Raw genomic sequence first — 72,089 nt, forward strand, 5'->3', positions numbered from 1 at the left:
ATTGAAATGAAAAATACCATCTGCATTACATGATTTATTATATTTAAAGTCAGTTTTGATCGTAAAGAGCAAACCAATGAATCCGCGGTCTAAGCTTCTAGACTACTCTAGAGATCAACTCTAATTTTGGTATCCCACTTTCATGAATCCCTACCAAAGATGCATTCATTTACTTACTTCTTTAGTACAATATCTTGAAAAGTATTTCAAAAATCAAGTTCAATCTTGTTCACATCACCTTGCGATGATGAATCTTCTAGGGCCGCAATACTTTGGGTCAATGCTGCAACTCCATCTTTCCTCTGTATTTGAAAAGTCATAAGAAAATTTGAACACCACAAAATCAGAACTCTTGCTTCGATTCCAACTAATGACGGGCAAAGAACAATCTTCCAATTAGTTTGTTTTTTTTTCAAAATTGAGTATCAAAAACTTGTTGGTTCACACAGAATACCAAGCAATTGAAAATAAAAAGAAAATTATCTAAGAATATAAATTTTATTAATCAAAGTTTTACAGTATTATTTATAGAAAAAATATTATTCTTAGAAAAACACGAAAAATGACCTAAGCGTGAAAATATATATTACTTAACCTTAAAAGTAAGAGAGAATCGATTGTGCGTGATTCTGACTTCGATAATTAAAGTTATAAACAAAATAAAACTTTCCTAAAATAGCAAAATTGGTAAATGAATGAATCTGGCCTAAAAATAGAAAGTTCAGCTTGTTATGGATCTAGAAGATATCAACGTTTTTATTCAAGAATAGGTCTCTTCAAATGATTCTGACTCCGTCACTCTTCTGAGTTCGTGGGCCCACTTGGGTTTGTTGATGTACATCAGTGCTGCCACCATGTAAGCCTGTTTTTAATGAAATAAATAACTTGATTGAGGACGAGTCATTTGATGGCACTTAAAAAGGATTTCTTTAATGAGAAAACTATAAAGTAAAATACTATTAATATTTGTTTTCCTCTAAAATTGAGCTAACTCTCAAAACCTTAGTTTTTCACCTTGGTTATATATTCTCTCTTGGCATGAGCCTTGCAAAACTATTTATTCTTAAATAACCAAAATACTCCCATTAGCGATCAGTTGTGTGAAAAAGAATAGCTCCATGGTAGATTAGTGAAATGATCTAAATGCCCTCTCTTTGATTAACGTCCATGTGTATCAAAATATTAAAAATTAACATTATAGTGCCCAACGGTGTTGGACACAAGATGTCCGACACCTTTAAAAGAATGAGCTCCCTCTTGAGTAGCGAGTACCAGCCAATTATGGTTCTTAAAACCATCGCTTTGTACTCTCTCATCTTCCTTGAATGAATCCTAAACCCCTTAATTTCCATCTTGACTTCTTCAATGGATGGTGTAGAACAATAATACGTACAAGTTTTTTTAGTTTCTTTTTTATAATTTTTTTTTTCTTCTTCTAGTTTTGATCGGTAAGATGGGGTTTATATGGGACCTCGCCCCCTATTTATTGATCATCCTCAAGCATAATTACTTGTTTCTTTAGTTTCTTATAGAGTAGTATAGTTTTGAAATACTTTTATGAGAATGCTCAACATTTAATTGTATTAGGCATTTTGTGTTCAACATCTTTTTAAAATATTTTACAATGAATTATATTTTTGCCAAAGGTTAAATAGTGTAGGAGTACATTACAATTAAAACTTTAAAAAAAATATATATGATAAAATGTTTCTAGCCAGTAGAAGTTTTCTAGCACAACTTGAAAAAAGCTTATATTTGACGGTCCAAGGCTGTTGAATTTCATAAAATTTGACGGATTAAGACGTCAAAAAAAAAAAAAAAATCGATAGACCGAAACCATTAAATTAATGGAGGATGGGAGACATTTAATGACTTTAAACCGTCGAATTGGGGATCATAAAAAATTTCAATGCCCATAAGTCATCAAAGTTCATTTTCTAAAATTTGTGGGTTTTGGCCCGTCAAATTTTCTTGTCAAAATTTTCAGTTTTCACATAGTGTAGTGTTGACGTCTTATGTCACTCAAACACCATTCAACACTAAAATGATCTTTGTAAATATATAGTACTTTTTAAACACATTAGAATCAATCAAGTGTGAGGGAACCCACTCTTTAGCTAAAAATGTGAGTTTGTCAATCATTTGCACCAATACAAAGAACCATACTTTTCGCTCCAAGTTCTTACAAATGAGAGAATATATATTATATTGTGATACCATGCCCAAGGTATAGAATATGTAACCAAGTTGAAAATACAAATAACTAATTTTTAATTAACAAAAGGTTTGGGATGGTTATATCAATGTAAGAGCTGCTGTTACGTCTCTATATGTATGTCTTTTTAGTCAATCAACAGAATTACGTGTGCTTCCAAACTTTTAGCTGAAATAGTAATTTAAGGATATTGAGAGGAGTCTCTGCAACATAGTCTGTGACTTATTAGTGCCCATATTTTGCAATTATTCCCTGCTTCAACTCTACACAACTCATAATAATTGCCATTCCATGACTAGTCGCTTTCCTCTCCCATCCCAACACGTTGGCTTGGTGCTTGGACTTAATCTAGATTGGCTTTTGTGAACTTCGGGTGAGCCCAGTCTTCTTAAAGCTTAAAGATGTCGATCGAATATGATTTAAAAATCCGTTCAAGACGAGATGATGACTATGGAAGTCATCACATCTCAGAGGTTATTGGGTGAGAAAGTTGGTGTGAGTCATCCACCGCATTGACGCACCCCAAGATTCAAAATGACTCATCCGATATTTTGAAAATATATATCGGATTTTTTATTTTTTATATCAAGTAATTAATTTTTAGTGATTTAAATATTTATCATCAATAAAAAATAATACTTTGTGACGGTATTTACTAATAATAAAGGTAAATAAATATTAAAATTAATTTTAAATGATTCACACCCTTTGCAAGGACTATAAATTCATAACTAACTTTTTTTTCCTTTGACAAGCCGCACGTACCAATTATCTTAATATATGTTCAATAGCTAAATATAGTTATTTTTACATAGAAGGGCATATAAAGATCAGAAGATATGATCTAATCCAGTTGTCTTTACCATCTCAACTAACCCCTAATGGTAAATTTATTAACCAATTTGTTTTAGGATTTTGCTTTGAGAGGAAGAAAGGTTGTAAAATTTTATTTTATTTTTATATATAGAAATAATGAAAGGATCTCATCATCACTGATGGACAGAGGCAGTCATGTCAAATCACATAAATTTTGTTGTGTAATGTGTTTTATTTCATATATTGGTAGATCTCACTCATAATCTCTCGATATTCAATTAATTCAACTCGATCACATCACTAAGTTTTAGTCAAAGTGTCATATTTTAAAACCTTGTTGGGCAAGGACATTTGATAATTAAGGATTAAAAAGGACATTAATTTGATATATATTTGAAATTAAAGTACCTTCCTTGAAGGTTGAACCCAATTAAATAAGTCCCAGACCTACATGCCTAGACCTAACAGCAACAACAAACAGCCCTTTATTCATGTAAACCCTCTTTATCATTCAAGTCACAATGCAGTTGTAGGAGTAGAGGGGACCATGCGAGGTTGAATTGAATTGAGCACACATCTTCCTTTTCTCCCTCTCATCAAAGGTCACTATCTTCAGCAAAACCTAGCTCATTTTATTGTATTGAATTTGGTCTAGCATGACTTGGCATGGAAACGTTGAGACCCCCCATGTGTTCCATTGGATCTTTTTATGATCGTGGTTAGATGAGTCGGTGTCTCATCGTTCCTCATTCATCTTCCCATTAGTTGTTTTGAACGCGACATTGCCTTTTGAACTCCTGTATGGGGCAACAACAGTGTTTTGATGATCATCCATGCTATATCAACATTAGTTTTGATGAATGGACCATATGAGTTGATGCAGATACTTAGGGTAATTTCAATATATATACCCTTCGGGTTTTGGTGCATATTTCAAACTGATGAAATCCCCTCTTGGCTTGGCTGTGATCTTTGAGAGACTAATAAAAAAATTACTGAAAGATCCTTATATATTAATTCAACCTAAGTCCTACCAAAAACCTTTTATTTTTATTCCCCAAAAAATCTATTACCTTCAACCTAAGTTCAATGTCCCTACGGTGCTGATAAATAGGATTAGAGACTGTCAAATAAATCAATGAGCAGTAAATAAATAAAGATTTTATAGTAGAAGACTTTACCAAAAAAAGACATCAAGACTTAAACATGACGAATTTTTGGAGATAAAAAAAGAAAGAATTTTTGTTGGTGGTGGTGGTGGTGGTCGTGGTCGTGGTTGTTTGTGTGGGTGTGGGTGTGGGTGCATGCACCTTTTGAGAAATAAAATAGAGGTCATTTTACAAGAAGTTGAAGACTAGGGTATTTTAATCATTTTCTATTAGTCTTTCTTAGAAGAATTTGGTTAAGGGGTATTTTATTAATTTGAAAACCTGTGGGATGTACTTTAAATTATAGACCAAAACCTAGAGGGATTTGTCGAAATTCCCCATTATTTAATGTGACTGTGAGTGAGATACTAAGAGAAGGGAACACAAAGGGAGCATGTGGTGGTAGGGTAGCCATTTAAATAGATATGGCAACAACATTAGATCCCACCATAAGAAGTATGAAATCAACACATATAATTCTAATGTGTCAGTGTGGTTAACTCTTTTTAAGTCTTGGACCATAATCATAAGAGCCAAAGGACCACAATGGTATATCTCTGTAAAGAAAGTTTGGAAAAGAGAAAAGGTGATGTGTTCTTTTCAAGTTGTATCATTTCAACTTCTCCTTGGCCACCCTCTATGTTTATGTCAAAAAATTTAAAGTCATACATATATTTCGAAAAGAGCATTAAATAATAACATTCTAATAACTCATCTGTTGCATTAAGAGACATTTTATATTTGGGGGAGTAAACATTCGCCACAAGTTAGCAAGTCTTAATGTATGTCATCGTAAACAAAATTAATCTCAATTCAAGATATTTTTATCCTTTTACATCATCTTAAATTTTTATGAATAACAAACGGTAGAATTTTCAATGGATTATATTGAATTTGAAACTAATCCAATAGGCAATGGATCAAACTCTTTCTCATTTGATTTTTATTGTTAATAAAAAAGAGTCGTGTTGGAGTGACTACGAAATTCTTGAATTTCGTTTCAAATTGTACTGACATGGAAGAAACATGGAAGTGTGCACAGAGCCATAAATGCTTTTCACTTGTATCTCAGTGAAAAGTATTTATGGTACTAGTGAAAAGCATCAATGGTTTTATACACACATCTATGTCGGTACAGTGTAAAATGCAGTGAATTTCGTAGTATCTTCAGCATTTTCTAAAAAAAATTGTACTAAAATAATGAATCAATAGTATTGAAAATATTAGAATTGTTGATTGATAAATTTGAGGGTTGAACTCAAAATCAATTGGCAATAAATAGAGAGGCCAGGAGTTTATAAAGAGAGAGAGAGAGAGAAAAAAAGGCAATGAGGTCTGATGTGAGACTAAACACAATATTGATTGCACATAATTAAAGAAAATTGTGGGAGAACATGGATTAAGTGGTTAAGTGTTTGAAATTTACTCTTTATGCCATTGATTCATCCACTTAACACCCTTTATCTTTAACTGGCTAAATTTCAATCCTCAAATTCTCTCTCTCTCTCTCTCTCTCTCATTCATTCATTGAATCCAACAATCATTGATTTGATTTAAACAAGAATTTGTCACCTCAGACAACCTTTTATCTAACTTGTACTACTTCAAGCACATTACCTTATTTACCCTCTGACATGTTTGAAAAAATTAAAATAAATCTGGTCTTAAATTTGTCAAAGACTACTATATATATATATATATATAATTAATTATATTTTGTATATATTATTAATTCAAATACCATATAACTTGTTTTTATTAGTAATTAATTTTTTTTAATTTCCAAATGTCAAGGGAATGTAAATGAGTGAATCCCTTAATCTAGCATGTTATTTGTACAAATAAACAATAAAATAAAAAATAAAAAAAAATTTAAGAAACACAATTACATGGTTTGATAATATTCCTACATCTTTAGATAATGACAACATCCTTTCACTATTTCCATGAAAAAAAAAAAGATTTCATAAAAAATATAGAATTTAAAAAATAAAAATAATTTCTTTTTAAGATCTAAAATTTTGAAAATGGTCAGCCATATATATATTTAAAGTGACTGGAGTACATAAAGTAATTTTGTTTTTGGGGGACCACTTCCATCATTTCAATGAGTAAGATTCACATAACCTTCCTTTTGAAACAAACAATTATTAAGGAGTAGTCGAAAGTAAAAATCAGTACAAATGTGTTTGATGTGTGAATCAAATTAAAGACTAGTCTAGATAGTACTATCTTCCCTTGTTTCCTGAGGTTGACATTGAAGCTCATATATAGACTCTGAACGCGGTCGATCAAACTTAACAATATATAATTCACATGAACAATGTTCCCTCCTTGATATGTTCAATCACTGCCAAATGGTCCCCATCTTTACCTTAGATGGTGACACGATCGATCCAACAATATTCAAATTAAGATTTCCATTGGATTCTTCCTTCTTCTTCGATAAGTTTCTTCTTATGAATTTTTTTTTTTTTTTTAATCTAGGCATTTAAAAGTTTTATAATTTACACTTTCTCTTATAATCTAATTAAAAATGGGCTAAAGGAAATATATTCTAAGAAATTATTTCATCGAACGTACTCCTCCCCTGGATCTGGGAATAGCGACATGAACTAAATGCCCCATCCAAGACAAGGAACTTACTCCAAAGATATATATATATATATTTGGCCCAAAAAACTGGTGTAGGACAAGTTGTAGAAGACTATATCGAATGGCAAGGTTTAAAAAAGATGGGTCGAAAGATTAAACTTGCAAATTAACTTCATATGGGCATAACTTCATGATGGTTATTAGAATCTTTGTTATAATAATAATATAGAAAACTAATAACGAGACACTAAAAATAAATTTAGCAATGGAATCCATTAAGAAACTTTACGAGCAAAAATAAAAGAACCCTGCTACAATGACTATAAGTAGCACTGTATGTGTGTAGAGAACTATCGATTTTCTAGAATATATAACACATGTATCTCAAGAAAAAGCATCTAGGTTAATACATATTCATGTACACTCTCAGTGATACTTCAAGAATTGTTTCAAGTCACTTTAGCATTTTTCAAAATTCAAAATAGAATGTCTTCTTAGAGGTCAAAACACGTGTGGGTCATACATTTTTACTTTTAGGGTGTGTTTGATAACATGGAAAATCATTTTCCATAGATTTTGAAATTCATGGGAAAATGGGAGTGGAAAATGTGTATATAAAAAAAAATAAAAAATTAATTTGACAAACAAAATTTACTAAGGCTATGTTTGATTGCTTTTGGAAAAATACAGGAAAAGAAACAGATGGGTGAAGGAGGAGGAGGAAGAAGAAGAGAGAGAGAGAGAGAGGACTACCGAGTGCGATGATGTCGTTTGTGACAACAAAGATAGTGACAGTGGTAGAAGAATGAGAGAATAGAGATTAGGGTTTTAATTTATATCTGATTTGTTTTTAATCCTTCTTGAGGATCAATCTTGTTCTTACTTTCAGCGTTAATCTATGTTTTTTTCTTTAATTAATTATGGTGGGGCTCTTCATAGCCCATGCTTACCGATCAAAAGAAAAAGGCTTTTAGGGTAGATTTTATGTATCCATAAGTATAGGTGAGAAAATGCAATCCAATCTTTACTTGATTTTCTGATGAGGTTGAAAATTCATTTTTCATGGAAAAATGCAATCTAACAAATAAAAAATCTCGTTTTCCTTGGAAAGTGATTTTCTAACCCATTTTCCATGCCAAATCAAACATAGCCTTAGTAAATTTGTTTCTCAAAGTTAAATTTTTTTACTATTTTGAACAAGTACAATGGCAGGACAATGCGAAGACATTTAAAGTTTAGAGGTTTTTTTTTTTTTTTTTTTTTTTTGGATTATTCAAATTATCAATAAAAATTTTCTTTTTTTAAAGATAAATTTTTCTTGTTTTACATTTATGAGTCTTTTGTTTTGTTTCAACGACCACAATCAAAAGTCAGAGATCAGACATCAAAGTGCCAAGGGTCATTCAACTCATTTTGAGGATCATTGATTGACTTGCTAAGTTTTAATATTGTAGTTTCAACACAATGTCCACGAGTAGTTCATCATTTATTAATGTAATTGTAATTTATCTCTCTCTCTCTCTCTCTCTCTATATATATATATATATATGTGAATAGTAACGTTCAAGACCTCATGGAGACATTAGCATTATCCAACATATTTTTTTTTTCAATACTACCCTTCTAAATTTTATCTTTTAATAAAAAAGATAAGAACATTAGATGGATCTAACTTAGATTAAATGAGTTAGGAGAAGCTAACATCCAAGATCTCATGAGGACTTCAGCATTCTTCATCATATTGATATTGGAATAAATAAGTTGGATACTTACAATTTGAGCTTGAATTTTTAATTTAGCCCAACGCGGCCATTAGATGGATCAAAAACTTAGACTATGATTTTTAACTCCAACTAGCCTGATCCATTTACAGTCCAAGCCAAATCTAGTCTGGCTAGCCCATTGACAGCCCTAGAGGAACTCATTTTTATTTTTTTTCTCTAAACATTTTCGCTTCCCCATTTTGACTAGAAATTCAAATCTTACCCTGAACAATTTGACTTCCCTGATTTGATTTGATTGGGTTGCATCATAAATGCAAAAGTGACGTGGCATATTCAAACTGATCTCTTTTGCGTGACATGTGGCATATTTTTTTTGGGCCCACTCATGGTGAATCTAAATAATAAAAAATCATTCTGATCAGTTATTTAAAGACATTGGATACCATCCTTTCCAATTTATTTTATTTTTATAATATTGGGCCGCTTGTAATAAATAAACCCTATTCCTGGAGTACAGAATCAAATTTTGATATTTAGTAGTTGAGTTGTACTTGTACCCAAATGCTTCTAATTAATTAACCCATTTTCAAGCATTAATAAGATTTGAAATGGTCATCTAATAAGTCCAGAAATTATTAAACTTTGCTGTGTACATGTTTTGCCAAGTGGCATGCTCCTGGGTCCTACTGCCCATAAATGTTTGACCTTTTTATTTGGGTGGACCTCAACACCAAAAGTCAGTCAGTCCAATCAGATTGGTACATTTCTAGGGCCCATGATTAGAATAATTCAAACACAATGACTTACAATCAATCTCATTAGCCTCAGTAATTTTTTTTGTACCATCCAATCATTTGATATTTCACACAAGATCTTGGCTATAAATTTTTCTGTAAAAGATAAATCTACCCTTCTGTGATAAAAATGACCCAAACCGCCTTTCCTTGCGATTACTGTCCAATTGCCAAAACAAGAAATTAAAGGAGCTCATAATTATACACAATGTCGGCCCATGGGCTTAAAACTTAACCCAATATAAGAAGGGGTATTCCAATCAAACCAGCCCAAAATGGCATTATCATGTTCAATGCGTTCCAATCGGGTGCGATGGAATATTTGAATTGGAAACATACCACATCATCATCGAACAGAAAACCCAACTACATCTGTACTACTAAAGCAATTAGATTCGTTTCGTATGGGCATATGGGATACTTTTCAATATGTAACGTAAATCTGATCGAAATGTCTTCTCTTTATAAAGGTTGAGTTAGTTGTTGCATACACCTAGATCAACAGCCCTTTTTGATCTCTGTAGGACTCATTCCCAATAGGAGACCTTTGGATGTTTTATTTTTTGTATCATTTGATGGGTAAGTGACATTTATATCTAAGACTTCAAAAAATAAAATTGTTTCCAATATACTTCCAAGAGCTAGTAATCTAACCCATCATTAGCTTGGTGATTAATTTAGAGAACTTCTATTAACCCACCAACTTTTACTCATAACACGACACTACTACATAAATAAATAAATAAAACAATGGTGTAATTTCAAAAGCATTGGTGTTATAAGTAAAAGTCGGTGTGCTAATAATAGAATATCTTAATTTATTGGATTAGCTTGGGCACCACAAATAGCGATAGAAAGCCTAAAATGAGGTAGATTAGGCTAGTAAGAAAAGATGTGGAGTCATGTATCCTGAAAATGGATATAGTTTAAGATCGATAATAATGTTGACAATCAAAATATTTAGAATAAAGCATAGATTATGGTGATGATGACAACAATGACAAATATTGGACCTACTTGTAAGAATCTGAACATTGAAACAATGTTGTTACAGAGAGAAACTCATGAAGCACATAATGAACAAAGTAAAGAACATTGAAACGCTCCGAGTGTTAACTCTGCATTTTGTATCGTTAAATCTCGTTGGAAGAAACAGTGATCTTGTTATATAAGGTTAGGTTTTTGTCATCTACCTAAATGTATATGTACAAAACTAGATAAAACTATTAACTTAGAAATTCTCAGCTTACAGCTGAAGAACACACAACAAAAACAAGTACCTTTGGCATTATATTTACTATGTCGATCATCGAAGCTTACGCTTACCCTTTCGAATGGCAGAAGCTTCTGCAGTAGCATCATCACTCTGAGGAGATTCTTCTACAACCGATTGTTCTTGTATGACCAGGCCACGGTTCCTAGATAGCTTTCTGATTGGTGTTGTAGGTGCTGTTGTTTGAGAGTCTACAGGTTCGGACTGCCCCTGAGAATCACACGATGTGTTAGCTTGACTCCGATGTGGCATCAGCTCTTCCCCAGTTCCCACAGAGTCCATCAACAACTGCAAAAAGACAATCAAAATATATAAAACTAACATTAAACCAACAAAATTGCTTGCTAGATATTTCATTATGCAAGAAGGTCTTCACATGGTCCAATAACCAAGATGATTCAATTATGTCAAAAGATTGAATAGATTCTTGGTCTCTCCATCATAGGAGGAACACTTTCCTTCCATAGTTCAATCTGCAGTTCCAAACCCGACCTCCAAACATTCGTCAATTATTCTTGAAGCCACTATGGAAAGGCGACCGATACCATTTCACTTCAACAATGTGTGGATTTTACATCAAGATCGGGATCAAGTGGTTCAATGGTGGAACTCCTTCTCAAAATATGGAAGACCTAGAGTGCTATTCAAAAGTAGATAAAAAGCACCCAAGGAAAGGCTTAAGATACGGAACAAAGAGACCTTTTGACAAGGTTGAGTAGAAGAAATCTATTATGAGCTAGATTGACACAATAGTTTTTTTTTTTTTAAAGGAAGAGATGGGGGAACCTATCTGTGGAGAAGTTGCAAAGATCACATCTTAGGAGTGAAATACCATAGAACAAATCAAAAGACGGGAAGCTTCTCGAGGAGGGAATCAAAGAAGAAAATGTGAAATTTTACAAGAACCTTTATTTGAAGGAACGTGTGGGTAGGCCAACTCTTGATAATTTAGAATTTGAATGTATTTCACTCAAGCAACAACCATAGTAGGAACGGAAATTTGACAAAGATGAGGTACATCGAATCATTAATGGTATGAGCTAGGTCAAAGCACTAGGTTCCAATGGGCTCTGTATCGCATTTTACAAAGGGTATTGGGATAATAATGAAAGATGATTTGATGCTAGCTATCAAGGAATTTAATGGCATTGGTTTCCTTGAACATAGCTTGAACAATACTTTTGTGTCCTTGATTCCAAACTTACAAGGAGCAAAACAATATGCGAAATCCTTTCCTTACTAACAAAGTAAGATTTTAAGCCTTACTAAGCATTGATTTGCTCAAATGGATTGCCACATCAGCAATCCAACAACACAGCCCTCTTAAGTTTCATTAAAAAAAAAAAAAAAACTCAGATTCAAAAAATATATATATATCTTTCAAACATGATCCAAGGTTTTCAAAATGGACAGCTACCAAACTTCCACCTAACTCGCAAACTTAAAATTACAATTCAACAGTGAAAAATAACTTTGCTTGGAAAAAAAAAGTTCAAAGTTCATAGAATTTTGTCATATACAACCCTGAAGCACCGAATCATGTTTTTGGATGCCTGAAGGTGAGCCAAAGGACACTTAGTAAGGGTGAAATCCTTGATCAAAAAAAAGAAATCCTTACTAACTTAGTAAGGCTAGTCAGACTCAAAAAATATTAGGGGTCTAAGGTCAATTAGCCTAATGGGATCGATGTATAAAATAAAGCCAAAAAATTTGGCATCCAATTAAAGGAAGTTAACACATGATTACATCCATTATTAAGCCTCATCATAAGGAAACAAATATTGACTTGTATGCAAAACCAAAACTTGTATGCAAGAAAAAGACTTGCGATCACATGAACTGAAATTTTTTGAGGTACATAACAAGGCGCATGGATGTTGGATACAGGTGGATAGGATGGATTATGTGCATATCACTCCATTCTAATTAATGGTAGCTCTGGGTTTTTTTAGGAGATCTAAGGGTCTCAAATAGGGAAACTAGTGTCCCTGTTCTTGTTTAACATTGTAGTCGAGGCATTTGGGAGAGTGGTGGAAAGTCCTACAGCCAATAGCAACTTGGTGGGTTTTAAACCTTCTCTAAATGGGCCTATGACTTAGCATATACAATTCGTTGATGATACATCGGTCTTTTTAAGAGCATCATTTTAACAAATTAGATCATTTACAAGCTGGTGATTTGCTCGGAGGTAGTTTCTAACCTGGCCATTAACATGCCAAAAGGGTGTGTGTGTGTGTGTTGGGGGGGGGGGGGGGGGGGGGGGGGGGGGGGGTGGGGGGGGGGGGGGGCGGTGTTAACTCTTAAGCATTGATGGTGCTCTCAACAGAGGATTTCTTGTTGGAGCATTGGGTTGTCGACACAACTATGTTCAAGCTCATACTTGGGACTTCCTCTTGGGACACAATATAGAAGTAAGGCAAGTTGGGATCCCATGATTAAGAGAATAGGAAGACATCTTGTATCTTGGAAGCTAGGGCACGTATCCAAAGGAAGGGATAAAGGAGGGAATTAGCATTGACTAAAAGCACATTTTCTAGCATTCTAATTTAGTTAATTTCTCTCTTCATAAAGTGAAGTATTCAATTAAAACTAGACATACTAACTTGGAACTTTCTAAGGAGTGGATGCAAAAGTAGTTGAATGGGGTTAGGGTTTAGTCGACTTAGCCCCACTAGGGGTATAAGGCGGTCTAAGGTACAAACCAATTCTTAAGAAATGGGTTAGGACTCAACCGAGCTGAGACGAGACTTGCCTATTGTCAACCCTTAGTGTTGTTGTGTTGTAGCAGCAACGGCACATGTTGTTGGCCAGCTTATACTTCTTAACTTTTTTTTCTTCCTCTCTAATTTTTCTACTAGTACACTACCGACCATTATTCTTTTTGAAGTATTGAATGAATACTTTATCTTATTTATAAAACTCATATTTATATATCTTATCGTTGAAAAAATCTAAAATCTATCATTCATTATTTAATTTTTTTGAATTTTATAATTTTATTGTGCCATGCTTCGCTCAGGCGTGCGCCTCAAGCACCAAGAGGCCTTTGGGCCCTTCGCCCTTAACTACACTGTGAACACATCCCTATTGGGAAAATGGCTTAGGAGATATGGATGGCAATCAAAGTTTGTGGAAAATGGTCATATCAACCAAGTATGGTCAATACTTTTGGGTTTGGAAACTAGTGACGTGAAAAATTCATTTGAGTGTAGTCTGTGGAAAGGAGTTCTCAAAGTCCTTCCAGAGTTTCCTTCCATAGAAATGCATTCAAGGTTGTTAAAGGATCTAGAATTCACTTATGAGACGACTGTTGGTGAGGAGCATTGCCTCTTCAAACACAATTCCAGGTCAAAATCAATAACAGATTGCATGGCTCGGGTGAGGAAATCCTGGGATCATGAATTAGGGGGAAACTTCAGTGATTGGGAGGTTCAACAGTGCCTAACTATGTGTGAAATTTCTTGTATTCCCAACATGTTTGAAGGGGAACATCGAAGAACATGGGATCACTCTCAGGACAGTATCATCTCAGTAAATCTTTTACCATTCTATTACGTCCATCCTTCAAAATTCCAAGCCAGAGTTCCCCATCTAATATCATTTGGGGAACTAAAATTCCTTCTAAGGTATATTTCTTTATTTGGTGTCACATTGAATAGAATTCTAACAATGCACTACATCATTAGTCAAAGGGTTAACATAGTCAATCATTGTTCCTTGTGCCTCACCAATGGTGAGTTTGTTAGCCACCTTCTCATTCATTGCATGTTTGCTTTGGTTATGTGGAGTCACTTTATGTCTCTCTTCAATTAGCATTGATGCATAGCTGATCTTCAAGGGCATAGGGTTAACTCCAGTTGTTGTTTGTTGGGACATATGGAATGAGAGAAATTGTCGGGGGGTTTAATGGGAAATAGCACTCCATGCAAGATCCATCAGTATTTGGGGGCTATTGAATGTCTAGAGTTTCATTATCAGTAAGCATTCAGAGTAGGCACTAATAGGTTATGCCATAATGTGGATACACAAGCACACACACACCACACAAAAAAAGAAGCTTTTACCCATAATCAGGAAGAAAAAAAAACCAAAAAAAAAGTACAAGAAGCAATGAGAGACAATAGGGTATTTCAAGTTCATATTTATGTTATGTACCTTCCAATCCTTGAAGTCAAATCTGAACACAAAATGGCTGTAAGAAACATCCCCAGAGGCTACAGCATCAGCAGCAGGGGCATTCCTTGGTGCTGAGAAATAACAACAAGAACGGTAAGTAAAAATAAATAAATAAAATCAAACATCACATAAGCAGAGACTTAAATTTCAACCATTAGTGATGGATCTTACAAACTAGATGATAGCCATTGTCATCCACAGTTATTTCAACCCTCCCATCCTTAACCAAAAATGATAAGGCAAATAAATTCTCCACAGTCTGTGCAAAGGAAGTCCTGTTCAAAACCAGATTTTCGAGCCTGACATTCTTCCTCTTCCTCAAGATACCAAACATAGTGAACATGTTGTTATCAGTATCGGTTTTCTCTTCTGCACCAATATTATTAAGCTGCAGATGAAAATAAGAGAATCATTAAAAAAAAGCATAAAACAGAAGACAATGGGCATACTGGTCATTTAAAAGACAAAATCAGCTCATTTGATCAATTAATTTTCTTTTGATACTACTTAAAATTTACAAAAACTTAATTTAACCTACATATCAAACAGATTAAGGCAACAGACTACTGTCCCCAACCCTACTAACAGCTGCATTTGACTGGCTTGGAAATAATCCAGAAAAAACCATTCTTTATGTATTAAGCACAATTGGAATACGAAGGGATCAAAAAAAAAAAAATCCAAATTGACCCCCAGAATCTTATCCATTTAGGGACAAGCAGGGTCCGAATCACTGATTTCAGAAGTTGAATCCAGACTTGATGTTAGGATCTGATTGGATCACCAGTGACATTCTACTCCTGAATTTTGGATTCACAACATGATTCCTATTTCACCTTTCAAGTCTATCTTGGGTCATATCTTCAGTAAAGGTGCTTCTTTATATCTTTTCTTACCCCATCCACATCATTTCAAGCCTTCCTCTCGCCCTACTAGACCAGTCACCCACCACAAAACTATCATCAAGTTTATTTTCTCAATTAACAAGATTGAGGCTGTCAGATCTGACTGAAACTTTACACTGACATGGTTTTTTAACAAAAATGTGTGGATCCAGACGCTTTTAACCCATGTATTGGGTCTATACTCTATGTCACACCCTTCTCATGGGTTAACTTCAAAGCTTGTAGTATATATCCTAGTTGGAAGTGGACCTGGAATTAAGTTAACACTTAAGAGTACGTTTGATTGCAAAGAAAATTAGGTGGAAAATGATTTGCTGTGGAAAAAGTAATTTCAAGGGTTTGACACAACAAATGAAAGAAAATTGTGGGGAAATCGATTTGTCCGCACGGAAGATTTTCCACGATTATAGGCAAATCCAATTCTTAACCCCCATCCCCCTGGAAATCGATTTGCCAATACAAGGACAATTAATATAAACAAAAACAAAACAAAAAAGAATAGCATTAGAAGCTCTCGTTTTTTTTTTCATTAGATTTCCTATTTTTTAGGCTTTAGGATAGGATTTTATATGAGCCTAATGAGTAGTATAATGTGTAGCAACTACTAATTGAAGAGTTATAGCAGTTGTAAACTACTGGGGTGCCCATCGAACTTGGTTTTTTACATGTTTTAAATAACTACTGATTGAAGGAGTGCTACAGTGTTTGAACGAGTGTTATATTGTAGATACCATACATGAGAAACATTTTGCTTACTGACTTAGTAAAGATTTAAGCCTTACTGAGGGTTGTTTTTCTCAAATGGATAACCACATTGGCAATCCAACACCACAGCGCTCTAGATTTCATAGAAAAACTCATATCGAAAAAAAAATTCCTTTACGCTTGATCCAGCGTTTTGAAAATGGACGGCTACATAACTCCCAAATTTAAACGTAAAATTCAACAGTGAAAAATAACTTCTTTTTATAAAAAAAAAAATTTCAAAAGTTCATGAAATTTTGTTCTCTACAACCCTAAAGCATCTGATCATGGTTTTGAATGCCAAAAGTTGAGCCCAATGACCCTTAAATATTGTACTTATAGATACCCTCAATGCTCATCAATTAGGAGGGATTTTTTATCCGATTTTATTAAAGAGATTATTTCAAATTTTTCATAAAAAATGATTTTAACATGATTTTTTATATAGTTAGCACAAAAAACAAATTAAAACAATGGTTTTTGTTATTTTTTTTAAATGCAACTCAAACAATAAAAATAATTTTCCGCGAAATTTTCCATGATGTGCTCAAACAGTAAAAAAGGATTTGCCTGGCAAATGATTTTCCAAGCAATATTTTCCCTGCAATCCAACACGACCTAATAGTCAATCCAGAACTAGAATGATTGGGCCGAGATCTACGGAGCCCATTTTTCCTTAACCAAGTTGTCATTGACGTCTACCAAGATGGCATCAAAGTTTTACTGTTTTTCCCATTACAAGCAAACCAAGCACCAAATATCCATTTCCGGAGAATGTTTAGGTGGAAAACATTTACTTTGGAAATGAATTTACTGAAAAAGATTTCCCCTGTACCAAACACAACCATAATAGCCAAGGATCATACAACATGGTAGCTTAGAACAGAAACTTGTTGCAAAGGATGCCTACACATAAAATTGCTCACAGAATCCCAACCATTGAATAACAAGATGCTACCGAACCATAACTTTTTCTTTAAGTCAGCTAGGGTGAAACTACAAATATAACAGAGAAAGAGGATTCAAGATATTTAGTTCTAGTAAGTTGATGGTCATTTCTAGTAGAACTTAAGAAACAAAGAACAATATCAGTATAATCTCCATTCTTTTGCAATTCTGTAATAGATAACTAGATCACATAATGTTAGTAAGTCATTTTCATCAATGTGACGGATGATTTACTATGGAACTAGTACATAAAAAAACTATATTCTCTTCCTAAAATAGAAAGCTTCAAAACTGAGAAAGATGGCAAGCTTACATCTTCAGGACGAGCACTTTCAGTTGGTCTCACACGTTTTCGCTGAACTGCAGCCTTCCGTTGCTTCATTTCCGTATTCATAGGCCCAAGCCTTAAGAAATGACATTGAAATTGAAAAAATAAATAAATCAAAATTGACATTTTACATAAAGAAGTTAAAAAAAGGCTCAAAGTCTCATTAACCTAAGAAAGTAGTAGAATGCTTACATGGTGCAGCATCCAGGGACCTTCCTGAAAATGTGAGAGACAGCAAGACCGATGTCCCCCCAAACAAGTGAGTTCCGCGTTTCCTCCGTGTTTGCTCCTCCATGTGGTTGCCCAAAGTTTTGGAGAAGAGAGGTTATGAAATCAGACGGTGTGACTCCTTCATTGCTCTGTGATTTAACAGAGGATACCAAGGTGTTGGCAATGTCCAAAAGAGCCTCTGCATCCGCAACTTGTTCCCTCGGCTTCTGAACTAAAACCCCAAAAATAAAAGATAAATAGAATAAACAGCACAATCTTACTCTTTATGATGAAAATGACAAATGAATATTCAACAAAAGAAGTGACATTTATACAAATTTCTGAACATAATATGTTGGAGCTTCAATCCCAACTGTCGTAAAAACTTAGTATTCACTACAGACGTCCCAAATTGATTAAGCTCCAAGAAAAAAGTATAGAGCTGCTATTGGCACCCCAACTTTTACTTATTACACCCCAATTTCTTAAATTATTTATCACATCCCAATTAAAGATTAAAAACACACTCTTCAAACATTACAAAGGTTTAGCTCAAATTATAATCTCAACATACAAAACATTATAACACTCATTCAAATAATTTCATTTGTTTACAATCATGACTAGGCTCATTTAAAATCCCAAACCCAAAAGATAGAAATCTAGCCAAAAAACAAGAGAGCTTATATTGGCACCCCAACTTTTACTCGTTCTCAACCTTTCACTTATTTTCTTTATTGTTAATTGGGGTGTAATAAGTAAAAGTTAGGGTGCCAATAGCAGTTCTCCAAAAATATCAAAAAATAAAGAACAATTCCATTTCATCAAAATACTTCAAACATCCTTACTTATAAATGCACAGCTGAATTAGTCTTTTACATTATAATTAAGTTATGCTTGCATCTTCACTTTTACACTATACATCATAGTTTAAAACACTATAGTACCCAGTTTTATTCAGCCAAGCCAATAAGAGATGACCAGAGTCTGAGTTATGCCCCATGTGAATCCGACCCCTCTATGACTCGACCAAATACTGGTTATAACTGGCCATTTTTAAATATTAAAAAAAAAAAACTCACTCAGTTTTTGAAAACTGTGTCAAGTTGACTGTTTTGGATGAATTTTGTTGTTTTTTTCTTTATATATAAACCATTTTTAAGAATTTATACGTTTGTGGATGAAAAAAATCAGATTTTTTTTGTTGCAGAAGCTAATTCAATTTATAACAGAAAAAATAAAGCTATTATTAAGCTTTAAATATAAATTTTTCATATCAAATTGGTTCTGATTCCCAAAACCATGCTATACATCACACATATTCTCATAAAAAATCTAATAAATGAGATGTAATAATTCAAATAAAGTATGGGTTTTTTATTTTCTTAATACCTAGATGATGCAAACTTTCAACTTCTCCGATGATTGACTTGAATTTATCAGAATCCACTCTAGAAATATCATCTCTTTCATCTGCAACATCATTAAAATCAATAAGCTTAATTTTAAGAAACAAATCAAACCCTAACCATAAAATTAACCCAAAAAAAAATTCAGGAAGAAATCTCACCATTAATAAGATTTTTTACGGCCAAGTACCGCGATCGAAGTACTCTCCGTTCCGTCACATCTTGCTGACCCGCACCGCTGCTCTCAGCTTCTCCTCTCCCTGCTCCATTTCTACTGCTTCTCATCTCGTTTCCTCCTCTACTCTTATCGCGAGGTTCGCGTTTCTCCATTCTCGACATAATTCAGAAACTCAAGTTCTTAAGGGAAAGAAATCCCCCCAAATTAACAAAACCCTAGACCCAATTTGCAGTATAAACTGAAAATCAACGGAAATTTACGCCCAATTTCAAAACTTAAACCCTAGATACAACCAAAAAGATAGAGAGAGAGAGAAATGTTTCGCCTAAATCACCATAAAAACTCGGATTTGAACTCACTGTCCTCTTATTTGAAGATTTGTTTTTCAGTTTTTCCCGCTCTCTTGAAAATTTGGGGAAATTTTCGAACTCTTTTATGAATTAGGGCTTCTCTCTCTCTCTCTCTCTCTCACACACACACACACACGCACACAAAAAAAAATTGAATAATGTAACAATAACAAAAGTTACTCCACCAGAATCTGAGATTGACGGTCGAGATTTATTCTAACTGCAGATCCAGATTGGCTGCATGTGAGCCACGTGTCCGATCCATTGCAAACGAATATTTCTAACCAAAAACATTGATTGTATCACGGGAGTGACACGTGGGTGATATCTTTTGTGCTTCAGAGTAACTCTTCGCTGTAACTCAAGATACAATACGTTCCATATAGCTATGTTTTTTTAAAAAAAATTAAGGTTTCACCACAATTTGTCCTACAATAACTAGCCACGTGGCAGATACTTACAAGACCACGTGGAAGTTCTAATATAAAATATCAATACTGTAGAAGTTCAAGCCAGCCAAAATGAGCAGAATCTCTTCAGTAACATTAGTAATATTCCGCTAAATGTAACTGGCTTTTAAGGAAAATATTTACTATCAATCAACGGATGAGATTTAAAATATTTTTCTAAAGATTCTCTTCGTAAATATCTAAGAATTTTGTATTTCTCTTTCAAATTTCATTTGTTCGTTGGACAATGAGTGTCCAACGTTGTTGGACTAGTTTCTAAAGTAACTTGCTTGGCCACTGGCCAGACGAACGAACCAACCAGTCGACTAACATCTGTTAATGGCGATTTAGGGTTTTTTTTTTCTCTCAATCTCTGAATTTCAGAAAAGATGAAAGCTTCTCTCAAATTCCGAGATGATCAGAAGCCGCTTTTCAGATCGAAAATTCCTTTAAACGTCTTAGGGTTTCCATTCCAATCTGGAGTCTCAGCTGGCGATTCGAAAGAATTCTGTTTAAATCTCACCACTTTTTTTGGATCAGGTCCATCCTTCAAAATCGCTTATCGTCCTAACGATTCATGGAATCCTTTCAGCTTTGTTATTAAAACCGGAATCGGATCCTTCGGTTCACCGATTTCTGCTCCTTTGGCGATTAGTGCAGAGTTCTATGTCCACGGTCGCGGAAACCCTAGCTTTTTCCTTCGTTTCAAGCCTCAGATCGGCGATTTCTCGATCAGGAAATCAGTCGGATCGCCAATCGATCTTCCATCAGTAAAACCGTTAGTTTTCAATCCTAAGCTTAAAGCTCCCTCTAAAGATCCTGATTCAGATGTCGAAGGACTGTATGATATTGGTGAAACGTCGTTAGAAAACGGCGTGAAAGTTGACTGTTTTCCAGCGGTGAATAACGGCGTCTGTACCATTAACAGGTTATTTGACGGCATAGAATTGAACGCGAGAACTGTTTTGCCGGTGAGAAACATTGCCGAACTGAAATTCCGTTGGGGCGTCAAATTTCCGTCGGAGTTAAAGACCGCTTTGACTGTGAATCGGATCAGAAATACGACGGCTGGGATCTTGCTTCGAAAGATTCCGTTCCTCGTGTTGGACAAAATCTCTATAGAGCACAAGACAGAAGAATCTCCGGAGGAGAATTCAAGGAGGAGTACAGTAGCAAATCTCCCTATAGATGCTGACGTGGCAAAGATGTGTTTCACGGTCAAGGGTCAATTGGAAACTCTCCAAGCCGAGAATGGCTTGTTGAGAAAAGCAGTAGAGGAAATTCGATCGGAAATTTACGACGGAAAATCACCTTCGGTCACCAGTAGTCAGGATTCCGGCAAATTTAAAGAAACAGATGTGGCCGGAATTTGACAACTTGTCGGAACGTTTAAAAGTTGTTTTTGATTCTATGTACTGTGGTTATTGTAATGGGAGATTAGCAAATAGTTTAGGTTTCTAGTAAATTATTTGTTTAATTTGTTTTAGATCGGTAGGTGTAAGTTCTTTCGTGTTTTGTGGGTTTTAGAATATGCATACTATGTACAAATTGTGGTTTAACGGCATTTTAATAATTTTATTTTTAGGATATTTTGGATGTTTCTTATAAAATTTGAAGTTTGTAATCATGGTTTTAAAACTTGTCCAATCACATATCACTCGAGTTAACTCGGTATCGGGTTAAATGAGATCAACTTACAAACCTATTTGAGACGTTTAAGTATTGTGAGATAAGTGAGATACCTTAAGCGAGATAAACGATATGTATCAGACGAGATTTTCAAAATCTCGTTGGAGTTAAACGAGACAAACAAGTTAAACATTATCAATCATATATTTTTTCACCCATATCGATTTTTTTTTCTTCTTTTTTAAACAAAAAAATAAAATTAGGTTTTGAGAAAAAACTTCATCTTCTTCATCCAATTCAAGAAGAAATCGAATGAATAATATAAAACGTACATAATAATAAAAATGAAACATATGTAACAATGTAAATATTTAATTTATTTATTTTGATAGGTATATTATGTTTTTTTTTTTTTTTTTTAATTTTATATTTTGGGAGCTTTATTTTTTAATAGGAATCATTTCTAAATTTTTTTTTCAAAATTTCTCAGATTTTTAAATGGTTAAAAACCATTGTCTCAATGTCGAATAAGACGAGATGTATCGTTCAAGTTAACTTAGTATCGGGGCTAAACGAGACAATACGTGAAACCGAGATTAAAAACCATGCTTGTAATTCTTCGAATATTTTTCAAATAAATTTAAAATCTAAAGGATTAGAAGATTAAATCTTCGAAACGACAATTTAGACGGTGATTTATTGATTAGCACTATAATATGAAAACATTTTTTTATTTTCAATTGCAATTTTTTTATTTTCCTCAATATCCAAATCTCAAGAGCCAGATAGAGGTTTAGGAATATTGCAAATGATGGGATTTGACAAAATAGGGGATTTTTGGATGCTAACAAAGTTACAGTAGATTATTTTTCCCATAAGAAAAAAAGAATTACAATCTCTCTAAAATAGTTCATGATATTTTTTATGGCTATGACCTTATATCACTTGATTCGTGGGTTCGCTCAATTCAAATTCAGATTTGTGGCTCATGGTTCGTTGGTCAATAATGAATCCAGTTCGTAAAGGGGTGATGAGTATCGTAAAATAGATTTTGAAGATGGTAAAACATTCTTATTTTTAGGTTGATATGTTGAAGATGAGGGTATTTAATCATTTTCCATCAATCTATTAATAAGGAGAAAGGTCAAAGGAGCATACTATCAAATTTGAAAACTTAGGTTATATCTCAAATACTATCAATATGTGGAGGGGTTGCAAGAAATTAACATAAAATAATGAAGCTCATTTGGTTCCTGCATTTCATGAACCAAATGCGAACAATACCATGAATTGGCTCGATTTGAATAATCCACAGTTCGATACCTTAAAGGCAAATTATGTAACTTAGGACTTGTCTGTTGTAAAATTTATGCATTCAAATTGAACATAACTTTCATTGTCCCAATAAAATCTAATCATTGCATATCTTAAACATATTATTCATGTTAAATTAAAACAATGTTATAATTACTTACATTGTGTCATCGTTAAAAATTATTGATTCAATGTGTTGGAGGTGTGTTTTTCAATTCATGTTCCTTATAACTTTTGAAACCTTAATGAAGTTGATATTTTATTTATAGACTCACCTTCTCCCTTCTCTCTATGTGGATCAACTGGATTAGTGATCGATTAATATCATTTCTTTTATTATTTTATGATTTTGTGTGTTCTCCACAAATTGTTATGTATTCAACTTTCTCAATATGAGGTAATCGATCCCTTTCATAGATAAAGGTTGATGGCATATAATCATTCTTTTAGTAGGTTTTCTATCCATCAAGGTCTCTTATTAATTTTTAAAGAAAATAAAATTCTAATTATATTGTGTTTCTATTAATATTGCATTTCATAATATCATAGAATCTTGTGTGATTTGGAAATCAAAACTGTGGAGGTCAATGAGGCCACACGTTACATGGGATTCTAACATTGTCCCCAAACAGTCAAGGGATGGAACATTCATCATTTATGCATTGGACCACCACTTGAAATTCGTTAATAGACTCAACTTATGGAAGATCAAACTTAGTGTCATAGTCACAAAATTCTCCAATTTTTTTTTTTTTAAGTCGCAATTAATTCACACTTCTTTCAATTGACAATTTAATCCCAACCATTCACAAACCTTTGAAAAATATATTTTATATTACACGAACCTTCAAGGCCTCATTGATTAGTGAATAGATCTACTATTTTAGAGAATGAAATCTTTCAAAGTAGTGAATTTTCCTTTTTTTTTTTAAGGGACCAACTAGTTGCACACTACCCACGACCAATTGCACTTCATCACTTAATTTTTTTTCCTTTGCATTCCATTTGAATAATTATACTTAAAAAAATAATAAAGACAAAAGAAGAAGAACAATAAGAATAAGGTCTCCCTCATTTCTTTTTCTTTTTTCGAAGAAGGAGTGCAATTTGATTTCAGAGTGCTATCATTGAACGAGATGCAAGCATCATTTTTTTGACATAATGGGTTGCAATCAGTTGTGAGTGGGTGCAAGTATTCAGACCCTTTTTAAAAAACTAGACTAGAAATCAACCAAATCACTTCATTAGAAGAATAAAGTAGTGAGTTTTTCATTTAATTAGTGTATCAATGAAAACTAAAGAAGTGGTAGAGTCCACGTGTTCCATTGTGGATTAGGGCACTATGAAACTCCAATGGTACCTGCTACATCCATTCCTTTCCCATAAAAAAAAAAAAAAAAAGTTTTTGTTACCCTCCCTTGTACGTAAGTACCCCCACTTGACTTGACAAGAAATTATACACTCGGCGACTCCATGACTACACTCTCGTCCTCACTCCCCATCGAATCGGTTTTAGGGTTCCAACGGTCAAAAATCAAAGCTGTAATTCCCGCAATGTCCATTTTAAAATTTCGCGCCATGGTTCCTTCAACCCGTTTATGCTTCAGGTCAAATTTCAATTCCCTTCATTTTTATCTGTTTAATCTGTTCTGTTACATGGATGGGTTGAATGCTTTTATTGTTAAATTTGAGATTTTATGCAATAAAATTTCATCAATTGATGCTTTATCAGACCCCATGTGGAAATTGCTAGGGTTTTGATATTAGTGTTGTTGTTGAATTATTGATGGATCTAGTTAACCATAGATGATCGACTCAGGTGTTAAATGTGTGGAAAGTCAAGTCATTGTCCATTTGGGGTGGTAAGACACAATGTACCCTTGTTGGGCTCTCTCAGATGGCCTTAGTGCCCACTCTGCTGTGGCTTTCACTCACTCTCATACAATGTTACCTGGTTCGCTTGGTTTGTAGAGGTCGTTTGTGGTGGATATTTAAGTCATTTATGTTAATTTCATAGAAGAAGACTTGTGTCAAGGGGGCATATCATCAGTTTAAAACCAATGGCGTACCTTTAATATTTTGACCTAATCTTGGGATTTCTAAAATAAGGGTTATCTTCAATATTGACCACACCATGGGGCATCTCTAAAATTCAACAAAAATAAGGGTGTTTGTTAAGTTCGCTGTTTTTTATTAACCCACAACAAACCGAACCTCAAACTGGTTCGATTTGTATTAGATCGCGGTTTGCTACTATATTAGTGAACCCGGTAACATAGCTCTTAGAACCTTCACTTTGGGTCCATAGGTTGTCCTTTCCCTTGGTATCTCCTTCTGAGGTTTGAACTCAAGGTGTGGTTCTCGCCTTGATACCAAATGGTGGGAATCCAAGCAATACACTAAAAGCACCTAGGTGTTAATGTTGCGGAAAGTTAAGCCCTTGTCTCTTTGGGGTGATAAGAGACCAATATGCTCTTCAGCCGACATTTAAATCTATCTACTCTGTGATAGTTGTCACTCAAGTACCCTTCTCTTCTTGGGCCCCTGGTAGCCCCTTTCCTAGGTCACCCTTTCCATTGACGCCCTTAGTGTACCCTTCTCTTCTCGGGCCCCTGGTAGCCCCTTTCCTAGGTCACCCCTTCCATTGACGCCCTTAGTGTACACTCTGATGTGGCTTTCACTCTTGTACCCTTCTTTTGGACCCCTATGTCTCTCCTTCTGAAGTTTGAACTTGAGAAGGGGTTTTGGCTCCTATACTAGATGGTAGGAGTCCAACATACCTAGGCATTAATGGTGTGGAAAGTTAAGCCCTTGTCTCTTTGGGTTGTAAGACACTAATATGCTTTACAAACCAACGTTTTCGGTTACCCATTCTGTGGTGGCTTTCACTTTGATACCCTTTTTGGCCTCCCCAACACCAAGTAGCCCTTTCACTAGGTCTCTTCTTTTGAGGTTTGACATCGAGACGTGGATTTGGCTATGATACCAAATTGCAGGAATCCAACCAATACACTAAAAACACCTAGGTGTCGATGGTGCTGAAAATTAAGCTCATTTCTCCTTGGGGTCGTAACACTTAAAATGATTTGTCTATGGGAAGAGTGATGTTTGGTAAGCTATAGCATGTTTATCATTGGGTTGCAGTTTGCAGTTGGTTTTCTATCTTTATTAGTGAATATAATAATGTATTAAACCACTGAAACGGAACAAAGCCACCATTAAGAATATCATCGAGGGATGGAAACGGGATTTCTGTTCTTATAAATAAGTTCGATGGTTGGTCCTATTTCCACAACTTGATCAGGAGCAAAATTTGCTTCTCTGAGACTGGCTGAGTCGAAATTATTGAATTTCGTTCGTCAAACTGAATCATTCAACTTCTATTATGTTTCTAGTATACCATGTTGCTTCTCTACATCTTAAATTGCTTCACATCCTTTTACCTTTTCACTACCTTACCAACCTTGCCATCCTTCTGCTATGCTCCAATCAGTTTACCTTCCTCAAGTGTTTCTTTTGCTCCTCTAGTTGTCACCTTTCCTTCATCAATTGGCCCATCAAAGTTGCAATTTTGTCTAATATGTTGGGGGAGAGTTGGAGGGTGTTGCCCATATGATAAATCAGACTTCTTTCCTAACATTTGTGTCCTACAAAGATGGACAAGTTATGCATAGTTTTATTAGACCTGAAGGGCAGAGTTAGCTTTATTATTTATTTCGGCCTTGTTTGACATATTGAAAGAGCAGGATTGTTTCTAATAACTAAAGACAATAACAATCTCCACTCTTTCGTTTGTCCCTGGGTTCAAAGGATACTGATGTCTTCTGAAGGAGCATTTTGGTTACATATATATATTTATTGATGTTTCTAGCCATCATATTTTTTTGGTTATATATAACTGATGTTATATATATGATGGCTAGAAACATCAATTTTTTAAGAGGAAGTCGTCGGAAGAACAATGTTGAAATAAGAGAAGGCTTCTCATTTGGAGGAAGTTTTATAGAGCGGTTCCCTTTATCTCTAAAGAGAAACAAAAACTGTTGATGAGCTTCTAATTCCAAGTACTTCCCATTTTTAGTGTTTTTTTGTTTTTTTTGTTTTTTGGCTTGGGAAGAAGATTAGTTGACTTACAGACTTTAAACAACTAAGAAAGCTGGCACCTTCAATATATATATATATATTATTTTTCCCCGTTGTTTACAATTTCAGTCTATTATTACTTCATCAAAAGAACGAATTTTACTGATTTGTTTGTTATACATTGAGGAAAGGAATGAACAACTCAGAACATATGGACAGATAAGACTAGAAGCTTGTGCAAGGTCCTTTCCATTTGATTTCTCATCTTTACTGTGATTAATGGAAACATTATCTCAAATTCGATAAACTATTCTGAAAATTCAGAAAAATTCTCTGAATAAGGGCCCAATCGATTAAATCGGCGGGTTCTTCACTAGATTGAGGAAATTTATGAACAACTTATAAACATAAGGATAGATAATACTATTAAGGTTATGCAAGGTTCTTTCCATTTGATTTCTCATCATGCCAATTTATCCCCTCTCCTCCGTTTCAACATTGAGATTCTATCTTCTTCAATATTCAAATCTCATAAACAAGGCAAGGTTTCAGATAGGTTGAAGTTGTTGGATTTTTGGGAAGAAACCCGAAAACATTATTTTGTACAATTTCCCTGGATTTATCTGAATTAAACCGAACTAACCCCCGACCCCTCCAAATGATCGCCAAATCTGAACTTAGGTTACCATGTATGGAATATGGTGTCATGTATTGGCATCTATTATAACTTCATTTTTGTATACATTTCTCTTTAATTTTAAACTTTCAGGTTTGAGATTGTTGGAAATTCGCAAGTGAAGCAAAGGCTGTCTATGGTGTTTGCCAACCCTAAAGAAAGCGAAATCGTCGAAGGGAAATCTGAGGGGAGTGAAACTGGTGGCGCCAAAGGTCCTCCATTTCTCACCATTTTGGCAGGTTTTGTAGTCTTTTTCTTCATATGTTGGCTTCTAGGGTCCATTGTCATATGGCTTATTGGTCTAATTCGTTAATGTACCTCTACCAAAATTGAAATTTGTTGGCACTTAGCTGAAAACAGGGTTGTTATTTCTGACTAAAATTTGTAAAATTCTCTGAATAAATCGATGATTTATCAATTAACTGTTACCTTTCTACCCTTCACCCTCATAGTTTCATATATTTTCAACATCAAATTTCAAGAAGATATGATTTTTATGGACCTTGAAGATGAGGAATTTTGTTAAGAAACCCAAGAAAAGATCGTTTGTAGATTTCCTAAAATTTTCCCAAGACTTTCCCAACTTTATCGGAACCAACCTGAATCCCAACTTTGTTATTAAGAGACAGACCAGCAACACCAAGGGTTGGATACTTTGGGGTAGGAAGGATCTTTGGATTCACTTAATTGTTAGAGTCGTGCTGGGATGACCTCGAAATTCACTGCATTTCACATTGGGCTGATGTGGAGGTGTGCACAGAACCATAGATGCTTTTCACTCATATCTCGATGAAAAGCATCTCCGGTTCCATACACAGGTCCACGTTAGCACAGTGTGAAAAGCAATGAATTTTGAGGTCACTTCAGCTTTGCCCTTCGTAGTAAGAGTCCCTTGCAACAAGTGTGGTCAAGAGAAAGATGGCAGATTGAGTTTTAAGACTCTGCCTTAGTGAAGGGACTATGCCCAAATCACTGTTTTAAAAATCGAACAGTTAAATCAGATTGAAATTTTACTCAATTGGTCGGACCAATTTGTATCATGTTAAAATGATTGACTAGTTGCAGATCACCTAACATTGATTGCATTCTATCACTTCGGCCTTGTTTGGATAGAAAGTAGAAAGTAACTACGGAAAAAAGTAACCTTTAAATAGTTATATATATATATTTTGTATATTTAAAAAAATTAAATTTTTTTACGTTTTAAAAGTAATTTTTTAAAATTAATTCAAACAAGTTTTATAATTTTTCAAATTTTTTTTTTTTTTTAATTTTTTAAGTGCACAAAACCCGCTGTGTCTAAATTCCAACAAAAAACTTGCAACATTGTTCCGGGAAAGGGACACCATTTTGGATCCCGACTCTTTTAAATATGGGTCGGGATCCTTTTTAAAAAAACACATGATCTCAATCCTTTAAATGCAAAATCCAATGGTTGAGATTTATCCTTGGGATAAGTATTTTTGAGATTTGTGTTATCAAGATACTCATAAATCTCAACCGTTGGATTTTGTGTTTAAAGGGTTGGGATCCTGTGTTTTTTAAATAGTCATTGTGATTTGCAAGTAATCAATCCCTTTATTAAGTAATTTTAATATTAAAATAAAATGAACCGCAGATCATCTCTATCAATCTTCCACAATGTAGATCAAATCAAGGGGCATGTCATCAATCAACACTCAACATTTAGGGTTACTGCATAAACCTTTATCATTCACTCTTCTTTCCCCAAATCATCAAACCTCGAATTCTTAAGTCCTAGACCTATGTACTAAAATACAAGAACCACATCAAACTAAGAGTTACAAGAAAAAACTGGACACTTTGACAACTTGATGAAGAACAAAAGGAAAAAAAAAGAAAAAAACTTTAATCTTCAGTTCCTTTGACATCTATGGAAGCTTATGAATCTTTTCATTGGAATTGTTTTTCCAAGATTAGAGAAATAACCATCAATAATTTTTCTTAAAAGACTTTCTTGAAAAAAGAAATTTCCACTTTTTTAAAAATTTCAAAGAAAATATTATTTAAAGAAAATTTTTAGAATTTTTTTTAAAGCTTCCATGGTGGGCTTTATCATAAAGTATTTACTACCATTAAATGGTAAAATGGGATTAGAAACATTTTTCTTTCTTTTTATTGTGAGAATAAATAAAAGGAAAATAAATAATATTAATGGTTTAGATCTTTAGTTCCTCAAAGGCAAAAAACATGTTCTCTCTCTCCAAGGAGATCTAGGTGTTGGCTACCAAGATTTAAAATCTAGTTTCGAGACAATGCGTCTATTAGGAGAAAAACCGAAACGGTCACCATCAAAACATTTTGAAATATTTCAAAACATCCTTGAACATTTAAATTTTTGGGGTCATTGATTCGTTCTAGTTTTGGTTGAAATCGAAATGTTCGGCCAAAACACCCTGAAATGGTATGAAATTTTGAACCAATAGTTACGTAACTGTCACAAAACTCCAAGATTGAAGAATGTTGTACACGTACTGCAATTTGTGAATGTAGTTCTTAGTAGCACAACATTCGATCGGTAGATAATAAATATAAATCCTAAATGGTTCCAATTATAACACATTCAAACCATTAGTAGTATAGCAAGAGGACTGGAATTGCTTTCCTCTTCCTGTAAAGTTCTATAGACCTTCCCCAGAAATAATTGCATGTAGTTGTTTTGCTGTCCAAGTTACGTCTGCAAGGCTTCGAAGAGGAACCAAAATCTCTTCTGCGATGGTCATCAATAGGACCCTGCATTCTATAGGAGACATAAAAGAACACTAAAGTTAGCAGTAATATTCAAAATTATAGAGCTTAAATTGCATGACCAATCTTTTTTTACAACAAGCTAATTGATGAAATTATATATCACACATCAAATAAGGATATAGACACTCCAATAAAAAAGTTTTGAAGCAAAAGGAAAAAAAAAAACAGAAAGGAAAGGAGCAGCTGGTGAGAGCTGTCAACCTTCAATTTCTTCATCTCACTCTCAGAAACAGTCCCTTAGAAATCAGAGTTTTTCCCATCTGACTAGAAATCCAAATAAAAAAAAGAATGGAAAAGCTACGCAGTCATTAAAAGGGTTAAATGACTATCCACACACCAACACTACTTAAGCCTCCTTGCTTAATGTGTGATAAAAAGTTGGCGTGGCAATATGATCTCCCCATAGACTATGATAGAAGCATCTAAAATGGAGGGCATACATGTTTACACATGCAAAGAGTTCCATACTTTATACATGTTTACATGTGTGTGTGTGTGCGCGCGCGTGTGTACAAAAGGGATGCTAAGGTCATAAAGTCATAATTTGCTATATTCTTTCTGTCAACATGCAACTTGAAGGCTCTAAAAGAGTGAGAAGAAGATTCAAAAGAGCATGGATTGAGGCTATGTTGTCAAATGTCCTGCCTAGGTCCCCTTTGGCCGCCTAGACCATCCAAGCACCTAGGCCTTACCTGCTTTAAGCGGCGTTTCAAAAAGTAGGGTTAAAATAATACTTTTATGTAATATTCTAGTATAAATTGTGTTTTAAAGGGTCTTTAGTCAATTTTAGAATAAATGGGGTATTTCAAATGTTTAGCTAAATTTGTGAGGTGTGTCTAAGATTAAGAGAACTAAATCAACGAGTGTTGGGTGTAGTGGTCAAGGCATCCCTCCAAAAAGGGGGAGGTCTTGAGTTCAAGCCCTCTTGTTGGCCACTCACACAGATATATCCTTGCTTACCTGGTATGCGTGGTTTGTGGGGTATTGCATGTATCCAGAGGTTTTGGGTAAGATATGGTACTCTAAGAGGCCAGTTGCCTCGCCCCTGCTAGTCCAGCCTATAGGTCCAAAACCCCCGTCATAAAAAAAAACAAAATAAAAAAAGATTAAGAGAACTAGTAGGTGGCATGTATGAATCCATATGTATTGCAAAAGTTAGGATTTATGCATGACAAATAAATGTTTTCATTTAATGTATTGTACGGGTCTGTTTTAATTTCAAATATTAACTACAGCTATTTTGAAAATAACATAATAAAAGGACTATAATTTTAAAAAAAATTAAAAACTAACTATGAATTATAATTTTATTCATTTTGACGAAGATGACCTTGATAATAATAAGGTTAAATGTAAATGTGGGGCATTTTTGCTCTTTCAAATTTCGGTGTCAACAAACACTTATCAACTTCTCTCGTTATAATAGTAAAGATTTGAGAAGGGCATCAAATTACTTCATTCTTTGTGGTTGCATTTTTCTTACATGTTAGTTGTGTAGAATAAGCTTGCTTAGTACTTGGTAACTTTGGTATTATTATTGGTAATGATATATTTATATTATTTGTTCCCTCTACATACAAAAAATTTAAAAATTTAAACAATAACTTTTTGTCGCTTAAGCCCCGCCTAGGCCCTAAGGGTGTTTAGGGCAACTTACGCTTTTAACAACAATCTTGGATTGAGGTCCTAAAAACATACAAACAAAATTGCAGTAACAAGACATGACTCTAGACAGAATTGAATGGAGGGATAAGATTCGTACGACCAACCTCAAATTTTTGGGATGGCTTCAATGATGATAGGGTCAATGTTAATGTGCAATGACAGAAATCTCTCTAAAACCACTTACTGACCTGAAATCTTGCTGAAATTGAGAAGGGTCATGGAGGCAAGGACCCTGTATCCAGTCTCCTCGCCATTCTCCAAGCTTTCTTTCAACTGAGGGACGAGAGCTGAAAATGCGGAAAGTTGGAATTCTGCATCTGACAGTGAGGTAAGTGCTTCGCTCATCCATGCCACCGCGATCAAGCACATTCTCACCAAACTTGAGTTTCCAGAGCTTAAACATTTAGAGATAATATCCAAAAACGATTTCTTTCCACTACCAAGCAATGATACCGTCAAGTATTTCCACCAATCTTCTCTTGCTTTCTCTTCCTCCTGGAACAGCATCAAAACATCAAACAGTCAGATGCAGCATAGTATAATTTCGGGGTTTCGGCCACCTCTTAAAAAATTTAGAACAATTTATGAAAGTGTGTATCTCACTCATGGTTTTAAATCTCATCCAAGACGGATAGACACCACATCTCACATGTGCAAAATCTCACAAGACAAACGAGAAGACTCGGATGATATTTTAAAAATCTCGACCGGGTCAGTAAAACTCATCAGAGTCAACTGGAATTTTGTATATTTTAATTAAAATAATTAATTATTTTTTTAGAATTTAAACATTTATTATCTAATTAAAATATGATTTTATTACTAAACACCTTCTAATCTACTTTATTTTCTAAAAAAAAAATTGTAATTATTTTCATATAAATATTTATGAATAAATAATTGTAAACCAAGTTAAATGGTTTATCTCGTCTCAGACAACTCGGTCTCATCCATGAATGAGACGAGACGTCAAATTGAGTCTTGAAACCATGGCTTCACTCACGCCAAACTTTATGGTTCTGCTTTCAAAAGCTCAACAATAACTAATCGTACTAGAATTTGCAAAATTTTGCCATAAAGGATTACGTTGAAGAGAAAAAGGCCTTTTAGATTTTGATCAGGTGAATACAGAAAAAGAAAATCATAACTTGATAGTCTTATAAATTAGAAAATAATTTTATTATTTTTGAGCTGGCTCGGCCGATGTGGCGAGTTGGTTCCATCAAGTTTTGGAACCAAGACACAATCGAATTGAGTCGACTTGACAAGTTTTAAAAGTATGCTTAACACAATTAGGACCTTGAAATCAGAAGCATTAAAGACATTATAAGAAACCTACCAAAAAAAAAAAACTATAAATTTCTTGCAAAAATAGTTTCTATGGACCTAATTACTTGCAGTTTCCAATGTACTATAGGATGTGATAATGATAATTCAACAAATACTGAACGCACCAAAGAAATAGTCTCATCAGGTAGGAAGCGCTCTTCAACATCCTCTATACGCTTGGTATTACAGCCATCATAGAATCCTGCTTGCGTAAGGAGCCAATTCTCTATCAATAACTCTCCAGAGAAAGAAAAATGTCCGCCCAAGATGAGAAGAGCTCTGCAACATTTTGCTCGAACTTTCTCATCAGTTAAACTGCATTCCAAAGCTACTGTAATGCTATCAACAGCCTCCTCCCTATATATGCTAAACTTTCGGGGCTTTACCTGCAACACAAGTTCGTCTCAGCAACCAGGCTCTTTATAAAGAAGGCTTCCAAAGATTGACCTAACCTTACTACTCTTTAAAATGTACAAATTTCAAAAGCTACAATAGTGACCTTTAAAATACCAACCACACCCATGGATATTCAGTCTCAAAGGCATTTATGTAGTTGATCCATACTCATAGAATCGGTCTCAGAATGCAAACTCAGTAACAAGTAGGTTAGTTCGTTGAATTAATTTTACTTGGAGGAAACACCGTGGAAGCAGTTGTCTTACACCAATTATTTACCGTGAAGATGACACTCAATAATAATAATAATAATTTTCTTTTTTAAATGACGGGAGTGTTCAGACCCACAATAGTAGTATACTATTTCTGTGTTCATCTTTAAGGGGCTGGTGTTATCAGGAAGGATATTATAACAGTGCTAATCTAATTATTTTCAAGGGCATGATTATGGAGACCATTAATTTCCAAAACCTTGTCTGAGGATAAAACTAAAAATTGATCAAAAAGAAATCTCTACTGTTATTTTCAAGGCCCTGTATGTAAGCTTAAAATACTTTTCCTCAAAAAGATATCTCTACTGTTAGAAAAATATTCGACAGATTTTCTAAGCTCCTGCTAAGACAGCTTTTTTAGTATTTAAAATTTACATTTTTTTACCTTTTAATGGTGTTATTTATCAGCACTGGAATCAGCCAATGTGCTTTCCACTGGGCCAAATTAATATTAAACTGCAGCTTTTTGTACAAAAAATGCCACAAAAAGGAAAAGAAAAATGTAATTTTATGTGATAATGGTCAAAATTAATCTACAGTAGATAAATTAGATGATAATAATAGCTTGCCAATTAACTGCAATGAAATCACAATGCATTGCTACTGTTAAACCATAATTAATGAAGTGGATGCCCATAGCTAATCCAATAACAGAGTAAATGCTGCAAATAGAAATGAATCCATCCTAGAAAATGTAGGAGTAGCCCCAATAGGCGATAAACTAAGAGAAATTCAATTGAGATGGTTTGGGCACATTCAATGAACACGTATTATAGCCCTAGCTACAAGTTGAAGGTTAAGAAAGAACGAGAGTAAGGGCCAAAAAAGAACGTGGAGTGAGAGAGTGAATGTGGATATGAACACTCTTTTGATCATGGTTTAAAGTTTTGCATAGTTTCAAAATGTATCAGTTGAAACTGAAAGGAAACATTGACCTTGAAACATTCAATGTTTTGGGGTCAATGTTTCGGTTTGTCTCGGAATATTTCGGTCAAGACAATCTTGGATTTTCTCCTAACCGAAACATTGCTTCAAGACAAGATTTTAAACCTTGTTTTCAATAACAGATTATTTAGGTCTGGAAAAAATGAATGGAGGAACATGATTCGTTTAGCCAACCCCAAATCTTTGGTTTATGGCTTCGATGATGATGATGATCCACATGGGTAATTTTTTTTTCACCAAATACTGCACTTAGATAGTTGAGAAATTGGGTCAGCCCTGACAACCAAATACTGCACTTTAGATAGTTGAGAAATTGGGTCAGCCCTGACAAACAGCCAAATGAACTTTATTTCTGAACAGGAAAAGGTTTCTAGATGGAAGGTAACATTTTCAAGAATCTAATCAAACGAAAACTTTTCTAAGCAAGTACGCATTTCTCATGGACTAAGCGAACAGCAAATCACAAGAAATAGATAATATGGTGAGCCCCAGCAAACGAATAGTACTCCTGTTCTATTGAAGCTGGAGTTTATGCATAAACAACAACAATAAAAAAGTAAAAGGGGTTGCAACAACATTAGGAATCAGTTTTTAGTAGAAACAGATAGGCAAAATTATCGAGGTTCAACCCAATCAGTAATCAAAGAATCCAGTTTAATCAATCATTGATAAAGATTGGAACCTGAAAACAACTTGAAAAACTTAACCTTTTCAAATATAATTGGTAAAACCTTTCAATTGTAGAATTGAAAGCTATACTACAGAGGGGGTACATGGAGAACTTGATGTGGATGGGTGGGATTAATTAGACAAGAATCAAAGTTCAATCACATTACCCTAAGAAAATAGGAGTAGTTATATAAGAAGCATACCAGAATATCAAAGTGTAACAAAAGAACAGCAACCAAGGGCCTTTTATCAGGTGGGCAGCTCTGGAGATACACAAGCAAAACATGCATGGTATTCATTATTCCCTCTTTCTTCAAGCTATTTAAAAATGATGTTATATCTGCCCTCCTGTAATTACCCAAATAAGACAACATGGATTTATGTGAGAAATAATTGATTAATTTACCATTAGATGCAAACATTTCTGCTGCCTCAGAGCATGGAAGCATATGCACCCTCACTTTGTTGTTCTAAATATAAAATGGTCAATTTCCAAAGATTTCCCCTATATATGGTCAAAATAACTTGGACAATGCCAAATTTTGCGACTATCATGTTTTAAAGAAAATGGATGATTCAAGGTGAATAAGAAAAAGATTAATTTTTGCATTTTCTGCTTGGTGTAGACCAGGAATAGTATGGTCTACATACATAACCACATGCCTACAATGATGAACAGAAACAGCACGACGTCACACACTTTAGTGCTTTAAATCATTAAAAATCCCAAATGCATTTTTTACACAACAGGAGTTTTCTGATAGATTGTTTTTAGAGATGCTATTGGCACCCCAACTTTTACTTATTACACCCCACTTAAAGATTAAAACACACCCTTCAAACATTACAAAGGTTTGGATTCAATTATAAAATCCCAACATTACAAAACATTATAAAACTTGTTCAAACAATTTATGTAGTTGTTTACAATTATTATTAGGCTCATACAAAATCCTAAACCCAAAACTAGAAATATAGCCACACAAAAAAAAAAAAAAAAACCCAGAGGGCTATTATTGGCGCCCAATTTTAGTTCTTCTCAACTGTTCACTTATTTTCTTTATTTTAGTTGGAGTGCCAATCGCAGCTTTCTCTCTTATTATTATTATTTTATTTCCATAGGTAGGCTGGGATCAAGTACTCAATCCATAGTAGCAAAAATAGACCATCAAACAATTGAACTACTGGTTCAGCCCCATATTAAGTACACACCCAGTAAAATCTCATTCTTTTCATTTAATAGTGCTCAAAGATCATTTTATTTGTGAATGAAGTTACACGACACTGATTATTACTATTACTTGAGTTTAGATAATGGGAACTACAAAAGTTAAATATCGCAAACCTGTTTAAGCAAATCAGTTCAGTGAGTAGTATCACCACGTTTGCTCTTGACTTAACTTGCTTGTTGTGAAGAAGTTCAAGAAGACATCCCTTGTCAATGTTTTTGGCTATATAGTTTCTGCAATCTCCATCTGCCTCAATACAACACGATAAAAGTGGAACAACATGTGTTTTCTCTTCCAAGTTTCCCAATTCAAACCTCAGAATTAGAAATTGCAAGCCTCCAAGAGAGAGAAGGTGTTTGGCATTCATCAATCTCTCCTCCGTTTTGAAACCAATGAGAAGCTGTTCTAATATTAAAACTGCTCTTTCATCCTTCGATTTAAATCCACGTTCAAATGAGTTTCCCGCTATTTTAGAAGCAAAAGTCAATACATTTCTACAATGTTCAGATTTCCAACTATCAATAACACGTTTCAAAACAATGTTGGTGATTGGCACAACAAGGGATTCTAAGGTCTTTCCAGTTATTGGACATGTTTTGTTGCCTTTATCAAACCATTCTTTAATGGCCATTCGCTCAAAGGTTTGACCAGTCTCTAGAGTTACTGGATCTTCAAACAATTCTCCAGTTAAAGGGCAGATAAAATCCTTCGGAGTTTTAGAGAAGAAGTTTCCCCCCTCAAAATATTCATCATTTACATATTGCCCTGCACTGAGAAAAAGTAAACATGAGCAATCTTTGTTTCTCTTTAGAAATTGAATGCACATGCATTATATATCAATGATAATTGTATATAAGAGCAAGGTTTCAATCTCGTCTGAGACCGAGAAGACTCGGGCGAGTTATCTTGTTATCATCCATTAACGAGACAGATAGACTAGGCATCTCAACTGTAAGGAATCCCGCGAGATAAATGAGATGACTCGGCTGAGTCAACCAGAATTTTGTATATCTTAATTAAAATAATTCATTTTTTTTTAAATTTAAATATATATATATATATATATTGGATAACCGGGTATCCTTGTAGACAGCGGACCAGACCCGTATCTGGGATTTGCTCAGTCCATAGACCATGGTCTTGTCCAAGGACTTAGTCCCGGGGCACGTGCAACGCCTGCAAATCACACGCAGGTGGCCTATGAGGAATTAATGCTCATACTGGGTATCGAACTCACGACCTATGGGCATTAACTGCTTATCGGTCCGAAATTGCCATTGAGCCAACCCCTCGGGGTTAAATATATATTATCTATAAAAAAACATGATTTCATGATTAAACATCTTCTAATCAATCTTATTTTATAAAAAAATTGTAATTATTTCTATATATATAGATAGGGTCGGGATCCACAGACACAAATCCTCACTCACATCCGCACAAATGAGTATATTCGTTTGATTAAATCGAAATCCAACAGTCACGATTTAAAAGGTGATAAAACAGAGCATGTGCTCTAATATCGCAACTTAATTATTTCAATATTTGCTATTACCTCCCCGCACGATCCTCGCAATGAAAATTATATAAGTTGTCTTCTTTGTGGGCATTCCCTAGCCATCTTCTTCAAACTGAACTTGTGCACAAACCAACTGAACTTGTGTGTTTTTTCTCTCTCATCTGTTGTTATTGGCTCTAGAGTTTTTGGATTACATTACCCAAGATTCAGTTATTCACATCAGATGTTGGAGGATTTACGAAAATCTCTGCAAACCATTAAGAAAATGTTTTCTTTGTTGATTGTTGGTTTTTTTTATTATTATTTAATTTGATGGAGTTTAGAGGTTTGGAAGTAATTATTTGAAACTTGCACCAAGAAATAGTAGATCCACACTTCTTGATGTGGAATCGGACCATTGAATATTGGGCTTTTCTTTGCTATTAGTTTAGATTTTTAGTTTTTTTTTGGTTATTTTGGAGATGCAGTATAAGCCAAGCCAAAATTTTCTCAGTATGTAAATAAATTCTCTTGAAAATAGAGGAAATTGTGAGTTATGTTCTTTGTATCTCACCATGTTTTGTGTTTTTTTGTTGTTCACGAAGTTCTGTGATCCCTAATTAGATTTCAGCCATATATATTCCTTGAGAGTTGGATTTATTTGGTGGCGATGGAAAGACAACTCTAACTACTACATGGGCAAGTTCAACCATATCTTCATTGGTTTGTGCACGAGTTCAGTTCCAAGAAGATGGCTAGGACGAGTTCAGCGAAGAACGACATCAATGAAACACTCACAGTGAAGAATGACAGTGAAGAGGATGAAATGGATGCAGGGAGGTAGTTACAAATAATAAAAATTGTAAGTGTTTTTATTAGAACCACATGCTTTAGTTTCTCTACTTTATAACATGAGCCGTTGGATCATCTTTTAATCTGACAGCAGTGTTGATTTGTTGCTTTATGAGTTGCCTTATGCGTCTTTGGATCCCAACCCATATATATATATATGGGTCGGGATCTTGTTTGAGACAACTCGATCTCATCCATGAACAAGATGATACGTCAAAGCGAGATTTAAAACCATGTATAAGAGTGATTCAATATTAAAGGTCAAATTTCCAACCCTATTCGCTTTCATCTCACCTTTAACACAGGAACCAATGTTGCTTAACTGCATTCAAAACAAGACAATTTGAAGGTAGCAATGTCAAAATTCAATAATAAATATCAATTTTGGAGAAAAGAAAAGAAAGAAGGGATAAAATTTTAGTACCTTTGTATATGAATCATACATGGACGTCTTAGAACGTGATGTAGGGATAGGGGCGGAGAGATCAACAGAATTCTTGGCTTGTGGCTGTTGGAAAACAGATTCTGCTAGCTTCTTGAGGGCAAGCTCATTTTCCTTCTTCTGTGGAACCACATGCAGCATAGGGGTACTCCCCGGCCAGAAATGAATATTTTCAGCTTCTTTCTTGAGCTCTTGTTCCCTTGAAACACTCACTTCATGTAAATTCTGTCCTTCCTCAGCAGTTGGTAACAGTCCATCAGCCTGAAGGGTGTTGAGATTCTTTAGAATATGATAGCTTTTGTACCACCTCATATATTACAAGTCAATACAACTGATCTACTTTATTACTACAAGGTGGAATCTGGAGAAAAACAAACATAGTGCAGCAAAAACTAAGGAATACAGACTTTGAAAATTGAGAACCAGGAACCATTAGTTTTTAAACAATTCAATTTGGTCGGTAGGATTAAAAAGGAAGCTAAGTTGACCTGGAAAGTTAGGTTGAACTTCAATAAGTATAAAAACAGAATTTTGAAGAGAAAGCAAAAATTCAAAAAGAACATCCATAACTTAACCAGTTGTAGCCATGTTGTTTTACTCAGCATTGGGCTACAACCAATTGGCTAATTCAGCCAACCATAATAGTCTTTCCCAGCGTGGAAGTGGTTTCGCTAATGATTTGCTTGGCACAAAACCAGAAGCTCATCAAGAAAATCCGACTTTCAAGCGATTCAGCTTTTCAAATATAGACTAAATCAAGAATGCCAGTCCTGTAAATGTCCAGGCATAAACATGAACCATTAGGCACAAAATAAATCTTCTAAAAATGTCCACTAAACCGGCACAGCCCCCAACCCACAAATCACAAGTTCTCCTTTCGGCCCAAATCTAGGTAGTGGACATGGACCATACCAAGGCTAATTACTAGTTAGGTAATAAAGATGTCTAGGATGACTGATGTGGAGTTCATTTTATTAAAATCACACAATTATGTGGCAGTATTTATAATGAAACTTCTAATCTGTTGATTTCAAGAGTAAAATTAATCCCTTATCAATTGGTACAACAGTATTAGTAGCTACAAATCATGCAAACAACATAAAAAGAAAATAAAAAATAAAGAGAACGTCTTACATAATGAGTTGCATCTGCTACTGTACTCTCAGTGGTATCTTCTTGTAAAGGTTGTTCTGCATGCCTTCCAAACTCAGGAGAGTAAGTTACTGTTCTTTTCTCTTCTTCAACAGCAACATCAAAGCTGCTTGTGCAGTTATCAAAGTTCTCTTCTACTTCTTCTTCTCCATTTCCCACTTCACCTACACCATTCGATTTCCCAAAAACAGCATCATATAGCTTTTTGCTTATCAGTGGTTGAGATGAAACAGAACCAATTGGACTAGCTTGTTCAGGGGAATGTTCACGTAAACCTTCCTTTGAAAATTCTTGAACAGACATCGAAGGGATGTGAATAGAAGGAATGGCAGGAGCTTCAATTCCCTCAGTAAGCCAATCCTTGTAATAAACTGCAAACTGAAAAGTACCCGAATCCAGCATCTCATTGTATACTTTTTCAAGAAGCTTAAGTTTCCTTGGCCGGCTTGATGTTTCCGGTATAGAAATCGCTTCTTGATCATACCAAGCCCTCAAATGTGAAAAATGAGGAAGAAAGACAAAGTCCCACAGTTCTGGCAACAGATTCATCCGTGCTCGAAAGGGTGAATCACAGAAAACTTGAAGAAGATGTTTAGCAGAAACCCTATCTTTCTTCTGTAGCTTATAAATCACACTAAGGTAGATATGGGCACACGCTGACAACAGCGAATTGGGAATCCCAGACGTAAACCCATCCTTTAAATCATTAGAATTCAAACTTGTGACGACGCTTAGCTGTATCGAAACTTTCTTCAACTCTTTTACATTTCCAGATTCCTCGGCAACTCTTTCTACTTCTTCCATTGCCTCTTCAAGATTAGCTATAACTTTGCTCTCTGCGTGATGGGTTACCTCTACTTTAGTCGAACTTAGGCAAGAAGAACAATTGTAGCGAAGCAATTCTCGGAACTCCTTATCTTTGAGAAATCGTCTGATATAACCACTTAGAATTGAAATCATGGCCTTTATTGCAGCTTCATCGAGTGCAGGTTTGGAAACCGATTGTTCAAGTTCTACGTTCTTTCGACTCATAAAATCTTCCAAGGTTTTGCCATTTTGTGAAGTTTTATGAGATTTTCTAGAATTATCACTGAAACTAGTTTTTCCAGGCAAATATTTGTTAGATTTATCCTTATATAAAGCATTCGAAAAGCTATTCCTCCTCTCATTTTTCTCAGACTCATTCGAAAATATATCTTTAAATCTCTCGCTTTCCTTCACATCACTTCTATGTGGGTTTACCATCTGATTACCCGGAGAATCTACTGATGACCCAACATTGAATCTCTCGATTTCCTGCATGAAATTAGAATCTATATCTTCGGTTATCTCAGTTTCCTTCGATCCTTGAGAGATTCCCTTTCTTTCAACCAGATTTTCCCTAGAACTCCTCTTAACACTCTGACTTTTCTGCAACTCGCTTCTCTCCCTATATCTTGAAACATCAGATTTGGTCCTATTGGTCTTAATTCTGACACTTGATGAAGAACCTAACTGCTTCTGATCCTTGTAAAGGTAAAGAGGCATACTTACAGTTCTGGATTCGAAAGAAGGTCTAGACTTTGACTTTAATTTCCTTCCGTTGAACCCTTCCTCTGCAAGAAGGTCCTCTAGAGAGGGTGACGCCATTTCTTGTCCTCTCAACCTCTCAAAATGATTCAGATTCTGCAAAATCAGCTAAATCCTGATTCCTGAACAAGATTTGATCGACATAGAACCAAAAAGTTAGATTTTTTAGAAGAATCTCCTCCGACAGAATCTACTACAGCAATGCAAGCTGTCCTACCTTAGATCTCCCCCCTTTTTAATTCAAAAGATCGAATTCTAGGGTTTGATGATCGATGAAGCTATTTCACTTCATTTTGAGATTTCTTTCTAGAGATTTGAAACAGAGTTCTAGGGTTTGATGATATATGAAGAAGTTTACCTTGTCTTTGAACTCCAAATTCTAGGATTTTATGATCTTTGAAGATCTAGAACTTGACTTCAACATCCTCCCATTGAATCCTCTTCTACAAGAAGCTCCTTAGAGTGATTCGGATTCTGCAAAATCAGCTAAAATCTGATTCCTGAACAAGATTAGATCAAACATAGAACCAAAAAGTTAGAATTTTTATAAGCATCTCATCCAACAGATTCTACTACAGAAATTCCAGCTATCCTACCTTAGATCACCTTCATCCAATTCTAGGGTTTGATGATCGTTGAAGCCATTTCACTTTACTTTGAGATTTCTTGCTCGAAATTTGAAATAAAGTGCTAGGGTTTGATGATCGTTGAAGAAATGTATCGTCTTTGATATTTCGTATTTGAAACCATTACGCTTCACTTTGAGATTTCTTACTGAAGATTTGAAATAGAATTCTAGCGTTTGATGATCTTTGAAGATATTTCTCTGTCTTTGAACTCCTAATTCTAGGGTTTGAGGATTATTGAAACAGAATTCTAGTGTTCGAGAATCAATAATTGAGTTAAGGTTTGAGATTAAAATGGAGATATTAAATGATGATTGATTGAATCTGGGAAGAAGAAGACGAGAGAATAATGGAGAGATTGAACGATTGAGAGCCATTTAGGATCTTTAGGCCTGCTAAGAAACAGAAGAAAGAACAAAAAACAAGAGCGAGAACAAGAGGCACAAGGCAAGAAGAAGACGACTGAGTGACAAATGGAAGGAGACAACAACTGGACTTGTTCTCGCAATCGCAAGCTATCAACCGTTTCAACTGCCGTCTTTTCTCAAGTTAAATTATTCTTTTTCAAAAAATAGAATGTTTTAGATATGCCCCTCCATATTTTGGTTAATATTACAATACCCCTTGATGTCTTTTCAAACTGATGATATGCCCCTTTGACTTAGGTCTTCTAGGTAATGTAAATGACCTAAATGTCCTCATCTTCAAATTCTAGTTGATTTTCTTCTTACTTTATAATTAAATATTATTATTATTTAACTTTTGATTCTACTTCTTCCTTCAAACCTAAAGGGTATAATAAGATTTTTGGGTTTCTAGGGACATCGAAGATAATTGTTGAAGATAAGATTAAAAATAATTTACAATTTGAAGAGGAAAGATTTTTTATCTTCATGTTTAATTTTCAAAAATCAAATATTAAGAAAAAGGAGAACAATAGATTTTTGGATAGGAAAATCAAGGATTTTCTATAATGCATTAAGAGAGTTTCTATTAATACGCCAATAAATACTTATAACGCACCAAATTATATGTAAATCATTGTTTTATTTCAAAGGGTATGGTGTATTTTTAGTAAAAGTTGATATGCAATTGGAATCTCTCGACATTAAAGATGGTGAGATGAATATGAGGTTGAATAGGTTAAAAATAATTTATCCTAGATGTAAATAGATTGAAGATGACAAATATCCTATTAGAAAAGGATTTTGACTTGAGATTGAAGATAAGGGTATTTAGGTTATTTTATATTAAATTTTTAGACAAAATCTAGGTAAGAGGGCATGCCATTAATTTGAAAAGATAGGGGCATTTATAATATTAATAAAAACAAAGAGGGGTATCTCTAAAGAAACCTAAAATTTATACCGCTACACTATTTACCTGTTGGATAATTTTGAATAGTCCCTCAAGGTTTCGATGAAAATAGAGATACCCATATATTAGGGGTGCACACTAGATCGGGTAAATTCGAGAACCGAGCCAATCCGAAGCCTTTTGGATTGGATTGGTTCAGATTGAGCATGGTTTGGTTCAGGTTGGATTGTAAAAAAAAATCGATTAATTTGGTTCGGTTTCGGATTAAGGGTATAATATAACTGAACAAATTCGAGAGCCGAACCAATTTTTACATTTATTATAATATATATTTAAAAATAAAATATAATTTTAAAAGACAAAAGGTAAAAACATTCAAACAACACTCAAAATCTCAAACCCCTTTCTTAATTTTTTTGATCTATTCTCTCTTCTTCAAGTTTATAGTTTTGCTTAGTTTTAAGTTTTAACTATTTTAATTTTACTATTGAAAATAATAAGTATGAGAACCGATCCGAACCAAGGTTGGTTTGGATTGGTTCGGTTTCAAATTTGTAAAACCGGTCATGCTTGATTCGATTCCAATTTTAGCACAAATCCAAACTATGTGCATCCCTACCGTATATTTCAAACTCCTTGACTTATGTCTTTCTCGAGAGACAAATGCTAAAATGATTAAAATGTCCTCACTTTTAGTCTTTTCCAATAAATTCTTAATTTTCTCAAAACCCTTCATCTTTAACTTCTAAGCTAAAAAATATTTAAGCCTCATCTTTGACATAAAGATTCTATCTCCTTCAACTATCAAATCTTAAGATATAATTTAGGGTAGAAAGAAAAGATAGGTTTTTGGGAGGAAAAATCAGGAGGTTTTGCAAAGAGATTGAAGTCGATGTGTTAAAGACAAGTTTGAAGAGTTTCTATAGGTTAAAAAGAAAATAACTATTGTAGAGTTAAAGGTAATGAGGTTTGGATAAAAAAAATCCATGTTTTTTTCCTTGTCATGAGTTCGAAGATGAGGGTGTTTTTATCATTTAATTGAAAGTCTCTCATGTAAGACTGAAGGTCAAGGGGTATCTCATCAGTTTTAGAGCACCTAGAAGTCATCTAATTTTCACCAAAATCCAATGGTGTGTTGTTGTTTTTTTATTTTATATTCCACCTTAAAAACTTTAAAAAATATATTAATTTATTTCTAAATTGTGCATAGTTATTAGTTACAGTATATTGTAGTGGTAATATAAAAATCCTAAACTCATTAAATATAGTTTAGTTTATAAGACTAAGAATGTTTCATAGTTAGACGGCTAAGTCCTTTTCTATAGTATATACTCAGTCAATTTGTTGGACAATGCTGTTTTAATCTAGTGGCTACTAAATATTGATGAATCTTCCCATCACATCCTAAATAGGGGTCTTAACTCGCAATCTTAACATTGTTTGAAAATGACATGAACTTTATGGGTTTGGGTCAAGCCTAATTGGGTTTAAGAGTAACTCCAACTGCATTACTTATACCTATACCCATTTTAGTAGTTATGGGGTACAATTATGGGTATCTATGGGGTATGCATTCCTGTGTTACTCATAATTGTTACCCATAAGTTGTTTAATAATATTTTAATTCAATTCAGATTTTAAAGTTTCTCAAATTGACTTATTTTCAATCTAACGGCTTGAATTTTTATCCTAAAAAATGAAGTTGGATAACCAAGTGGGAGTACCTAATTTGGATATCGAAAATGTAAAGACCCAAAAAATGGTGAGGGATGGGGCCTTGCATTAGAGACACCATTTATGAACTCCACTACCCAAAACAACAGTTAGGAGGGAATGAATACTTGAAAGCACCCTCAACAACAAAATCCTCGTGGGAAATACATGGATCTCGTTGTTTTTGGAATTGCGACCTAGTTTAGGTCTAGGAACTATAAATTGATTCCAAATTGAATTCAATTGATCTACGATAAAAACAATGAGTATGAGGGTCAAATTATGGGTTTCGGAAGGTCTTAGGCATCGAGCTTGTCTGATTGAAACAATCGGTCTCTACTACGATCCAAGACTATATTATGTTCAACGGGAAAGACTAAAGTCAAACTATGGGTCAAAGTCAAACCTAAAGTCAATTAAGGGAACTAAGGTCAAAGTCAAACCTACCTAGATCAAACCTAAATCAACTATAAGACTATAAATCAAAGGTCAAACTTAGATAATCAAATTAAATTGAAAAATCCCACCAAGTCAACTTGTAAAAATTTTGAAAAATGATTTGAAAAACGAAAAGAAAAAGAAACTATTTTTTTTGTGGTCGGACCTGAAGTGACTTCTCAGGTTACTTACGTATTCCAGATTTCTCTCGAGATCAACTGAACATAGTTCGAAAAATGCGGGCGAAATCTCAAGAAAATACAGAAATAAACGAGTTGACTTGGGCTGTTTAAAATTCGATAAAAATTGATTTAGTCTACTCAAAATTATTTTATTTATTTTTTTAAAATTTGAAACATAGATTTTTGAAAAAAAAAAAAAAGAATATGCTGACTCATTGAGTTAAATTTTTTTTTATGTGATGAGTTGACTTGACGAAAAACTAGGAAATTTTAAAAAAAATGACTAACCTTAAAATATGATGATTTGATTGCCGAGGTCCCTTCAAGAATCATCGAATGTTGTTGTAATGACTTGGACTTGAAAATCGAGGCTAAAGAGGTTTATGGATTATTGGAACTGAAATTGATACCTATGAGGGTTGTGCAAGGAGGGTGGTCGAAACTTATGCGGCGGCTAATGAGACTAAAAATGAAACATATGAGGGCTGTTAATGGGACTAAAATCAAACTGGAGGCTGTTAATTGGAGTGAAACTGAAACCTATAGGGTTGGTTAAGGACAAAAAAGAAGGGGACAAGCGATGGGTTTGACTGCTGTGGGTTGAAACTAAATGTGGATGTGAAATTAATATAGTTTAATGGCAAGGTTTGCTCTTGAGGTCATGAAGAAGATGATGGTGAAGTAGGAGTTGTTATAGTGTGTGCGGCTTGGCTGAATGATAGAAACGATGGAAGTTCGATTGGAGGTTGACTTGAAGAAGAGGTCTTCTTCTTCTTCTCTTTTTTTGTAGCGATTTTTTCTTCCAATCCCCGTCTTACTATTTTTTTCCTTTCTTCCAGATTTTTTTTTGCTTCCTCCCAAATGCGAGAATGGGTGAGGTTGTATTTATAGAGAAAGATGAGATGGAGATAATCCATGAAAGACTTTCTTATTTTTTTTCTTTTGGCTGAACATGTATTAGAGAAGGTTGAGTCCCATTAGGACACCCTCACTCTCTAGAGCGAACCATGAGGATTGAAATTGAGTTCCATAGGGGCTTTCTCTCCCTTATATAGGGTCAGATTCCGTAAACACATATTGTGACTCACATTGTGACACAGTGTTTTGTCTTATATGGGCAAAATGTTTGGAATGGGCTGATTTTTTGTGAGGATGTCTCTATGGTGAGGAGATCATCCTTGCCAAAAATCAGCTCAATATGAAACTTCTAGCCCCATGTTTACAAGTTGAAAAATTTTAGACTGTCCAATTTTTGTAAATCAATTTTGATGGGGTTAGAAGTTTTGGAATGGGATGATTTTTTGCAAGGATAATCCCCTCATCACAGAGATCATCCTCACAAAAAATCAGCCCATTCCAAACCTTTTTGCCCATATAAGACAAAAACGGTGTCGCAATGTGAGTCGCAATATGGGTCGTAGGAACGCTACCCATCTATATATATATATTTTGTTTCTTATTTCTCTTGGCCGGTCCACATAGAATCTCTTTAGTGAGCTCAAATGCATAGGATAACGATCCCATGCATCTCAAGTGTATGCAATAAACTTCCTCCTCTACTTCAATTAGTTAACTTAATTAACTTTTAATTTTAAAATTTAATTGATTGGGCGATCGATGAGTTCATGATTAGATTGTTTCAATGATTTGAATTTTAATCGATTCAAATTTTGTTAAAAATGAATTTTTTGATTAGATTGGATGAATTCAAAGTGGTTGAATTTCAATTTTAATTTGTTGCTTGATTTCAAATCCTGATCGAAATTGATGATTGGTTTGATTATTTTCTATTTTCATTGATAGGTTGTTAATTCAATTTTCAACTTGTGACTGGTTTTGAATTTGATCGGAATTAGTGATTGACTGTTCGATAAAGTTTCAATTATTCGAATTTAAGGTTTTAGATTTTTTACTTTTTGGTGAGAAATTCTTATCATTTCATGTGGCGATTGATGTTATTTTATGGGAGAAAATTCATCATTTTATGTGAAAATGTTTAGTCTTCTTAAGCCAAGATCTCTAAATGTTTTCAATGTGTGTGAATATTATTGAAAATTTATTTTTAGTCACTTTTTCTTAAGAATCGAGGTTTTTAAGTAAAAGTCAAATGCTAAGGGGTATTTTGATAATTTTTTAATTATTTGTAAACTTCTCTGTTTTCACTGATTTTAATGTCGCTAAATTCGAAATCACATTCCGAGAGCACATTTTAGAGATGTGAGACCTACAAGGGGTATTTTCATCATTTTTTAAAATTTTGACGAATGATTTCATTTTGTTACAATGTGATTCTTTCTAAGTCTCAAAATCTCATTTTCTTAGTGTTATGAGGTCTCTAGGTCATCGAAACGTGTAGCGATCTTAAGTGTACGTACTTGCTAAGTCGAATATAAATGTACGACGATCCTAAGCATGTGTAATTTCTAAATTGCATTCCGAGAAAAGAGAGAATAAGGAAGGACTGGGAAATGAAATAGGAAAGAACCTCTCACAAGCTTTTGAATCTTAAATATATCATGCGCTCATTATTAGGAATCTACAACAATCGAGTGACGAATTGTCAAATTAGATGATCACGAAATGGGGTGTCGATAATACTACGTTGGAGTTGCTCTAATAGTATTTACCCTTTTAGTACAATTATTAAATTGGTCACATCTAGGTTAAAGCTATCAACTCATTCAACCCATTTTGACACTTCTATCATGAACACATTGTTTTAAATCATGAAGCATAGAAAATATCTCAACTATCAATAATCATTTAAGGATTTTTAAAATTACCAGTTTTTTTAGAATTTCGGAAAATCTTTTCAAAACATTTTTTTTTCAAATTTGTAAAATATGAATGGTGCTTTAAGATATTTTTCAAATAATTAAGGGTTGAGATTTTAGTTTGGGAAAGAAAAATACTTTCTTTATTAAGTTAGTAAGAAAATTTTCTTGACAACATTACCTTATGGCATCCTAAAAAATTATTCGATGCCACATAGATGTGGAGGACAAAATTCTAAGAACTTAAAAAAAAAATTCCTAAAAAATATGTAACTTATGTTTTTGATTTATGATTTTGTGACTTAATTTTTAGTAATGGCATTTTATTTTTTGTGGTGGAAATGGTACTTATTTTTCTAAGATTATAATTTTATTGAATGGGATACATGGTTTGGACCAGATTATTTATTTAATAAATGTGTCGGGTTTGAGTTTAAGTTTTGGACACCATTATTAAATGGGTCGGATTTGATTTGGGTTAATTTTCATAAGAGTCGTGCTGGAGTGACCTTAAGATTGGACCTCAAATCGCACATCTTCACATGAAAGTGTATATGTGGCGTCCCGCCAAACGCTAACACAAATCCCAAGGCCATCTCGAAGTACTAAGTGGCGCCTCGAAATTTCGGCATGGTCTCCTCTATTTATGTTAGCATTTCACGGAACTCAAACCTAATAAACCAATTTCAAACAATCCTGTATAAAGCAATATACCAACAATGAATAAGAAGGGGAAGACGAAAATTTTTTACGAACATCATAAGCGAGATCAGAGTTGCTCAAAAAAGAATAAAGATATACATGATTACAAAAGTCCATCATCACTCTAACATAGTCTTCGCACTCGGCCCAAAACACTATGTACACTTCCTAAGACGAACAAACTCCTAAGGGAAGTAACCCCAATGCTCATCGGGTAATGGACACTGGTCGTCGATTTGACCAACTAAATGTTCCTTGGCTGATGGCTCAACACTCGCCTCCTCAAGCACCAGCTCTGCAACTAAAAAAATGGAAGGAAAGGGTGAGTAACAATGGTTACCTAGTAGGTCCACAAACAATTCCTACTAAGAATCTCCCATAACATGATCGAATAATCATACTGCATCGTTTCAAAATATGTAAGTTTTACAATTAAAACTACGATTAACTGGAACATACGGCCAGAGATAAGCAGCTAAACAGTTTAAAAGTTACACATAATATCAATCATTTATACTCATTATACAATTGTCTTTTTATGCAAAGACAGTTGACAACATTGAAATAATAGACATGCTTTGCAGTTTATAATTTGAAATATAACAACAAATACATAATACAAGTGGTGGAGTAATGTAATTTGAGCGTTGGGATTCATGACTGGATCGCTCCTAGTCGGGACATAATGTTACTACGTAAATCTGTCTTTTAGTTCATAATTTTGTGGCTAGTCATGTCTACCACGCTTGCGAGACCAATTATCCAGCTCAGGCGGGTCGTTTGACGTGACCGTAAGCAATGGGTATCTTTTCGATGTATCAGAATGTTCGACTACTACTAGAGTGTTAGTGATTACTGACCAATCATCTTTGTCTATGCCTATCAGGCATACATGTGATTTTCAAAATAACACTCCACTCGTATACAAATCACCTTTACAATACACGTTCACTGGTAAAGATAAGAAAGGAATATACCTGAATTTTAATTGTGACTCCACTCTCATACGCGTCTCATATCACGTATGAGTTTGGTGGTCCTTATCGTACATCCCAAGATAGTACACCTCTCTGGATGATGTGACGTACTATCCCTTCAGGCATTCACGAACCTTTTAACAGCTCACAAAATAGTGTTATATGTATATATATATATTTCATTTAAAACAAAAGAGAAATTAACAGAACAGGGTTGAGAATGGATATCCAGTTCATATCATGCAACGGTGGCCACCCGGCCTAAAATAAAAACTGTACTCAACACATGCGCTAACATAATCTTAAATAAACATGCAACCCTTTCATTAATAACCTGGATATCCTTTCACCAACTTACACACAATATACAATGTAAAAGGTAGACATCACCCCCTTAGGTGTGATTTTGACATTTTACTGTTTCATCCATTTTTCCATTCTTTCGGTACTTTCACTTTTCATCTTTTCGAATCAAATAATTTATTTTTAATCTTTCAAAGTCATTTTTGAGTTTTTAATTGAAAATCATCAAGGTTTATTCAAAACGAGATCTTGTGATGCACAGTACCTAAGCTGGCCAAAATGATAAAAGTTGGTAAAAATTTGGCTAAGTGTTGGAAACTCAATTTTTCTAAAGTTTTCAAAATTGAAAATGGATTTTTGGAAATGATCCACGAGATTCGATACCATATAAATTTCATAGCCTAATTCAAAGTGACGCGAAAGTTATTACATTTTAAAAATTTGCCGAAAACGTTGAAATTTACGTTTTATTCTTAAAACCAAAATTCGGATTTTGATCATTTGAGATTTGGATCTTGAAACCATTCCCATTGTTCCGAAATGGGGGGTAAAACCTTAATTTTATTAAAAAAACTTAAAGTAAATGAAAAGTAAAATGAAGGGTAGGAAATCAAGTGTAGGCAATGAGGAGGTCAAGGCAAAAGTCAGAACTCAGTTCTGAAGAGAACTGTTTCTATCGGTGGCTGTCAACGACAGAATCAGGATGCTGTTGGTAGAATCGACAGAATGCTCATTGGCAGGTGTCGGTGGGACCGACGGCATCTGCCGACAAAACAAAATTTTCTCGTGGTTCTTGATTTCGTTTGTGACAGAAGCCTCATTCTGTGGGTGGGACCGACAAAATGCCTTCTGCAGGTGCCGGTGGCACCGACCTTTCCCGCCGATAGTCCTGAACCTCATTCGAACCTTCGAGTTTTCGATCTCCTTTTCGAATTCTTCTTCTATTCTTCGAACCGTTCGACCCACCCACGAGTTTGTTATCAAAATTCGATAAAACCCATCAAAACAACTACTTTTACCATGAATTTTAAAACTAAACAAAAGTTTTCTACGATTTATCACTACAACACATTTTCAACAAAAATCCCTAAATGCACATTTTCAAAAATCTAAAGTTATCAATAGGAATTGAAAGTCCCCTACTTGTTTGTGGTTGTCAGACATGCTTAACTAACTTGAAAATCAAAGATTTGCAGTAAGGACTCGAGGTTGAACGATTTCGGGGCCCAATGGTCGGGTTAGTTGCAAAACCTTCGATGGAGATGTCATTCCTCCCTCAACAACGATGGATCACTCTTCTTCAAACTAGGTGGAACTCCAAGTGGGTAAAATCAAAACCCCTATTACTGATTTTTGGTGGGAGTCTAAGAGAAAAGAAAAGGAAATGGAGGTTGGATGGGGTGAGGACGTAGAGTTCAACAACGCCGACAATATTGCCTTCTTCGTCAAGGTTCAACTCGGCTTTGTTCACGCGAGAACGTGATGGAAATGGATTGAAACCTTTGGGTTGAAAAGTGGCTGTCGTTTGGTTCTTTGAAGAAGAAGAGAAAGGAATGAAATAAAAGAAAATCAGATTTCTTTTATAATAAAGTTGAGGGTATACTTGTAATTTTTCCATCATTTCTAGTTTCGATCGTAACTTAACTATTCGGACTCGGAAATTGATGAGTGAGTATACCATTTCGAAAAAAATTTCGTTGCAGACCTAACGGTGTCATCAAATCTTTTCGATTCTCACTCTAACGAAATTCCACTGTTTTGGGTCCCACTTAACGTGAAATTCAAAGATTTTATAACTTTTTCATCTGAACTTGAATTCGAACTTGCTTACAGGCTAATGTATATATTCCAATCCTTTTGAATCTAATAGCGAAGTCGATTTTCCTTTAAATTAATTATAACCATATTCGAGTATTTTACTCTAAGTCTCTCCTTCGATATTTTTCTCGAAATCTCACCATTTAATTTTCTCGAGATATGAGTTGAAAATCCAGGTGTTACAGCATAGGAATCATATATGCTTTTTTACTCGTATCTCGAGAAAAATCATCTATGGTTCCCATATAATTACATGAACGGGTGTGCAATGTGAGGTCCAATCTTAAGGTCACTTCAGCATTAATCTTTTCATAATACCATTACCTCAACATGACATGAACGCAACACAGCTCGACTTATTGCCACCCCCTAATCCTAAAGATGCCATTGGTCACTGATCCTATGATATTTTGACCCCACATATCTTATCATGCTTGATGGATCTAACCATTAGATCCGAGGGTTTTTCGTCATGATCCAAGACTCATATGATAAAAGAATTAGGGTTTCAAACCTTATAAACAAATCCAATTGCTAAAAAGTAAATGTGAGACTCACTTTTAGTAGGGCTGTCAATTGTCAATGGGTTGGGGTTGATTTTGTACCAATATGATGAGGAATGGATTGGACCCATAATTGATTGGGTAAGAATCATCCTTATCAAATCTCAATGGTAGGATCCAAATCCAATCCAATAACAATTTGATATACAAAATCTAAACAAACTTCATATAATTAAACAAAATCTATATTATAATTATATACTTTCTCACTTTTTAAGTGATAAATTTGGAAGTCCAACTCAAAACCAATTAGCAATGAGTGGAGAAGCCCAAGATCTTATAAGGAGTGAGATATGGCAAATTTGTGTCCGATGTGCGACTAAACTCAACACGTCCCTACACGTGTGGGTCAGACTAGGCCAAAACACGTGGAGATATAAACAAGGTGACGTGGATGAGAGAAAGACTTGCTCTGATACCATGATAAATTTGGGGGTCCAACTCAAAACCAATTAGCAATGAGTGGAGTAGCTTAAGATCTTATAAGGATTGAACAAGGCAATTTGTGTCCGATGTGGAACTAAACTCAACATTAATTGATCGGGTATGTATTGGATCAAGATATGATTGGTCTAGAATCGACCTAACAAGATATCGGATTAGAACCTTAGAGGATCGAATCCTTATCGGAATCCAAACTCTTTGTTCAGACAAAATGATATCGGAGAATGAATAGGATTTCGAGTTTGATCCTATCTATTGACAACCATAGTAACAAATTGGGATTTAAGAAAATTTGGCAAGGGAAAAGATCAAAAAAAAATTGAAAAACATTAAAATATACTATTACTTAACGTAATGTTCAATAAAGTTATAAAATTTCATATTAAAATACAATAGAAAAATATAATTTTCAACGCTTTGTGAGTAAACCAGGATAAAATTATGGATTGAAAGAAATTGAAGTAATAATGACTTAAAAAATTGGAGAATTTTGACATTATGTTGACGACCCTACGTTTTATTAGTCTTAAATGATTCAATAAGATTTAGATTGGGTTTAGGACCCACGATTTTATCGATTGTATCACTATCCAAAAGAATCGAAACCTAAAACCCATCTGAAACTGACCCAAAACTCCACCCAAACCCTGACCAAGCCAAACCCAAGTTGGTTATGTTTCCCTACCTTAAAATTAGATCGACTCGAAATAGGCCCAATTTTGTACCTAATACTTGATCTGGTGCAGATTGCGTATTTCACTTTAAAAACTTAGGGTGTGTTTGATTGGATGGCCATGAAAATTTTAAATTCAACGATGTTTGAAAGCGAGAAATATGATTTGCCAAGCACAAGAGATTTGTAGTTTGAGGCAACTAATCTTGTCTCACCCCTTTCCATAACAAAATGATTTACCATGACATCACATTTGGATCTCATAAATTCATTTTTATTTTTATTTTTTATGTTTGACCTTGATATAAATCCAATATAATTGCAACAAATGACCCTATAATCAATGTGGTAAGTCTTCATAGTTACAAAAGTATCATTTTTTATTTATTATTATATAATATTTAAAAATCCTTTAATCTGTATTTTAAATCTACAAATAAACCTTATTGATACATGTTTGCTTGTACCATCTTAGATTTCAAATCTTACTAAAGGTTTTGAGCTCAAATGGATTACCAAATTGGCAAAAACTCAAATCCAAAATATAAAATAATTTCTTTAAAAAAAATGATTTTTTTGGATTTGATCCAAGGTTTTGAAAATGGATGGAACTCCCACCAAACTCCCAAATTTAAAATTAAAATTTAACAGTGAAAAATAATATTAATTTTTTTTTTTAAAGTTCATAGAATTTGTTATTTACATCTCTGTGGCATTAGATCATGTTTTTGGATGCCACAAGATGAGCTCAATGACATTTGTAAGATTTGAAATCTATTATTTTTGTGTTGTTAATTTACAAAAAATAAACATAAAAGAAATAAAATAACAAAATAATGAATAACAAAAAGCTACCAATTGGACTCAATTATTGATTTGAATAGAACGAGGCTTGTATTGAATACAATAGCCTTAAAACAGATTTCGGCCATGCAATGTGCTAGTAGTCTCTGGATGTCTATCTCCCAAGATACAATGCTCCACATGTGTACAAAACATCACTCCAAGTATACATGTATAATCAAACTTGTATTGTTTTTGTACTCTGAAAGACTCGTGAATAATCTCTTGAAAATAAAAGGTGCTATGCAACAAAATAAAAATAAAAAATTTGAATGATCCTAAAGAGAGAATAAATGAGAATTTATGGAATTAAAAGTGTCTCTTTGAATATTCACTAAGATTGGTGAAAAGTATGTTTTGGTTGTGATTGTTCGAATAGACACCACATTTGTGTGGATGTCCCTATTAGAATACCCACCACTTTTGTTTCTTAGAACAATCACGAGTTGTGACTAAATGAGTTCAACTCATTGGATAAAAAAACTCAAATAAATTTTTGTAAAAGTGGGTCTTTCATTCACATTCACGTGAGACTTAAATATGAGATTTGTATCTCCCATGTGCGCGCATTGCATGTGCACACATGCACTAAGGTTTTTCGAACCAATGGGTCCAAATTTCATTTAAAACTCATGGGCCCTCATGTGCATGTGGACTTTTCCCATATCTCTCTCACACTTACTACACTATGTGAGAGTTTCCATATAAGAGTTATGCTCTTTAGTTGTTTATATCCGATGTGGGACTAAACTATTTACACCACAACTTAATCAAACTACTTTCACTTCTATTTCTATTCAAACATTGTAATAAATCTCAAAATTTTCCAATAATCCCCTACGTAAATGAAGAAAGTTGAAATAGAAAAGGAATATAATAAAATATTTTAAAAACATAGAAAGTACAATAGAAAAAATCATGCATTAGGAGAAGCAAATTGTGCTTTTAAACTTTTCTTAGTGAGAGTCTATCAGATTTATTAGATTACGCAATGAACATAAGTTTTGAACTGTTTTGTCTTTCGTGTAAATAAAGACAACATACTTCGCACGTTTTCTTTCCAACCATAGTTATTTCTTACGATTGTATTCATTTTGGTCTTGAACATTTCCAGATTCATGAGTGCTATAAAGAATCCAGTCTTTTAAGATTATTATAAAATCGACCTAGTTTTACACTTACATAAGTGACATCATATTAAGAGTACCTTACTGTACCTTATTTGCAAAAACAAGATATATATTTCATTAAAAATATAACTTATCCTAGACATTCACTACATGCAATACTTAATGCATCACAAAAATGGGTTACTTACAACTACTTAATGCAATGCTTATCGATTGAGTCAATTACAACTAGTTTTCTTATTGAACATAGTCTATGAGATCTCCAATCACAAAATTGGATTTCTATTAAGGTGACTCATAAATATAGATTTTAATTCTATTTCTCTTGACATACGATATATTTAATCTCTAGATAAAACTAAAGTAGGTGGATTCACAAGATTTTCTTTAGACTTCGTAAAGTAAATAAAAAAAACTTTATTTGAGAGCAATTATCTAATAATATTGTGTCTACAACGTATATGTCATGATTTTCTATTATATACAAAATTTTATGTCCGGATGATAACCACTTAATTATCACAATGTATACAGATTGCAGACACAGATTTTTTCCATAATGGAATATCCTTTAAGAAACGACGAAGTCATTCTATTTCTTCCCTTGTTTTACCTAAAATAATAAATTCAGATTTTATTGTTGAATGTACTGTACACGTTTGTTTCAAGAATTTTAATGAAATGATTGCACTACTAAGTGTAAATACATAACCACTGGTGGATTTTGACTCTTTAGGGTTTGATATCCAATTAACATCATTGTATCCCTCAAGTACAAATGAATATCTATTATAGTGTAACCCATAATCTAAGGTATACCTCAAGTATTTCAAAACCCTAACTAATGCTTCCCAATGAGTAACTCCACAGTTAATCATACATCTATTTAATTTTTCAATTAAGTAAATAATATCTGATCTTGTATAGTTTATGATATACATTAAACTGTTATTCGAGAATATTCTAATTGGAATATGCTAAGACTAGTATTTTTCTTTAAATTATTACTAAGATCAAAATGTGTTTTAGTAGGATTAATATCAAACTTGTTGAATTTCTTCAACATAATATAGTGTGATTGAGATAAAACTAATTCATCTGAAATTCTTGTAAATTTAATTTCAAGAATAATATCAATAACAACTAAATCCTTCATATTGAAATTATTGGTCAATATTCTTTTAGTAGATTTAATGATATTCTTATTAGTTCCCATAATAAACAAATCATCCACATAAGATAAAAAATGACATAAACATTATCAATGATTTTATAGTAGATGCATTTTTCACATTCATTGATTTTGAATTCACTATTTATCAAGACACTATTAAAATTTTCATGTCATTGTTGGGCGCTTGTTTTAATTCATAAAGTGATATGATAAGACGATATTTTTTTATCTTGTCCTTTAATAATAAATCCCTTTGGTTATTCCTTATAATTTTTTTAATTTAATTTGCCATTTAAAAATATTTTCACATCCATTTAATGTATTTTGAGTTTATATAAAACATCAATCGCTATTAACATTCGAATAAATATTTTTTTTTTCATACGTGAATATGTATAAAATAATCTAAATCTTCTTTTTGTTCGAATCATTGATAATAAGTCTTACCTTGTATTTATCAATGAAGCCATAGAAATTCATATTCTTCTTAAATATTCATTTGCAATCTATTAGTTTGTTTCATAGTAAAAAACTTACTAGTTCCTATGTATAATTTTGCATTATAGATTCGATTTCACTATTCACAGTCTCTTTTTAATATAGTGCTTCAGGTATATATATGATTTTTTTAAAGCTTTGAAGTTCATTTTCCAACAAATATGTTAAAAATTTTGAACTGAAAAACTTTGAGGTCTTGACTCTTTTATTATGTCTAAGTTCACCATCATGATTTTTAATATCATGATCTTCATTATGATAATTATTACTAGATACAATGTCATGTGTTCTTTCATTAAAATATATACTGTTTACATTCTTGTAAAAAAAAATATTTTCAAAAATGCAGTCTCTAGAGTTAATTATATTTTTATTAATATTAATCACATCGAATTTATGAACAAGAAATCAAAATGCACTATTGTTATTGGCATTTTCAATAAATATACAATTGATTGTTTTAGGTCATAATCTAGTTCTTTTAAGTATTAGAATTACAATCTTGACAAGATACCCCACACTTTTAAAAATTTATACAAAGGCACCCTAACTTTCTATAATTCATATGATGTCTTATAAGATTTCTTATAGGGTATTTTATTAAAAATTTAATTTGCAGATAACAAAATTCCCCCCCACAAGTTTTGTGGTAAATCAGAAATATTATACATGAAATTCACTATGTCTTTAAGTGTTCAATTTTTCCTCTCAACAACTCTATTTTGTTAAGGTGTATAGGGTGTTGTAACTTGGTGAATAATATCGTGTTATGCACATAACTTATCAAAAAATAATGAATCATCACCATCTCGATCTGTTCTTAAGATATTAATTTTTTTTGTTGAGTTGATTTACAACCTCATTTTTATGAATAATGAACATATCCAAAGCTCCATCCTTACTTCTAAGTAAGTACACATAACTGTATTTTATGTAGTCATCAATAAAAGTAATGAAGTATTTTTTACCTTTTTTAATTTGAACATATTTCAAATCACATAAATCATTATGTATTAATTTTAGAGGTTCAGTTATTTTTTTAACTGACTAAAAAAATTATTTGGCAAAGTTAGATTCTATGCATATTTCACATTTATAACTATTATCAATATGAAATTTAGGCAACAATCCTAAATTGACCAATCTTTATAATGAATCATAATTTACATGTTCTAATCTATTATGCCAAACATTAAATAACTCAAGCATATAAGCAGAAAAATCATTAATTTTATTGATAAAATTGATTGTTATTACATTTAATTTGAATAACCCATTACTAAGGTATCTCTTTCCCATATACATACCACCTTTATATTACGTTTGAAAAAGCTGTGTGAAGGCTAAATTCATCCGAACATGTTTTATTTTTGGAACTTCAGTGTTTGAGATGGAGAAAAACTCTTTTTAATTATCAATTCTTTAAAAAAAAATCAGTTGACTCTCTTGACTACCAACACTTCAACGAGCCTCCGTAAAATCACACGGTTCCGCAAGAATAAAAAAATTTGGCGTCATCTCCTCCCCCTCTCTCTCTCTGATCTCACAATCAACAACTCTTTTTCTATTTTCATTTCTGCAACTATCAGGTAAGTAACTGTTTTTTTTTCAATGTTCATATTTTAAGCAATCGTTCCCCCCATGTTAATCATCGAAAAATTCAAGAGAATTTAGAAATAAAAGAGAAAAAAAAAGACAGAGAAAGAAAAATACCTCCATCCACTCATTGATTTCAATCCATATCATGAAGTTAGAAAAGTTTTTAAGGATCTGGAATTATAAATCTTACCTTTTTAGCCAACCAATTAATCTCCTCTACAAATAACGAAACTGTCATCTCTCTCTCTATCTCTCTGCTTGAATCTGGGAAGCTTTACTGAATCTGCCATTAAACTAGTAAATTAAAAATCCATCTTAGAATTGTCATTGTTATCTTTCTTCTACTTTTTTATTTCTTTATTTAATCAAGATTTTTAGAGAGTTCTGCTTCGTTCTCTCATACTTCTCTTGAAAATCACTAAAGTTCTCAATAGTTTATACTGGGAGTTTCTGTTATCTATGACGACGGGAAGAATAGAGACAGAGAGAAGAGTTCTCATGAGTAAATGACAGAGTGAGAATGGTTGGATGAAAATAAAGAAATAAATTAACTTTTCTGAATGACAGAGAGTGAGTGGTTGGATGGAAATAAATAAATCAATTAACTTTAACTTTTCTAAATGAGAGAGTGAGAATGGTTGGATGGAAATAAAAAAATAAATTAACTTTTCTAAATGACATAGATTGAGTAATTGGATATAAATAAATAAATAAATTAATTAACTTTAACTTTTCTAAATGAGAGAGAGAGTAGGATGGAAATAAATAAATAAATGAACTTTTTTGAATGAGAGAGACTAGTTGGATGGAAATAAATAAATAAATGAATTTTTCTACATGAGAGAGTGAATGAAATTTTCTACATGAGAGAGTAATAGTGGTTGGATTAGACATGACTGATATGTACTATGCATTTTTTTTCCTTGACATCACAACCGTTAAATTGAGAAGGATCTTACACGATGGTTCAGATATTTATCGGATTAGATTGGGTATCGAAAAAAAATTCGATTTCCATTAAAGTGTGGTTGAGATAAGTGGAGAGATTAAAATTTTTCAAAGATGAGTTCTTATTTTTTAGGAATTAATTTATATCTATAATTTTTTGAAAATATTTGAGACTATTTACTCATCTCAACCGTTTGTTTAATGAAAAATATCAAAGCACCTTTAAGACTAATAATAATGTTATTTTTAAAGAGACTTTGTTGTCTCGACAACTTTTACTAACAACACCACCATTCCTATGATATCAACAGGAATAAGCACCCATCTTACATTCTTCTTAATAAAAGTTGGAGTGGCAATATAAACTTTCTATTTTTAAAAGTGAACACTTTCGTGTTCTTTAATTTTTCTTGAAAAATTGTAGTATCCAACAAATCATTGAGATGTGAAGATATTCTCTAAGAAATCTAAGTGTATTCATATATGTTTTTAGGATTTTTTTATCATGTGCACGTTAACAAGACTCATGTTTTTATTATCTCAATTTATTTTTTCTTATATTCTATTTTTAGGTTTAAGATTTTATATGAACATTTTTTTTTATTGTAAAAAACTATTAAAATTATTTGAATGAGTGCCATAATATTTATGTTAAGATTGTAATTAGAGACAAACCTTAGTAATAAATAAAAAAAATAGGTGAATGGTTAAGAATAAGTAAAAGTTGGGGTGCTAATGAAAATTCTCATTTTTTTTTCTTTAGATTCTTTTGTTTTATGTTTAAGATTTTATATGAGCCTTTTATTTTTAATTGTAAAAACCTATTGAAATTGTTTGAATGAATGTTATAATATTTTATTCTGTTGAGATTGTAATTTGAGGCAAACCTCAGTAATAAATAAAGAACTTGGTGCTTAAATAATACTGTTGAGATAGAGTAATTTTTTAATTAGAGTGCTTGGTGACATGTCTACAAGTAAGTTGAACAAAAACTTAGTCATGTTGATGCATGTGTGGATTAATTTATTACTTTTTTTTTTAATTTTTTTAAAATTTAAATTTTGCTTTTATAGTTTTTATAAAGATAATGTCTAGTCAACCATCAGTAAAGACATATTGGGATTCGGCAATACATAAAATTTGGGTAGAATATTATGTTGAAGTAATTCAAAAGTTTGATAAAGGAGGAGGGGGTCTAACCTTAAAAAGACATGATTATTTTATAACTATCTTTGAAGAAAAGTCAAAAAAATCTTATACCAAAGTTCAATATAAGCATCGTTAGGATTACATGAATGATAAATAGAAAATATGGAAGAATCTTAGGATGAAATCTGAATTATGATGGGATGTAAATAGGGGATCCTTTGAAGCAACTGATGAACAATGGAAGTCATATGTTCTTGTAATTTTTTTCTCATATGATAATTGAAGTTAAATTAGTTAGTAATTTTTTATTCTAATTGTATTTTATATCTTTTATCAATTAAATAAACATTCTAATCAATTTCGATATAAGACACTAAAGTATGAAGATGAATTAGACCAAATATTTGGTGAAACTGTAGTAACTGAAAAATATTGTATGACCCCAAACGAGACGTCTTCTTCAATCATGCAAGATAGTTGTGTTTTTCTCGATGATTTGAATGTAGATATTGACATTGTGAATGAAAGGTTAATATCAAATACTTCAATTGATCCAGTTGAAAAATCTATTGAAAAAATACCTAGAAGACGTCATAAGAGATCGAATGAGTTTGACCCCTCTGCTACCACAAGTATCAATGCGAAAAGGAATGCAAAAATAGGCGATGTTGAAGTCCATAAAATGCTTTGTGTTAAGGCTGATAGTATAGAAGTGGATTTGAAAAAAATAAGAAATGACTTAGAATGCAAAGAAAAATACTTCTATTATCTCATAGATCAACCTATTGAGTACTTTTCATAACATTTATCGGTGTAGACCAGTATGGATGTTTTTAGTTGACAAATTATTCAAAGAGTTTTCTAATAGGGAGATTTTTGTTGAATTGATGGATATTAACCGCATGTTAACATCAGAATGGATTAAAATAAAGTTTGAGACTCATGGGATCTCATGATATATAATCTTCTGATGATAGGGTAAATTTATAATTATAAATTCTATTAAATGCTACAATAGAATAATGATATTATTTATTATTTTTTTATTATCATAATTATTAGAAGAAATTATTTTAGTTTATTAAATTGTTAAATTCATTTTTTACTTAATAATTTTACGTTATGGTTAGTAGAAATATTTGTGTTTAACTATTTTATTTTTCATTTAAACTCTATATGATTAGATAATTATGAATTGTTATATGTTTATAATCATATGATTATAAACTCTATAACAGATGGATGATAGCACAAAATTTTTTTTTATATTTATTTTACTGTGGCATTACTACCGTACAAGGAATCGATGCATTAAGCAACCATGTCGAATTTCACTACTTTCTGATGATTCATATGTCAGAGAAATACTTGATTAAGAAAATCTAGTGCCTTGTTATGATAATTTTCATATGGATAAGTGTCTTCAATAGATTATATTATTTTATGAAAGATAGATGATTATTTCAAGATATTAGAGTAGTGAGAGTTAAAGAATAAATTATAACTTTTTTATATATAGTTAGACATAATGTTAGGAATAGAAATAATCAGGATAAATTCTAACATTTTGGTGAAACGATAAACTGATATTTTCATCACGTGTTGCAAGTATTATATAATTTTGCCCATAACTTAATAAAAGCACCTGACTTGAGCGTCACACCACCAAAAATATTAGCAAATCGACGATATTTTTCATGATTTAAAGTAATTAATTATTTAATATTTGAATTAATATAATCAATAACATAATAATTGTTTAATGTTTATTTTTAAATGAAATAGGATTGCGTGAGTGCAATTGACGGGACTCATATACTTGCAGTTATACCATTTAACAAATAAATGTCATTTCGATCAAGAAAAAAGACGGAATGTACATAAAATGTATTGGCTATTTATTTATTTGACATACAATTCACTTTTATTTTGATTGGATGAGAAGATTCAACATACAATTGACGAGTCTTTCAATATGTGTTTAGCGATCCGAGTTTGAATTTCCCATATCCTCCTGCTGGTAATGAAATATTATTTTATTTTATTATTTTTAATATTTTTTATATCCATTAAAATAATTTAAATTTATTAAAAAAAATATGTTAATTGTCTTAGGAAAATATTATATGGTTGATGCGGGTTATTAAAATATACGAGGATATCTAGCACAATATTGTAATACACGGCATCACATTCATGATTTTCGTAGAGGAAATGGACCAAGAACGAAGGATGAGTGGTTTAATTATTATCACTATTCGTGTAGAAACGTTATTGAGTGTTGTTTTGGTGTATTGAAGAAACGATTCCCAATTTTGAAAATGATGGCTTCATACTCATTTGTAATTTAGATACGTATTGTATGTGTGTGCATGGCTTTACATAATTTCATCCGACAACAATCAGTTATTGATAGTTGGTTTACACAATATGATGATAAAAATGTTGACATTGATAGAGGAGGCGTATCTAATACGACACCAAATGAAGTTGATGATGAATTTGATTGTTGATATGAATATTGTACGAGATGAGATTGCTCAACAAATTTATAATACCATATATACATGATGTAAAACTTTATTTAATTTTTTATTATTTATTTGATAGACATTAAATATGTTAGTACAAAAAAAATGAAATTGAATTTTTATTTTTTATTTTTAATATTAAATTTTATGTTTATACTTATTGTTAACATATTATTACTTATATAAGATAAATAATATATTTTTTTTAATTTCATCCAGCAATTTCTAGATAGCAGGTTACCAAACAGTTCAACATTTTAACAGCACAATTAGACAGTATGTTACTAAATAATATATTCAATTCAGCAAGTTGCTTCAGCAACAACAACAACTTTCTCTCAACTTTAGCAATTTAATTCAACATTAGCAATTTTACAAATAACTTTTTCAAATAGAGCATTAGTAAGTACAAATTTATCTGATTCAAAAACCAACTTAAAACCCTTTTTACTTATTAAAAATCTTGACACTAAGTTCTTACGAATGTCGGGAACATGCAATACATCATTCGAAATAAGAATTTTCCTTGAAGTGAACTTTAAAACAAATTTTCCTTGATCTATAATCATTGAAATTGAAGAGTTGTTCATAAATAGTTGTTCTTCATTTTTTTTTTTGTTGCCTTTTTTGTATTGTATGAATAAATTCTTGAATGAATAAATGTGACGAGTGCCCCCTATATCCATCAATAATCTTTAATACTTCCAATTAAATTAATTTTAGAATAATGAAAGAAAGATTGATATCCGAAATAACATTTGGAAGATTCACTATCTTTGTCACATTGGCTTGAGTGGGTTTGTTTTTCGAAGTATCTTTTCCCTTACGCTTGTGACAATCTTTAGCACGAATACCAGGTTTATTGCAAATGTAACAGTTACTCTTGAATCTTTTAGATTCATTCCCTTTTTTACCTTTAGGACCTTGATTATATTTTATCTTATTGTTTTATTTGAGCTTTAAAGAATTATTCTCCACAATATTGGCCTTAAATTCCATAAAGTGACCCCCTACCCTTGTTTCACTCATGCGATTGTCTTCTTTAATCATTAACTTTATAATTAAGTCTTCCATATTCATTTCCTTGTGTTTATGTTTTAAATAATTTTTGAAATCTTTCCACAATGGTGGTAAAATTTTAATTATGTATGTTAACTAAAAATTTTCATTAACTATTATACCTTCAACATGAATTTCATACAAGATAATTTGAAAATGTTGGACTTGACTTATAACTATTTTGGAATCCATCGTCTTAAAATCCAGAAATCAATCAACAATGAATTTCTTCATTCTAGCATATTTTATTTTGTATTTTTAATCTAAAGATTCCTATAAATCTTTTATAGTTTGATGAATTGTATTATATACATTGTACAACATGATATTTAATCCGTGGAGGATGTAATTTCTGCATAAGAAATCAGAATACTTCCAAGCCTCGACAATATCAATAGTAGTTTTGTCTGTCTCGTTCTCTTGCAGAATCGCGACAGTCTTAATTAGGAATTTAGCCATATTTAATGTTGTTAAATAGAATAATATTTTTTGTTGTCATTTTTTGAAATTAAATCCATCAAAATTTTGGGGTTTCTCATGATGGTTCACTGGAGGATTCATCATTTCTAAAAATCTAATCCACATAAAAATAGTAATTAGATTTGTTTAAATATTGTTATTTCTATGTTGTTAGTTTACAAAAGATAAACAGAAAAGAAATAAAATAAACAAAATAATGAATAGCAAAAAACTACCAATTGGACTCAATTATTGATTTGAAAAGAGTAAGATTTGTATTGGATACGATAACCTTAAAACAAATTTTGCCCCTACAATGTGATAGTTGTTTTGGACGTCTGTCTCTCAGGATACAACGCTCTATTTAAAACAAATTTCGCCCCTACAATGTGCTAGCTGTTTTGGACGTCTATCTCTCAAGATACAACGCTTCACACGTGTACAAGGAAGCATTCCAAGTGTACACGTATAATCGAACTTTTATTGTGTTTGTACTCTTAAGAACTCACGAATAATCTCTTGAAAACAAAAGGTGTTATGAAACAAAAATAAAAATTCAAAAATTAAATGATCCTAAAGAGATAATAAATGAGAATTAGAAGTGTCTCTCTAGATAGTCACTAAGACTGTTGAAAAGTGTGTTTTAATTGTGATTGTTTGAAAAATGGGTTTTTCACGTGCACCCATTTGAGGCTTAAATATGAGATTTTCATCCCCTTACGCGCCCATTGCATGTGCATACACGCATTAAGGTTTTTCAGACCAATGGGTTCAAATCCCTCTTAGAACCCATGGGCCCTCATGTGCGTGTAGACTTTTCCCACATTTCTCTCACTTACTACAATATGTAAGACCTTCCATATAAGAATTACACTTTTCAGTTGTTTTTATACAATGTGAGACTAAACTATTTACATCACAACTTAAAATAAAATCACTTTCACTTCCACTTATGTTCAAACATTGGGGTAAATCCCAAATTTTTCCAACAAAATCTTACCAAATTAGTAAGGTTAGACTTACTAAGAAAAAATTTAAAGTAAATAAGTTATACCACTCAATTAAAATGAAAGAACACAAAAAGATTTTTCACCTGATTTCTATAATGTGCTCAAACAATGGAATGGGATTTGCCAATATATCATTTGTCTGGCATTTGTAAATATTTTTCCTTTAATCAAACAAATTCATTACAAAAAATATTATTTTATTTTTAAATGGTGTGTATTGTATAGTTATTGGTTATAGTTGTTGAGAATCATTATTTTATTATGTATTTTATTTGTTGTGTTTGACCAAGTGGTTAATGCCTTTGTTTAGTGGTTAAAGACGTGTCGGGTTTATATGAAGTAGTGTTAGTGGTTGATGCTTTTGTTTAGTGGTTAAAGACATATCTTATTGTTGATGGTTTATAGGAAGTAATGTTAATGATTAATGATTTTGTTTATTAGTTAAAGACGTGACTTATTTTTGCTAGTTTATAGGAAGTAATGTTAGTGGTGAACACTTTTGTTTACTGGTTAAAAATGTGTCTTTATTATAGGAAGTAAGGCTAGTAGTTAATGTAGTAGTTTGTTTGTTGGTTATTTTCTTTTTGATGTAATGCCTATTTATAGGCTATTTTTATTCAATGAAAGGTACAGTTTGCAAGAGCATCAGTTTTATTTCTTAGACTTTTATGTCATCTATTTTGTAAGAGTGGTATCAGAACAAGGTTAAGAGAGTGAGAAAACTAAAAAGAGATAGAGAGTTTGTGAGATAGAGTATTTAAAAACAACTTTACTACTATTTCATTTTTCTTTGTTTTCTTTTGCAGCAACAACAATGATTAATGGCATCTGATAACTTTTTACAGCTAGCTATTCCTCGTTTCAATGGTCAATATGATAATTGAAGCATGCTAATGGAGAATTTCCTGAAATCCAAAGAATATTAGCAAGTGGTTAGTACTGGGGTACCAGAACTAGCAGCTTATGTGGTTTTGACAGAGATGCAGATGACATAAATGAAAGGATTGAGGCTAAAGGATTTGAAGGCAAAAAACTATTTTTTCCAAGCAATTGATCGCTCTATCTTGAAAACAATTCTAAGAAAAGAAACTTCCAGGCAAATTTGGGATTCCATGAAGAAGAAGTATCAAGGATCTGCAAGAGCAAAGAGGCAGTAGCTTCGGGTACTTCATACGGAGTTCGAAACACTTCGGATGAAATCGGGAGAGTCAGTCACAGACTACTTTTCACGGATGATGGCAATCGCCAATAAGATGTGAATCCACGGTGACTAGGAGGATATCAACATAATTGAGAAGATTCTTCAATCCATGACACCAAAATTTAATTTTGTTGTATGTTCTATAGAAGAATATAAAGATATTAATGAGTTGCAGAGTTCTTTGCTGGTTCATGAGTAAAAATTAATAAGCAAGAGAAAGAGAAAGAAGAGCAAGCATTGAAGGCCTCAATTGACAACCACTCTTCGACACTGAATAAAGCCGGAAGAGGAAGAGGAAGAAGAAGTTGGGGTCGAGGTAATGGAGGTAGAAATTATGGTCGAGGCAATGGTAATCAAAGCGGGGGTCAAGGCAATAGAGATGGAAGCTGCTGGCAGTATCAAAATTCCAAAGTTAATAAAAGTCAATTAGATTTTCAAGGCAGTGGTAGAGGCCGAAATCATCAATTCAACAAATCCAAGGTAGAGTGCTACAAGTGTCATAAATTTGGTCATTATCGATCTGAATGTTATACAAAGTTGCCTAACTACAAAGAAAATGTGGAGAGATCGAATTTTGTAGAAAAAGAGGAACCTAAGACCCTGTTGATGGCTTACCATGAGAAGGAAGATCGTGAACCAAATGTTTAGTATGTGGACACAGGCTGTAACAACCATATGTGTGATAGTAAGTCTTCATTTTCTTATTTAAATGAAGGTTTTCATACTACAGTGAGTTTTGGTGATTGTTCTATTGTGAATGTCATGGAAAAATGTGATATTAAGATAAGAACCAAAAATGGTTTTGTAGAAACAATCTCTAATGTATTTAATGTTCCTGATCTGAAAAGTAATTTGTTAAGTGTTGGTCAGTTGCAAGAAAATGGTTATGTTATAACTATTTAGAAGGGAGCTTGTGAAATATATGATCCTTCAAGAGGAGCAATTGCAATTGTTTAAATGAGTCCAAATATATTGTTTCCATTGCAGATCAAAAATGTCCAAACTTGCTTAATGGCTAAGGTGGATAATCCATCATGGCTTTGGCATTTTCGCTATGGCCATTTGAATTTTGGTGGATTAACAACTCTTCAACGAAAAAATATGGTGACGGGTCCTCCTCAAATTACTACTCCTTCTTAAGTTTGTGAAGAATGTGTTGTTAGCAAACAACATTGCAATCAATTCCCTCAAGGAAAGTCATAGAGAGCAAAGAATGTCCTGGAACTAGTTCATTCTGACATTTGTGGGCTGATAAATTCATCTTCTAATGGGGGTAAAAGATACTTAATTACCTTCATTGATGATTATAGTAAGAAAACGTGGGTTTATTTTTTGCAGGAGAAATCTGAAGCTTTTAGTACATTTAAAAGCTTCAAGGTGTGGGTTGAAAAAGAAATAGGAAGAGACATTAAAATTCTCTGTACTGATCGTGGTGGAGAATACTGTTCAAAAGAATTTGAAGCTTTTTGCGATAAGGAAGGCATTCGAAGGGAACTTATAGCAGCCTACACACCTTAGCAAAATGGTGTATCAGAGAGGAAAAAGAGGACCATCCTCAACATGGTGAGAAGCTTACTGGCAAAGGAAATACTCCAAAAAGTTTTTGGCCTGAAGTAGTAAATTGGAGCATTCATGTGTTGAATAGAAGTCCTACTTTTCTATTCGAAATATGACACCTGAAAAAACTTGGAGTGGGAGGAAACTAACTATGGATCATTTTAGAATTTTTGGTTGCATTGCTTATGCATATATTCCAGATGAAAAGAGGAAAAAGGTTGATGATAAGGGTGAAAAGTGTGTCTTTCTTAGTGTAAGTGAAGCTTCAAAAACATATAAATTATTCAATCCACTCATGAAAAAGATTATGACCAGCAAAGACATCATTTTTTATGAGGAAGATACATGAAATTGGACTAAAAATGGTCCAAAGCATCAGCAAATTTCGATTACTTTTGATGAAGTTGAAGACAGATTTGAACCACATGTGCAGTACTCTGATGCAGATCATGTAATTGATCAATCTTGTGGTGAAAATTGGACTAGAAAACAATCAGATTGATGATGAGCCACGCCAAAGGAAGTGACCAACTTGGATGATAGACTATGTAAGTGAAGATGACTTGTCTGATGATGACCCAATTGCCCATTTTGTTTTGTTTGCAAATTGTGATCTAGTTACATTCCAAGAAGCTGTCAAAAATGCAAAATGGTAAAAAATCATGAATGAAGAAATCAGATCAATCGAAAAGAATAACACCTGGAAGTTGTCAAATCTTTCAAAAGGATAAAAATCCATAGGTGTTAAATGGATTTACAAAACAAAACTAACGAGAATGGTGAAGTTGACAAGTACAAAGCTCGGCTCGTCACAAAAGGATACAAGCAAGAATTTGACATTGATTACAAAGAAGTATTTGCTCCATTAGCAAGGTGCACTATTCGATTGGTACTCTCCATGGCTGCTCAAAATTCATGGTCTTATTTATTAGTTAGATGCGAAGTCGGCATTTTTGCATGGAGGGTTGGAAGAAGAAGTCTATGTTGACCTAACCCCTAGATATATGAACCAAGGCTATGAGAATCAGGTATACAGGTTAAAGAAAGCACTATATGGACTAAAACAAGCACCAAGAGCTTGGTACAATCGTATAGATGCTTATTTTACTAAGGGAGGTTTTATTAAATGTCTATATGAACACACACTTTACACTAAATATGGTGCTGATAAAAAGATTTTAATTGTGTGCTTATATGTTGATGATCTCATTTATACTAGTAATGATAAAGCCATGCTTGCTGATTTTAAGAAGTCTATGATGAAAGAATTTGATATGATAGATTTGGGATTAATGCACTATTTTATTGGCATTGAGGTAGTGCAATCATCTGCTGGTGTTTTCATTTTTTAAAAGAAATATACTCTAGAAATTTTAGACAAGTTTAAAATGAAGGATTGCAATTTAGTTTCAACTCCAACTGAACTTGGTCTGAAACTCATAAAGAATGGAGCAGGCAAAATGGTAGATGCTACTCTTTACAAACAAATTGTTGGGAGTCTTATATATTTGACAGCAACAAGACCAGATATCATGCATGCTGTAAGTTTAATCAGCGGATACATGGAGAATCCAACTGAAGTTCATCTCTTAGCTGCAAAAAGAATTTTTCACTACTTGAAAGGTACTGCAGATTTTGGAATTATGT

At 33.2% G+C, this 72,089-nt stretch overlaps 3 protein-coding genes, 1 long non-coding RNA gene and 1 pseudogene across 7 annotated transcripts; 3 read left to right on the forward strand and 2 right to left on the reverse strand.

The window, feature by feature from the left end:
* Positions 1–10,384: 10,384 nt before the first annotated feature.
* LOC147381583 (non-structural maintenance of chromosomes element 4 homolog A-like) lies at positions 10,385–20,194 on the reverse strand. The gene is made up of 7 exons (XM_086430184.1): positions 19,447–20,194; positions 19,269–19,349; positions 17,859–18,108; positions 17,652–17,742; positions 14,913–15,129; positions 14,721–14,812; positions 10,385–10,853 (listed from the first exon to the last, which is right to left on the reverse strand). Exons 1-7 carry the CDS (start codon positions 19,622–19,624, stop codon positions 10,599–10,601), a joined length of 1,164 nt encoding a protein of 387 aa, XP_086286310.1. The 5' UTR covers positions 19,625–20,194; the 3' UTR covers positions 10,385–10,598.
* Positions 20,195–20,651: 457 nt separating this feature from the next.
* On the forward strand, positions 20,652–21,635 carry LOC147381584 (uncharacterized). Its single transcript, XM_086430186.1, has one exon. It carries the CDS (start codon positions 20,652–20,654, stop codon positions 21,633–21,635), a length of 984 nt encoding a protein of 327 aa, XP_086286312.1.
* Positions 21,636–24,607: 2,972 nt separating this feature from the next.
* Positions 24,608–28,402, forward strand: LOC147381585 (uncharacterized). The gene is made up of 2 exons (XR_015174468.1): positions 24,608–24,812; positions 28,058–28,402. It is a non-coding gene; the product is annotated as an uncharacterized LOC147381585 (long non-coding RNA).
* Positions 28,403–30,061: 1,659 nt separating this feature from the next.
* Positions 30,062–44,010, reverse strand: LOC147381586 (putative E3 ubiquitin-protein ligase LIN-1). Of its 4 annotated transcripts, XM_086430202.1 has the most exons (11): positions 43,351–44,009; positions 43,113–43,254; positions 42,719–42,876; positions 41,168–42,614; positions 40,016–40,294; positions 39,886–39,913; positions 37,358–38,006; positions 36,216–36,360; positions 33,856–34,116; positions 32,590–32,896; positions 30,062–30,725 (listed from the first exon to the last, which is right to left on the reverse strand). In XM_086430202.1, the coding sequence occupies exons 4-11, from the start codon at positions 42,485–42,487 to the stop codon at positions 30,607–30,609; spliced, it is 3,108 nt and encodes a 1,035-aa protein (XP_086286328.1). In that variant the 5' UTR covers positions 42,488–42,614; positions 42,719–42,876; positions 43,113–43,254; positions 43,351–44,009; the 3' UTR covers positions 30,062–30,606. The 4 variants fall into 4 exon arrangements, with proteins under 4 accessions (XP_086286328.1, XP_086286327.1, XP_086286326.1 ...); XM_086430201.1 differs by having other exon boundaries at positions 41,168–42,876; positions 43,113–43,228; positions 43,351–44,010; XM_086430200.1 differs by having other exon boundaries at positions 41,168–42,876; positions 43,113–43,247; positions 43,351–44,010.
* Positions 44,011–71,830: 27,820 nt separating this feature from the next.
* LOC147381587 (secreted RxLR effector protein 161 pseudogene) overlaps positions 71,831–72,089 on the forward strand; it is a 468-nt pseudogene continuing 209 nt past the window's right edge.

The sequence above is a fragment of the Akebia trifoliata genome, unplaced genomic scaffold, assembly GCF_017979445.1.
Source record: "Akebia trifoliata isolate Shusen 1 unplaced genomic scaffold, ASM1797944v1 Contig00341_ERROPOS679206+, whole genome shotgun sequence".
Lineage (NCBI taxonomy): Eukaryota > Viridiplantae > Streptophyta > Magnoliopsida > Ranunculales > Lardizabalaceae > Akebia > Akebia trifoliata.

Excerpts from the sequence above, each read along its gene's own strand:
- LOC147381584 (XM_086430186.1), top strand. The coding sequence starts at position 20,652 with ATGAAAGCTTCTCTCAAATTCCGAGATGATCAGAAGCCGCTTTTCAGA.
- LOC147381586 (XM_086430201.1), bottom strand. The coding sequence starts at position 42,814 with ATGGCGTCACCCTCTCTAGAGGACCTTCTTGCAGAGGAAGGGTTCAAC. Across the intron at positions 39,914-40,015 it reads TGTATGATTCATATACAAAG|TTAAGCAACATTGGTTCCTG; the intron begins GTACTAAAATTT and ends TTTTGAATGCAG. Across the intron at positions 38,007-39,885 it reads CATTGGTTCCTGTGTTAAAG|GGCAATATGTAAATGATGAA; the intron begins GTGAGATGAAAG and ends TTCTCAGTGCAG.
- LOC147381583 (XM_086430184.1), bottom strand. The coding sequence starts at position 19,624 with ATGTCGAGAATGGAGAAACGCGAACCTCGCGATAAGAGTAGAGGAGGA. Across the intron at positions 18,109-19,268 it reads TGAAAGTTTGCATCATCTAG|TTCAGAAGCCGAGGGAACAA; the intron begins GTATTAAGAAAA and ends TTGGGGTTTTAG. Across the intron at positions 15,130-17,651 it reads AAAGTGCTCGTCCTGAAGAT|CTTAATAATATTGGTGCAGA; the intron begins GTAAGCTTGCCA and ends TTTCATCTGCAG.